We start from the raw sequence: 72,089 nt of genomic DNA, 5'->3' as shown, positions 1-72,089 counted from the left end.
AATGCAAGTTGTAAGGAATTGAAAGGTGACCAAATTGATGAAAAGTGTGGAAACAGTGTGTTTAAAATTTGCTTGAAGTATTACCTGGCTTATGATTTTTGTAAAGCTTAAACTGATGAAACTGAATATATCTTCCACTTTCATATTTTACATCTTTGTTTATATATATTTATTGTATATGTTGGTAGTTAAACGTGCACCATCCATTCGACTCTAACAAGCTGCTCATCCTCATGTTACTTATCTAATTGCTTTAGCCAAAGTAAAATAAATGATTACATTCAGGGGCAGGCACTCATGGGATGCAGTGACTAGACACGTTTAGTCTGAGACGACCAGATGCAATACAGAAAAAACACACAGTGACAAACAAACAATCTTGAATCAGTGAGTCAGTCAAGTCATCTCCACCCACCCATCAAACACACACACACACACATCTTACTATCTTTTGTGAGGACCGTCCTACATTATTGCAGTTAATTATTGCTACACTATATTTAAATCTAGCAATTACCTTAATTTTATCTTTATCTAAACAATGAATATCAAAATGTCCCAAAAAAGTTAAGACTGCCAGATATTCTTATCTTTCTTCAGGGGACATGGATGCACACATGAACACACACACACACACACACACACACACACACACACACAGACATTCACCATTTTCTAACAACTCTATCATCATCTACACCCCTGTCCTTCACAGCCCATGGAACAGACATTCAGCACAGCCTGATGGGACCTCAGTCTAAACAACACAGAAACCCTTGAGTGAAAGGCTCTAAAAGTATGTAATACACCTTTTGGTTTCCTGACCAGTTTTATGTAGTGTGGGTTTGTGAAGATTCCCAGAATGATGTTTTGTAGCACCCTCGGAAGAAAGCGATATGCACTCGCATCTGCATGTATGTGCACAAAGACACCCATAATTGTATAGTTTCACTGAGATATTCTGAGTAGACTACATCTTAGATTAGATTCGATTAGATTCGATTAGATTAGATTCAACTTTGTTGTCAATACTCATGTCCAAGTACAAGGCAACAAAATGCAGTTTGGCATCTAACCAGAAGTGCAATAGGGCAAGCGCAAGATTTACAGTATTTACAATATGAGTACAGTATTTACAGAATGAACAGGATAATATACAGAGGAATATGCTATGGATATACAGGTATGGATATACAAGATATACAGGTTGGGTGCTATATATACAGGTGATATTGACATAATATACAGAGGTGGGTGTTCACCGAAAAAGCTGTTCCTTAGTCTACAGTTTTTGTCCAGAGGCTCCTGAAGCACCTACCAGAGGGAAGGGGGACAAACATTAAGACTTTAAGAATGCTATGTCCTGAATGGCTGGAAGTAAACTTCCAGTGATGTGCTGAGCGGTTTTCACCACCCGTTGCAGTGCCTTTCCCATACCAGACTGTTACATAGTTGAGTCAGGATGCTCCCAATCATACATCAATAAAAGTTCACCAGGATGGCTTGGAGCATGCATCTGGTGTCGGAGAAGTGTTCCTCTACCTTTAGCTTATATTTACATTTACAGAATTTGGCAGACACCCTTATCCAGAGCGACTTACATTATCTCATTTTTTTACAACTGAGGGTTAAGGGGCTTGCTCAGGGGCCCAACAATGGCAGCTTGGTGGCCCTGGGATTGAACACACAACCTTCTGATTGGCTTCCCAACACCTCAACCACTAGGCTACCACATGCCACAAGCCTATAGCAGTGCTTTGTCTTTTTGATACCCCTCCTGAGGTTTGCTCTGCTGTAGCATGTCCCCTTTGATTTCTCAAATTAGTAGACCTGTGTTTTGGATTATTCTTTAGAATACTGTTTTGGCCTTGAAGATTAAGAAAATAAAGATTTGTGTTTCAGACCTTGCATGCACTGACATTAATTCTGATTGCATTTTGGAATTGTTAATAAACCTCAGGCACCTGGATCTGGAATACTCTTCCAAGAACTGACCATTACATGTATACACTTTAACTCTAGGCAAATGTGAGGTAATGTCTTAAAATGCTTAAAATCTGAGCTATGGAAAATAATAACATTTATTATAACATTTACTGCATTTGAAAGATACCCTTATCTAGTACAATAGATATTTACCTTATTAATCCAAGTGTGCAGTTGCTCAGTGGCCCAGAACTGGAAGCTTGGGGGTTCAGGGATTTGAGCTCACAGCCTTTTGAGCAGTAGGTTAACGCCTATCCACTGGGCTGCCACTTTCCCAGGGTCCTAATCATGAACCAGTCCTGTAGAACTAAACCCATAGACATAAAGGGTGCCGCTTTTTCCCAGTCTTATCTGACATTATCAGTTTGTAAATGTTAATAGTAACATTGCTATTCATCCAGTTTTCTGCTCCACATCCTTCGGCAACGGCACACTCATTTCATCGTGCAGATTTAATAGTACCAAAAATAGTGATAATAGCAAGAAACAATGCAGTATATTTTAGGATCATTGACTGCAACTTCCAGCAAGATGAGATTGGAAAAGAAATTGAATATGATGCAGTGGGGAGCTTTTATATTCTGACTATATAAATTCACTGACTTTCAGGAAAAACTAAAAACTGTGCAGTGAAGTCTTTCACCTAGGAATATAAACACATTATGCTTGAATAATTAAATGCATATACACAACTGATTTTAAAAATTAAATGACTTCTACAGTATGTAATGCATTGGAAACATTATTATTATTATGATATTATTATTGTTATTATTATTATTATTGTTATTATTATTATTAATAATAATAATAACAATAATAATAATAACAATAATAATATCATAATGATTTCCATTCTACTTATCAAAAGTAGAAAAACTATTTATTTATTTATTATATTTTATCATATATATTATATTATATATTATATTATTTAATTAATTAATTATTTAATTATTTAATTATTTTTGCAATCTGCACTGCTGAAGAAAATAATAAAAAGGTGTGTGTGTGTGTGTGTGTGTGTGTGTATTCTGTAGTTCAGTAATTACAAGGACTGAATATGAGGTTATGAAAAACCGAAGGCTTCCTTCTCTCAAGGAAGAAAATGACATAAAAACACTTGTAGTGTAAGGCATTTTTTGTGCTTATTTTGTGCAATGTACTCATTCAGGCAAAGACAACAAGCGTGAGAAACAGAAAGGAGGAGGGTTTGGGGAGGCAAGGATTGGTGTGTAGGTGCTAATGAGACATGCTGTTCGGAAATGACATGCACCCCAGGTGTGTACTCCTACACCCAGGAAAACAGTGATCTGACCTTGTCTGAATCTCGAAAAGATTGAAAGTGAAAAACAAACCCTGATGCGAATTCAAAGATGGTTCTTATGTGTAGAGTGTTCGAGTGAAGTATATAACTACTTCCTGTTAAGTTTAAGCAGTCACCTGTAAGTTAGGTGAAAATGCATGTGGAAAAGGAGAGGATTATTAACAATAGCTTTGTACTGTAGACAGCCTCATGGATTTCTATCTACAGTAGCGTGTAACATTCTAACAACTGTATTTATTTGACTAAAAATACAATTTTCCTTTATTTTTACAAATATGATGCCATGTAGGTATTGATATTCAGTACAACTCAAGGCTGTGGTATTGTAAAGTTCTATCTGAATATACTGTGATTATAACATGATTAGTCATAAATAAAATATTTGTATAATTTGAAATTAAATTTCTGTCATAGTTTTAGTTTGTGATTAAGGTTTTTTTGCTGTTGTTTTCATTTCTGGCACATATTTGAAGCTCAGTGGGTAAGGCATTGGTTTACTGATCAGGTGGTCATGAGTTGAATGCCCTGCATCATCAGGCCCTCAATTATTCAGATCTATAAATGAGATAAATGTAAGTTGTGCTGGATAATGGCATCTGGCAATTGCTGTAAATATAATTTGTTGGGAATGTAGTAGCCTAGTGCTTAAAGAGCTTCACTACCAATTGTAAGGTTGCAAGCTCAAATTCTAGGTTCACCAAGTTCACCACTTTGGACCCTGAACAAGGCCCTTAACCCACAATTGCTCAGTTGTATAAAATGTAAGTCACTCTGGGTAAGGGTGTCTGCCAAATGCTGTAAATGTAAATATTTCCAAACCATTTTTATTCGTAATTCTGACAGTGGCTGTGTCAAAAATGAACAGGACAGGCTATACTGCTTCATGAGCAGATAGAAGATAAGATAAAATGTAGTTAATTTTTGTGAAATGAGTTTTGGATTCTGTACGTTGTTTAATAATGAATAAAGGACAAGCTGAAAAGAAGAATGACAGCACTGTATTTGACTTTCAACAGTCTGGAGGTGTGCAGGATCAACTTCCCTGCTCTCAGAGGCAAAGAAAGAGAGAAAAAGAGGGAGAGAAGCAGATGCATAATGAACTCAGGAATCCTTCTATAACCAAACATGATTGACATAGTACTGTGAAAATGTTTTCTCCCCAATTTCATGTCACATTCATTGAAAGCCCATTCCAGACATGGCACATGCTTTTAAAATCGACTTCAGAACAAGTCTAATCTTTGTTCAGTTGTTGTTGTTTTTTGAATGGAATCCACAATTGTACCCACTCCTCTACACCTGCCCCAGGGGTTTGGTTGTTAGATTAGCTGAAGAGTGCATCGTTTCTCTGACTCTGCCCCTCTGAGACACACGGTAGTCTTGCCGTCTCACACACTAAACACACTGAGTTTGCACTCCTCCCTTCTTTTCTCCTCGCACTTGTTGTGATTTACATTCCAATCCCAAGGGAACTGCCTGCATCTGTCATAGTCCTTCTACACTTGCGCCCTCTCTCACATCTTTCTGACAGTAAAGATTTATCGTCTGACGTATATATACTGATGTGTGTATGTGTGTGTTATTTCTTCCCTTCAAGCAACATAACTAAAAATATGAACCTGTATATTACAAAGACTGGCTATCGTTTCTGAGCTGGATCACTAATAAAGAGCAGCTAATGGCTAGGAATAATACACTCTATAAGTCCACTGGAAAAGTATGTTGTGAAAGACAGTGAGTAATTTGTTCTTTAATTTTAATGCTGTACGAACAATTACTGTAATGACTAAAGTGTGGATATCTTAACATTTAGGACACAAAGGCACTACCTTGACATTTGCTCTATCAGTGCATTCACATTATATTGCAACAAATTTTACTTCACAGATGATTGTGGGAGCAAGAAAAGAGGAGAAGAATGGAAAAAGAATTTAAGTGAATAGCTCATTCGAAATGGAATGTGAAAGTCAGTTTATTTAGCTAGTAATCAATATGTCCCCTATTCAATTAATTTCAGTTCTATTTGATTTATTTGTATAGCGCTTTTAACAATTGACATTGTCGCAAAAAAAATCCATGGCTCGGCTGGTTGGAGTGTCTGTGCTTTCCTCACACGCTTTCTGATGTAGATGTCCTAAAAGGAACACTCTCTGTAGAGCTTTGTGGTTGAGGGTGGTGCTGTTTCCATACCAGGTGGTGATGCAACCAGTCAGGGGCAGGCGTAGAATAATCTGAGGATGAGGGTGAGGAAGAAAAATCATTAGTGAGTTGTCTTGTGTACTGCGTCTGTGTGAGTGGACCATAGAAATATGAACACTGAGGAACTTGAAGATGCTCCACTGGCGTCCTGTCGATGGTTATGGAGGTGTGCTTCCTGTCCTGTGTCCTAAAGTCCACTACAAGTTTTTTTAATGTTGATCTAGCCTTTATCAACAGACTTGTACAAACATCTTGAGAGTTCTTTTTTGCTGTTCAAAGTTTTACTTTGGCTCTTAATGCTTTGAAACCAATTCTAAACAAGAGCTAAACAAATTCTTGCTAGACCAGTTGTGTCTTATCCGCAAAGGGCCGCTGTGGGTGCAGGTTTTCCTTCCAATCAAGCAGAAGCCACACATTCAATCAGTTGACCTTGGCTTTCAAAATACTATGAGATGTGGCATCTGCATGGATGGAATGAAAACTGGATTAGATTAGACATCCCTGTCTTAGACTATGCTTCAAACTGTGCATTTAGAAAGGTTGTGCATTTACAAATTTTGACATGACATGACATGTTTCACTGACGTGGCAACCCTTGCATGAAAAAGAGGCAAGAAAACCAAAGTTTAAAAAAAAAAAAAAAAAAAACTCTTCACAGCTGCTTTGTAAATGTTCACTCTGCAATCTCAGCATTTCATCAATTCTTTTTCCATCACTGGTATTTCAAGTCAGCTTTGACAATACACCATCTGCAGGCTGCATTATGTGTCTCTTTATGTGGGTCTGTACTGGTGTAGGATCTGGACCACCATTTTACTCTGCTGGCAGCAAGGAATCTGCTGCATGCCAGTGTGAAGCCCATGAAAACCCCATACTAAGTGCCACAAAACCCACGCTGGGCTTCTCTCATCACCTGGCACTGGACTCTTACCTTCTGGGCATCCATACTGGCACAGCGCAATGCTTTCTTTTTATGTGGCTTTCTCTTGTTAGCTTCATGCCTGCAATGTTTCAAAACCTGACTCAGTAATCATCTGTAATCCTTAAATTGACTACACAAGAGCCCAGTCTGGTCTAAAAGGATATGGATAGCTGTAATGCTAATTGAAATTGAGACGTCAGATAAGTAGATTAATGTCTGCTCAGCAAAAAAAGAGCTAAGAGCATGGGCATAGGTAAGGGGTGGCCATTGCAAGACTAGTATGAAGTATAGTAGTATTATTGTTAGTAGTAATTATGTTTAATAATATCATACCAAGCAAAAACTGAACAACTTGGAAAATTTCAAGTTGGAGTAGAAACAGGACACTCACCACAAACATCTACAGACATTTTGAAAGTTTTTGTCAACATGTTGTCATGGTTATGCCAGAATAGATCCTGAACTACATTACCCATCAGCCACAGCATGTCACATGTCATGTCACATGTCCCCAATGATCAGTCAAATCTGTTGTGTTACCCCTGATCAGCACCCCTATATAAACCTATACTGCATTTCAGTGTGTGTTTGTCAAGCTTTTACTGCCATCGCTGTCGGCACGCCATATATACAAGACACGCCTTTTTTTTTTTTTTTTAGCTTGAGGTAATTTTTTTTAATACAATTTTGGTTGTTTGTTTCTTTTAAATCATCTGAACTTGCAACTGCCTCTACTCACCACTTGGGTCACAAGTGTAATGTCATGCAGTAACAAGCAAGTTTAGCTAGCTAACGAAAAAGTAAATTCTTTCCTGACCACAACAAACAATAACACTGGATATCTTCAGTTCAACTAGCTATTGTTAGCAAATGAATTTGTAATACTTCATAAATGTAGCCCAGTGTTATGTTGGCTATGAATTTCATTTTGAAGTTTGCTAGACAAACATATTTCGGTTTTATACCCGATGGTAATCCTGCTTAAGCCATATACAGTACAGATAGGTGTAGCTACTTTGTCCATTTCTATAGATGTGGATTAGCATTTTAGTATTTTGCACTGCCTTGGACAGTCAGCCCAGTAAAAAAGTCATCAGGTCTAGCCTGGCCATGCTATTGTCCACTGTCCCTCAGCTGTCGCATGAAACTTCCAGCCTACCTAAGACCACCCCTTAACTCCAAAGAAATAAATAGCTCCTCGAGCACTCAATTAAAAATCTTGAATAGTAGCGCTACTTTATAATCCTCTACTTAATTTGTAAGTCATTTTGGATAAAAGAGACTCATCGAAGTCTACAATTTCGATCCTGAACCTATATTAATCTCAACCTGGTGCCATACAGTGTCATTAACAAAGACATGGTTGATGTGTTTCAAAATTTACTGCAAGGTGATGTCTTTTGGCCTGAGGTAGATGAATGGTGGAGCACAATGCTATTTGAAAACTAGGGAGGTGCTTTATTTTACTTCTTATAGTCAGTAGAATAAGGAAGCTTGTTTATAAATGACAAAACAAATGGCTGTGTCAAGCAAGAGGCCATTGCCCGCTTGGTCCACAATGCCATTCCAGAAAACTGCACTGAATCCTTCATTACTCACCTTTACAAGCACGATTCACTTTAAACTCCAGTTATTACACTATTACTCATGGCTCGATCCAGTCACACCATCGCTTTGTGTCTGTCTTTACTGTGATGAAACAGGATTTAGTCCTGCATTGGGATAAAAAGGGGGAAGAATTTGTAATAAAAAAAGCAATTAATGGACCACACTTTCACAACAGGGTTGCTTTTTTCTCAAGCAGATGCAACATCGTGTTCTTTTTGATGTACAGCTGCTAGTACATAGAGTAAACATGGCCATATTTTGTTCATTGGTCCTGTAGACAAGATTATCAGAAGACATCATTGCAAGAGTCAAAATCTGCTGTGCTTAAAAGTGCTCCAAACTTCTCACTTCTCTCTTCGATAAACCAAACTCAGATGTGTCGCTCTATTATATAGAATGCCTCAGTTTTTGTGTTACATTTATTTCTGACTCTCTGTGCATGTTCATCGTTGACGGCATTTTTGACATTCAGAAATGTCAGATTAGTTTCCTCCACTGTTGAAAATCTAAGGAGAGCACTTGAGAGCTGCCTTCTACGCAAATGCAAATGCTGAATGGCACTTGCCATCTGGAGAGTCACTCCTCAGGAGTTCACTTTGGCAGGCAAGAGTGCAGGAAGTGAGCATAACACCTAGGTCACTCAAACAATTGGTGTAGCCAACAGTCTAGTCAATAATTAATTCCTATAATAATTACTTAAGTAAGAGTAAAAACTGAAAATCAAGCATGAAAGCCTCAGAGTCAAACAGGTAATCAGAATTGAAATGATTACTAGAAAGTATGTCGTGTGGACATCTGGGAGGAAAAATACCAGCCTAATTCTCAATAAAGGCTTGGGGAAGTGATAAATAAGAGGGTTATTATAGGAGAGAACCCGCCTTATGGCTGCTCAGGCAAAGCCTGCGTCATCTGACTCCACCTGTCACATCCTGCATGCGGTAGTGCATCTCCTTATTAATGCCTTATAATGAGCGCCCGTGCTGGGAGTTGGCACCCCGAGCAGTTTTTCCCTAATTAATCATTTCTAGGTTCCTAGTGGCTCTGATATAGCAAGAAGCAGCTGAAATGATCAACGGAGGGCCGAGTGGAGGAAACCGTCTGCTGTGCTGTTTCAACATTGAGTGGGAGGCAACTTAATTTAAATCCTAATGGCTTTCTTACTCTGTTTTAAATAACTGAGGCCTAAAAATAGTCTGCATTTTAACAAGTATGATGCAAATTGAAGTTTCCCTAATAGTATTATCATTTCTTTGTGGTTTTCGGAGTGTAAAGGACTATTTAGATAGATTTCTGGAGAAGCATGAGGGAATATATAATAATTATGATTTATTAACAGGGGATATGCAACATATGTTTAAATCATAGAGATGGTCACAATACCAAACATTCCATGTGTAATATGTACAATTTGTATTTTTTTTAACAGAAGCTCATTGTTTTTTAGCTTTATTATAACCACTTGTTATACTGTAAGGCTTGGGCATAAAAAAAACTTTATTCATTAAATACTTAATCCAGCATAATTTAACAGTTTGAGATGCTACCAAATGCTTGGCCATTAAATGCATGAATGGGAAGGTAAACATGCATTATTGTATATATTCATACAGCTCCTATTTTGTGTTCGGTATTATTAAAAAAATATTAGACAAAGGATGGCACTGTATGCAGAGTTTGTATGGAACTAAAATTACAGTGAAACAATAGAAATAATTGTTTTTTATAAATGTTGTGGGCAAAAATGCTTTGCTGTTAATTTTTTTTTAAATTTGGACAATTTTCAATACAATTCATATACTACCAATGAATATGCATATGTAATTACTTTCTTTTGTCATATACATTATAGCACAGTGAAATTCTGTTCATCAATTATACCAGCCATGATACAGCACTTCTGGAGCAGAGACAGTTAGGGGTCAAGAGCCCAACAGCTGCATCTTAGCAGTACTGAGGCTTGAACCCCAGCCTTCTGAGCAACAGCCAAGAGCCTTAATTACTTGAGCGACCACTGTTCCTATTCTACAGTAACTATACTCATGTTCGACATACGAATGGGCTGAATGTGTGCCGTGATGATGATACATGACACCCCTTAGCTCAAAACTGCACAAAACCTGCTGTTATTTGGAAAAAAATTGCAAGTGCCTCCAGATATTGGTTTGACTTTGCGTTCATTTCTGTGATCAGAAAATCATGAAATCACCAACCACATGTAAATATAATCCAATCCATCCAGTGCTTAAAGTATGGCAACAAAGAATATATATATATATATATATACATACATATATATACAATAGAGCTTTATGTAGTATAGCAGGCATTCTGTCGCACATTATATGTATGCTGCACTGTAAAGATACCAAGTCTAACTCATTATATGTCCATTTTTGTTGTATAGTTTTGTTGTGTGAGCTTTACTGCAGAAATTCACTTTATAATCAGGTTTGTTTTTCTCATGACCAAGCTACAATAGTGTTATTTCCTGCCAGAAGAAATATTTTAAGACTATTTTAGTGCCAACTAATGGTAGAGCGAGTTCACCACATGGGCCAGCAGATTACTGTAATTGTTGGACTAGCAACAATACACTAAAATGAATACACCGAATACACTAAACTACTATATTATAATTACAATTAGGCAGAAATTCTGATAATTTTTTTTCTTGCACTGTATAAGAATAATCATGGAAATATAATGCTATTATATTTAATTGCTATGTGACATATCAACATTTATATCTTCTCACTTTTACTGATGGTGCCTCAGCTGCTGGGATCCAACAAAAAAAAAAAAAATCAGACGCTCAAAAAAAGCAATCAATGCTCAAAAAAATGCAGATGATGCAAACTTGTTACAAAGTGCACTCACAATGAAGCAACATCTTTTTCTTTTTTTTTTTCCATCAAGCGTCGCAGTCAGGAACAAGTGAAAGCAGAGAAAAATGCAATGTAGCAATTTTTCCTGACTCCCCTTAGAAAGAAAAAATTAAACACAAGGTTTGTAAAATAAATAAATAAATAAATAAAACATTATTTCTTATCTTTTATATTTTTTTTCAGTCTTTAATCCTGTTTTCTCTGTACAGTCTGATTTTAATTGCTTGTCTGGAACCACCGGAAACAATCTGCATGGCTCAGGGTGCAATTATGACCAGAACCAACCCACTCCATGCATTGTATGCTTCTTCATAGCATGGAAGCATGGACGGTGTTTAAATCACCCTTCTCGTCCTTTAATTCCTTTATATGACTGCAATCAGCTCCAGAATGATTTGTACCCTTGATGAAGATGGGTGAAAAGGTTATGCATTAAATGTCTGTGGCTAATAAAGAGAAGACGAAAAAAAGAATGTTTATTCATACATTCATTCATTCACCTTCAGTAACGACTTTGTCCTCTCTAACCTTTTATTTAAATGCAATTACAGTAAAATAATTATTGGCACCCCTGAATTTATTACTTAGTGTAACCTTATTGTAGTATTATCTTATAAGGGTTAACAAGAGCAAGGAATCGGGAAAATATTCACAATACAGAATCTCTCCATATTCTGCAGAGTCCTAAGTTGTCTGCAGCTCAGCCCATAGGTTCCCAGTGTAAGGTTATGTCAGAAAAGCTTGATAGTGTGGCCACTGAACCATTTTTGTTTATGACTCCTGCTGTCCTGCTGGTAGAGCCAACCATGACACAGTTGAAACTTCTTGGAAAAGGCAGCCAGACTTTCCTTAATAAGGGTGAGGCAAATAAAAATATAAAGTGTGACATAAATTATGGAAACATTTGCGTATGTTGAATCTGTAGATGCAAAAAAAAAAAATGTACTACTGGTCTGCTGTTCTCAGTAGCTATCCCCCTGTGTTATACCTGACTTTAGTGACACTTATATGCAATAAACAATGCAAAATATATGGAGGAAAAAAATTAAATCAGATTTCATTTGACTCATTTCCTGGTGTTTCATAGAGCCCATGCATCATAAGGTTCTCAATGTCTTTAGAGATCTATCATTAATCGTGGATAATTTCTTTTTTCCTTCTCTTTACACCAAACTCACCTTGTTTTTGTTACCAAGTCATTTACTTTTGTTTCATTTGACCATGCAACCAGATTTTAGGTTGTGTTAGTATTAACTAGCTTAAGATTGTGGTTAGATACAATGAAAGGCTTCTTCCATGTCTTTCGGTGATTGTTGTTGTGGACAGGGTGACAAAATATACATTTGGAAATCTGATGACCCTAAATGATACCGATCTCTAAACCTGATTGTTGAAGAAATACTTGCCCTCTAAGCATCTTCTTATTGTGCATTTAGACAAAATCCATTTATCCTTTTCCTCTCCCAGGCATGGATGAAGATCTGACGAAGAGCCGATGCATAAGGTTTATCAAGGAGGAGGCACTTTGTTAAAACGACACCAGCCAGTGTTTTTTACAGAACCTAGATATACTTGGAACAATAATAGTCTGAAATGCAGACACACAAATGAGCTTCAATGCAGAAATATAAAATCAGCCCTAAGCAGGGAGGGAGTGATGTAGTGGTGGAGGCTTAGTGATATTTGGGACAAAGCCATTGGCTTGGTTTTTACAGCAGATCTGGTGACACTGCACTAATCATACCCACAGCTCTTGTGCTGTTTTGTCAAGGCTGTCATTTGTTTGGCAAGTCACAGCCTGTCTGTCACTAGAACACACAGTCTGATTAAATAGACATAAAAATGCAGTAATGTTTCTGGCGTTGGTGTTGTTCTCTGAAAGTAGTCCATTTAAACAAAGAATTATCTGATAATCCAAACACGACTGTTTACTTCAAGACAAATCTTCCTTTGAACTGTTATGTGTTATGCAAAAAAATGACTAATTTCACATTATACCAGTGATAAAATGATAAAACTATTAAATTACTTCGTGTGATCTACTCACTTTCATATATACATTAACACGGTGATATTCAGAGTTAGATTTCCACTGGACTATAGTACGGTTTAATCTTTGTAAATGTGAACCAAGTTAATGTTAACATATTTTGTACATTCCTCCATTAGCACACAGACACAGACACCTTACTAACCTCGTGAGGACTTTCTATACACAATTATCAAAGAAGCTAATTAATGCTATGTCAAAACTTAAATCTAATCACAACCGGAATAACCAAAAGGAAACCCGTGGCACAAACCTGCCATGAAGGTTTTTTTTTCCTATTCATTTATTTATTTTCTAAACATTTCTAAAGCAAAACAAACAAAAAAAAAAAATAGTATCTGATTTTGTTAATGAATGAATAAAAGGTTAAGATGAAAGGCTCATCAGGGTATCAAGGAGACCTGATAAAACAATTACCTGATAAAACATAAGCACAAATCCAGTTTAATCAATAATTGCAAAAGCAGCAAAGAAACAGAAACATCATTTCTTATCCAGAGCGACAGCTTCCATAAACAGGTAAAGATGACCAAAGAACTCAACATCATAATCAATTTACAGAAGTGTTTTTCACTTTGGCTTGTCTAGCTTACAAGGATAATCACAGTATTTGACATTAGCACAGCTTTTAAACCATCACTTTCACCACTTTGTAGTGGTTTGTTATAAGATGATGTTCTGAAAGGCTCTTATTCACCACAATTTTGTCCTGATCTCCTGTCTGATGCACTCAAGCTTCTTATTGTGAACTATGGATGTATTTATATATAAATATGAGGACATGACCAGTTATCCTTGGACACGTGCACATTTTATTTTGTCTAAGGTAAGACATCGAATCTAGAGATGAGTCACCAGTATTCTGATATGGCTACAGAATTTAAAGCAAAAAAAGTGACGCACGGGGAGTGAAGCGTCTCCACATAACCAATGCATGTCCGTCATCACGGTCAGATGCACAGAGTTTTACATTATTAGCGTTTTTAACTTTACATAATTACAGTTATTTAAAAATGTTGCAGCGCATGTTTCACTACTTCTCTCCTGTCCCTCTGCAATCTATCAATCCCGGTGAATCAGGCTTTTCTTCACTCTAAGCTAAACTAGTCCATTTGTAATACATTTAAACAAACTGAAACAGCACTAAATCAGAACATGCTGAATTACCATCAGCTTTAAATGTAGCTTTTATCCACAGTTTTCTTGATTCTATTAAGATTTAGATTGAGAGGTAGATTTTTCCGCTTCATAACGTATAACGCGTTCCGTCAGTTAATTATTCCGACTTAACCAAGAGCAGTTTTATTAGATTCCATTGGACTGAAGTCATGGAAAGAGCTCTAATTTCTTAACCCACTTATCTTTGTAGCGCTCTGTGAATCATACTCAGTAAACTCTTTTGACAGAGTTTTTTTGTTGTTGTTGAGTTGGCTCCCGCTCAAGCGTTCTCGAACAGAATTTCATCAATAAGCATGTCGCTGTCGTCCACAGGAACCTGTTCACACAGTTGCTCTTTAAAGGCCAGTGCGATGGTGTAGGGTTTGCCTTTAGGATGCTTCATACAGCGCTGAAGGTACGAGTCATAGAAGCCTTTTCCTCGGCCCAAACGGTTGCCATTTTTATCAAAGCCCAGTCCAGGCATCAGGATCAGGTCTAAGCCACCTATATGAGGATTAGAGAGAAGCGAAAAAGCTTTAGCGTTCATCTTTTGTAGCGGCAAGATATATGCAGATTTTATAGATGTAGATGTTTTTATACTATTGTGATGTAAATGGCTTCTAGTTAATAAAACAAAAATACTACCATAAGTGCCAAAAAACATTTGGATCTGTGTTTAAAAAGCACAGAAAGACATGACTTTGGAGAAGAAAGAGTTTTGCAATTTCGAAAACTCTGCTGTTTGTAAAAAAAGTATTGTGATAAGATCTTGCCAATATTCTTATCAGCTCTCAGCAATGACAGCTTGACAAATGATAAACAAATGTCAGGAAAAATTTAGTGAGGTAATAATGTGAACAACTCCATGTCAAAATTCTAGCATGCAATATGAATAAACACAATAACTTACACATAATACAAAGAACTCTCATGAAATCAGGTCAGAGAGCATGATTTTGAGATAAACCTAGTGCCAAAAAGTAAATTATAAAAAGTATTTAAGTTTTTATTCTTCTTGAAAAAAATTTATTTTAGTTTAAATGCCACTTTTAAATTCACTTTTCGCTTTCGGTTGGATTTAGTAACATTTCAGACGGATTTCCTCCCTCGCATCCAAGGTGTTGTCTTCTGGTCTGTTCAAACTCTGCCAATGTTTACACATAATGAGCACGATATTAAAAGTATACGAGTTAACTGGTTGAAAGTCATAAGAAGTTGCTGAGATACTATGGGCTTTATTACATTTGGGCCTCTATAAGAAGCACATTATGGAATAACCTGAACATAATAGAATTATTACACTTTAAGACTTATATCCTGCCAGTGATGAAAGTTATTGCATTTTGGCCTTTTGTGACCACACCATAATGTAATAAACTGATTGTAATGCAAGACGTTCTGAACCTCTGCCTGCACAGGAGCATGTTATAACACATTTGAGGAGCTAAACGAAACCTGTTCTGCTCACAATCTGCTCACAATGGATGAAGTCTAATTGCATTTTAAGTAAGACGTCCATCCATCCACCCATTCATCCATCCATTTTCTTAACTGGGTCTTAATCTTCTAGGGAAGTTGTTTCAAAGCAGGAGACACCCTGTACAGGGTACCAACTCCTCACAATCAGTGTATACAGACAGTATTTAAAGAGGAGTTGATTATTACTATAAAAAGGACTAAAACATACAAAATACTCCTTATTCAGGTAATCTAAAATCATGGAGGTGCCTAATAGATTCCTTTTTAATTTGTGATTTTTATAACGCATGATATTGGGTTTTTTTTTTATAGGTGTAAACCAGATATTGACCAACACTGTATGCAATAAGTTCATATTAAGATACACAAATGGGTGGCAGATTTAAAAAAAAAAAAAAAAAAAAAAGATGCCTTGTGTTACGCTGTGGGAGCTTATGCCAATGATTGACTGGTACAATTTGTATCTCCATTTATTAGAGAGAAGAATTAATGTCAAATTCTTCGATCACCTTTATCTTCCGATGAAACATTTCTATTCCGATGCTATGCTTTCACAGATGTCCTCATCCATAGGGCACATGGGTTCACTGAATGGTACGATGATGAAATTGATCTAAAAATCATATGCTACACACGGTCAGTCACCAGGTCTCAACACCTAAGAAGATGAAAGAATCTGGACCAACACATTAAAACAGTTCTCTCAAGCACTATCGTCTCTAAACTTGGAAGAAAGGTGTTCATGTTCCAGTGTAGTTCCAGAGATTGATTTCTTTAAATCTATGACAAGGTGTTAAACTTTCTCAAAAAAAAACCCACACAAATTGTATCCTGCATTCTGATGTAGGGGCGTTTGTGCTGTCAAAAAGGAGACACGTCAGAAATGTAGCATGAAGTCTGGTGTCTTCTAAAGCTTCTTATTCTGGAATCTATTATATACACACGTGTGTCCTTCTCAGAGAAGACAATGTCACCATTAAATTCACTGATAAATCCATAAAGATAAGGGTAAAAAATATCACACCGTGGTGATGTGGTATAATGTTTCTGTTTAAGCTGTGTATTCTAAAATGATATTCCGAATGTTGTGCGATCATAAATGATAAAAGGCCAGACTTGATATTGAAGACAATTTAATATCCGTGTTTCCTGAAATGCATATATGCTGTGTGTACGTATGAGAACATCTGATTGAAGGCATTCGTTTGCTCACATCTTCCATACCCTGACAATGAAAAATGTGCGTCGACATAATTCGCTATGCAGTCAGACTAATTCATCGGTCTCCGTCAAACAGCGGGATGACATACGAGTCAAGATTTCAGTGCAACACAACCTCATTAAATTTCGACAAACACAAGCTCGCCATAAAAGCAAGGCGATAATGATCAGCAGATGCCCTCACTGGCCCCTCAGTGTATTAATACACTCCACTGTGACATCCATTTTTAATGTATAAACGGTGGTGGGAGAACCGTTATGTATACGTTTTTGCCTCAAACCAATTTAGAGGACTATAGAAACTACCTTCCTAAACACAGTCTGAACAAAGACATTGCTTATAAGGCAAGTTGTGGAATGTTTTGAGTTCATTATGTGCTATAGGGGAAATGAGAGAATGCAGAACAAGTGATAGTCACGTTTACAGCATTTAGTAGATGCCCTTGTTCAAAGTGACTTACATTTATCTAAATTATACAGCTGCCTAGTTGAGGGTTAAGGGCCTTGCTCAAGGGCCCGGCAGTGATGTCTTGGCCGTACTGGGATTTGAACTCACAACTTTGTGTTCAGTAATCTAACATCTTCACCCTGAGCAAGTAATTCTTCCCTTCTTCCTGCACTAAGCAAATAGGGTGTAAGTCGTTTACAATGAAACCCAATGAAAATCACTAGTATTTGTCATTATGATCATAATTTAAAGCAACTGTCTGCTCACTAATTAGCTTAAATTCATTCAATGTTCCCTATTTAAACCAAATACAGTATAATCCTACTCTATCAAGAGTCTTTGCTAGTACTGCTCATGTCTATTGTAGTCTCCTGAGGGCATGTAGCATTAGCTAAGGTCACTTGTAGTCAGTTTTTTAGATAAATGTTTAGACATATTACGAAATTGCATAACATGATCATTCAAGTAGCTATATAAAGATTTGTGAATATATTTATGAAAAACCTTTATAAGAACATATATTTAGTTTCTTTATACTTAAGGCTTAAATACAAAACAAAAATCAGATAATAAGCACTTAAGTGTGGCAGATTACATTTTGGGTATGGGAACATAAGTATATATATTATATATATTTTTTAATAATTTCTGCAGAACTGTTCCTTTAACCAACTCCATTTAGAACATTCAGTCCTATCTTTAGTCCTCAGTCCTATCTTTCTCATAGCAAAAGCATCTACCCAGGGCTATTATCTCGAACAAAATATCTGCACAGATTTTATTTAAGTCTGTCTCAATCAAAAATTTGATCCGTCCTCCTTGAACATCATCTCCTCTTTCTGTGGAGGCGGTTCTCCTGCTTTCTATTGTAAGGTGATTAAGAACAGAAGGCAGCCAGGAACCACTTTGAGGAGCTCATGGCAGGTTGCTGAACCAGGATGTGTGTAAAATCGCAGACACAGTAGGACAGGTGAGCACTTTCACTGCTAACTGAATCTCTACAGTAAGGCCTTTGCTTCACTGCACAGTATGAGAAAGGAATCACTGGTGTCGTGTAGCGCTAGTCGCCATGGGTACTAAATCTGAAATCTGATGCATCTTGGATACCCTGCAACATTTTATAATACTGGTAAAAACTAAAAAAATGAATGTTAAAGTTTTACATCCTGGGGATAAAGCAGATATCATATTCATCCATTCCTGGTTAACTGCATTTACTTTTTTTGAAAACAGCTAACAGCCCCTGTGTGTGTGTGTGTATGTGAGAGAGAAAGAGAGCGAGAGCGAGTATTTACAAAGAGGTTATGTTATAATAACCAATTATCACAGTTTCAGTATTAATTGCACACTTAACACACAGTTCAAGTTCTTTGCATGTTGTTGTAAATTTAAGAGAAGACAAAAGCAAAAAGATTTGCCGAATTCTCGTTCGTTTTTAGACAGACGTGGCGAACAACCCTTCCATAAAATTTTCATTTTACTAAATCCCCTATACATTAATGCTACTAGACAGCAGCCAACAGTGACCTGGGGTGAGTATGTGATTGATGAAAATGTAGAAAAATATCATACCCAAAAAAGCTAAGAAATAAATTGCACCACTAAATATGCACCATACTATCAAAGGTTTGTTCTCAGCTGAACATCACTCCCACATGTGGCTCTTCCCCAATCTGAGTGTGTACAATGGTGTAGAACGTGTTTGTTTGCTGTAGCTTTACAAACTCCCGTCACTGTAACTAAGAGGCCCAAACATGTGTCTTCCTTGCACTGCCCCTTGTGCATAAGAGAGCGGTCACAAACATATGGTTCGCTAAGGACTGCGTTGTAGAAATGAAAGTTTACATATGGCCCTGACCTCAACCCCACTGAACACCTATGGGGTAAACGACAGTCGCCAAGTTTTCTAGCACAACATCAATGCTTGATCTACACTAATGCTATTGTAACCGAATAGGCACACACTACCTAGAGGATCTCGGGGGGGGAAAAGCCTTCCCAGATTAGTGGGATGGTATAATAACAGCAAAGGGGGACTAAATCAAGAATGGGATGTTCAAACAAAACTGTACTGGTGTTTTGGGAAGTTGTCCACAACCTTTTGCCATACAGTGTAACTGGGCCTAACGGGAACATTTGAGGTAAGTGAGAAATCCTATATAAAACTTTAGTGAACTACTACAGGTGCTCATTTGTACTTCTTTTCCTCATTTCATTCATTCATTCATTTATAGTAACTACATTATCCTGGTAGGGGCTGGGGACGATCCATAGTCCATCCTAGAAACACTGAACTGTAATGTGGCAGGGGTGTGTGTATGTTTTTGGGTGGTGGGAGGACATGTGAAACTCATATACTCAACCAGGACCTGTGGACCTGTGAAGCTGTCCCATAATGCCACCCCAGGTTGTGTCGTCTTTGACCGGACTGACAGACACAGAATATGTGCGATATTTTAGAACCGTTTTATGCAGGCACTTGTGTGAGCATATGTTGAGAAAATGCTAACGTTGTGTTGAAATACGTCCACACGCAGAGCAGATGTTGGTATGTGATGAGTCATATCAGCACCCTGCTGGAAGTCCTGTCTTGTGATTTGTTTTAATACAGAACAGAGTCTTGTCATTGGATTACAGCTCTGAAGAGGTAATTACAGTTCTTTACTTTCAGAGTGTTTGGTGTTTGTGTGTGGAACAGCTTTCCTCGCTTACGGCTTGCTACATGGCTAATCGCACGTGTCTATTTAGTGAAATGACAAATTGAGCTTGTCCTGTTTCTTTGAATCAGCTCTATGAAGAAAGTCTGCGGGTCACTATTAAATCAAAATTTGAGTCAATTTTGATCCGGATATTGAAATTGAGAAAGTGGGATTGCTGCATCAGTACATCCCTAGGATACACACTTCGTGTTTGGGAATTCACCTTCACTCTCGTACACACGATTAGACAAACGCCTGCATGCACACGCTCATAAAAACACACACAACCTGTACTACACTTTTATTTCACTAGTCTTGTCAAAGTCTGTTTTTTTTTTATCAGTGGGAATACTTAAAAGGCAAACTGTTTCATGGCATTGAAGCAGATAAACAAGTCAAGCTCAGTGTGAATGTCACACTCGGTGTGTTCGATGTGAAAGCCACAGATGTACTGTCTTACAAATTCCTTCACGGTTACACTTGCTTTCCTTACATCCTTTGGAGTCTGGTAGAGTAAAACTAGCTCATAAGTCAGTTTTGGTTCATTTATTCTTGTGTCTGTTTCTCGTTGTCCTTGACTGTCTTCTGACTCGAGTCATACTGCATGACAGTACCACACAGATTCAAGATGGTTTCTTGAGGAAACATTATGGGAATAACAACAGTTCTTCTCAAAAGTAGTATATTCATGTTTAAGTCTGAGCCATCATTATCGATGAAGGCCACCCAACCCTCAATGAAATGTTTTATTAAACTATTTGGCAAAACAGAAAGTAAGGCAAGGAGAACAGATAATGGTATATGGCTACCACAGGATGAAGACTTACAGTATCTGACTCAAGAGGATGATTTCAGCGGTTTGGAAAAAGAGGTGGAAATACCAAAAATAACACCATACAACAAGGCTGTACAAACTCAGAATTCCAATTTGTACTGTTTTTTTTTTGGGAACTGATAAGGAAAAAAAAGGCTTTTCTGTACAAGAAGACTTTTCTGTACAAAAGGGACAAAATTGTCAGGCGGTAAAATTCAGAAGGGGACGTCAACGTCTTTTTGGCTAGCACAGGAAATTGTCTAGCAGTTAATAAAGTAGTGGTCAGCAAGAAAGGAAATTCTAGCTGTAGCCTGACTCCTTTAAGTGTGGATATAAAAGGACGGTTTAACATGGTGGGTGACCCGTTGCTGAAAATCAGGTGGGACCTTGAATCTCTGGGTGGTCAATGGGATGGTAGAACTATTTCCTACATTGGATCTGTAACTTATAGATTATCAGGGTGTAAACATCAGGGATACTATATATGGATATGTTGGATGTAGATAGTGAGATCTGAAAGAGAGAGTCATTGCGGTAGATCATAGTGCAGGGGGAAGAAATCCAGCACTGCAAATCTGGCTATATGGAGGTTTGGATAATATTGGAAAGGGTTGTAATGAATGAAACAGTAAGAGAAGTGTGGGGAAGGTATGTGTGGGAAAGGAAATGTTCCACTGAGTCGCTTACATTGTTATGTGCACACGTAATTTTATCACATGTCAACCTGCAGGGAAAATAAGAAAATGCAAAATACAAATAGTACACCTATCAGTTTGGAACTTCCCTTTGTTTTTAAGAAGGGCGCATTAAACATCTGTTGAATCGCGTTGTTGAGCAAGACGGTGCTTTTGTGATCCGTCACAGAAAGGGAGAGAAAGCGTGAATGCGTCCCTTCGACAAGGAGACATCTGTGGTTCTTCAGAAAGAGAGCAAGCGTACATCTGAAATCCTTCTGAAATAAGAAGGGCGGCAAGCACCGAGAGACTGGAGGAGCTGGAATTAATGAGCGAGACCGAAGGGGCTCCAAGCACTTAGAGAACAGGAAGACCTGTAGTACCAATACAGAAGGGCACGGAGAAGGACGGGGCTGCAAGCACCAAAAGACAAAAGGGGCAGCAAGAACAGAGAGAAAGGGCAAAGAGATGGGGGGGGGGGGGCTTTGGGCACCAAGAGACGGAGCAGCTACTAACACCAAGAGAACAGATAATGAAGAAATGAGAAATGTGAGAGTTTAGGGAGGAATAGGATGGGTTTCTAGTACCAAGAAAGTGAGAAATGAAAGAAATGATGGCTTCAAGCACAGAGACTGGAGGGTGCTGTGACCATTTTATGGAGGGCAATGAAATCATTGCGAATCCTGTTGTAGCATTTTGCTTATGCAAAATTTAACAAATCACAATAAACTGCATGTTTATTATTATTTCTCTTCCTTGCACCATTTTCCAGTCTTACATAACCAGTCTGCACCACACCACTTTCTGGTATTAGATTGAATAGAAAGTAACACGACAGCGCCATCTGGTGGTCTAGGCCACTACATAATAAATTGGGAAAAGTAGTGCACATATTCAATTTTGGGAGGAGGAAAAAGAAAAAAAACCACACACACACACACACACACACACACACACACACACACACACACACACACACACACACACACACACACTTAAATTAAAGTTTGGGAATTTGTTTGGTTTCAGTAGAACTCAAATAGGCGTATAGGCCACAGCTGTTTAGCTTCACTTACAAAGGTCCAGCTTCACCATGCCTGTTGGGCTGCTGTTCTACATCTGTTCAGCACATGCATTTTAATTTGCCTAGTATTGTAATGGATCTCATTTTATAGTTAAATGAATTAAAAAAAAAAAAATACATAACATTTTCCTTTCAACTTTAACAAAAGACAAATTAATAGAAGCATCGTATTATTTCTTATTTACATCCCCTGGGGGAAAGAAATATCTTGTTTTAGTGACTGTTTACATGGGTCCTCCAGACTATCTATACTTACAGTATATAATAAAGAATTTGGCAAAAATAAAATAGGATATTAAGCCATTCACAATAAACACACAAATTAGATTTACAAATTAGACACACACCCTATTTTATACACTTTAAGTGAAAGTACCTGTTGCGAGAGCTTCCTCCCTCGCTGTGTCACTGTCAGCGGGCTGCCGGATGTTCCAGCTTGTGATGGGTAGCGAGTTCAAGTCCTCCATGCTGTTCAGCCGCAGCATGTCCATGTGGTTGCTATTGCTCTGGTACCTGGGGATAAAACAGACCTTGCCGCTGCTGAACATGTGCCGAAGGATGTCCTGGGTGCAAACTTCATCCTGCATGCTCAGAAACACGGCGACACGATGGCTGCTTGTGTAATTGGGATGTTTGAACAGCTGCAGAAACATAAAAAATGCTGGATTTTTGGAAAAATTTGGATAATGGATTTTTAAAAAGATACAATGCGATGCTAAATCGCCATTTATTCTTTATATAGTGAGTTCCTTATTTTGTCGATCTGTAACCGTCAGTCCTAGATTAGGACGTGTGACCTCTTCACCTTTCAGTCCTAGAAAAGGACATGAGACTTTTGCACCTGTCAGTCCAAATGAAGGACATACATGTCTCTTAAGCGTGAGCCAATCCTAGTGAAGGAGTCATGGCACTTCTACTTCTTCCTACACAGCAAAAAGCTGACGGTGCAACAAAAAGTATTTGGCAAATCTATAAGGATAATGACCTGAAAAACTAAAGACAAATGCTAGTCTGGATTTGTTTACTAAAGGGGCCAATTTCTCAAGTAAGGACCTTTGGATTTGCCCAGACAATCAATGTCAGTGCAGTTAAGTGAACAATTATCCTACAGATATTGGCAAAAAACACAGAAATAAAGAATACTTAACATTTTTTTAAAAAGTATAGCACAGTAAATATTTGTATATAGTAACTTCCTCGTTATTATGGTGATACTTATGATAAATTGTTTTCTTATATGAGTGAAGAATGAATAGAGCAGGAGTGAATTTTTAAATCAGGGTTCTTTTGCTATGTTTTATGTTAATGTCACACACACTACAAAATAATTACAAATTTTTTTAAATAATTTTATATTATTCTTATTGTGGCATTATTCACAGAAAACTACAATCATGAAATTGTGACAAATTTGCTCGGTGAAGCCAACAAAATCAACTATACAACAAACCTAACATCAACTATTAATTCAAATTCTTGCAAAGCAGCAATCTTGCTGTGATGTATGTGTGTGTGTGTGTATATTTTTTTTTTCCTGTGAGACGTGTTTAACACAGATGAAAAGAAATGGTTCAGAAATGCTTTCTCTGCACATCAGCCTGGTCTCTAACTTATTTTAAAAGGTTTTTAGCCCATTCAGCATTAATGTCCCTTTTAAAAACAAAAGTGTAAGCTTACATGCAATGTTAAAACTCAGAGAAAAATGTCAGTGAGGCTGAAGTGGAAGTCGAGTTGACATAAAAATGTATTGAATCTTTATCCATTATAAATTGATGCTTCATTTGTGTGCTTTCAAATAGCACTCACATTGTTCGGCACCCATTGACACCCTATTCATATTTCTTTATGCATTTATACCGGTTGTTTTTGAGGAAAAAAAAAACACATTTTCAGTACAAACACATAACTCAGTCAATGTGTTAGGAAGAAGTCATGAAGTTGACAAATTGTGACTAATTCAGCTTCATGCATGGAAGAACCTGAAGAATCAAAAAGAAACCCACATAGAAAAACACACAAAACTCCACAGAGACAATAGCCTGAGCTCAGGATCAACAAAGCAATAGAGTTGTTTTAAAAGATTGTGTAAACATTTGAAACAATGCATTTCACAGCTTTTTTTTTATTTTAAAGGGATCACTGGCCTATAATTATACATATCTATACATGGATATACTATGTGGGCTATTTAAAGTATAGTCACATTTGTGTGAGTAATGTGTATAAGGTGTATGTGAGAGAGAGTGTGTGTGTGTATGTATGTGTGTATGAGAGAGAGTGTGTGTGTATGTGTGTGAGAGAGAGTGTATGAGAGAGAGAGAGAGAGAGAGAGTGTATGTGTGTATGAGAGAGAGAGAGAGAGTGTATGTGTGTATGAGAGAGAGAGAGAGACTGTATGTGTGTATGTGTGTATGAGAGAGAGAGAGAGTGTATGTGTGTATGAGAGAGAGAGAGAGAGTGTATGTATGTATGAGAGAGAGAGAGAGTGTATGTATGTATGTATGTATGAGAGAGAGAGAGAGAGAGAGAGAGAGTATGTATGTATGAGAGAGAGAGAGAGAGAGAGAGAGAGAGAGAATGTATGTATGAGAGAGAGAGAGAGAGAGAGAGAGAGAGAGAGTGTATGTATGAGAGAGAGAGAGAGAGAGAGAGAGAGAGAGAGAGAGAGAGAGAGTGTTTGTTTGTTTGAGAGAGAGAGAGAGAGAGAGAGAGTGAGTGTATGTATGTATGAGAGAGAGAGAGAGAGAGAGTGTATGTATGTATGAGAGAGAGAGAGAGAGAGAGTGTATGTATGTATGTGAGAGAGAGAGAGAGTGTATGTATATATGTGAGAGAGAGAGAGAGAGAGAGAGAGTGTATGTATGTATGAGAGAGAGAGAGTGTATGTATGTATGTGAGAGAGAGAGAGAGAGAGAGAGAGAGAGTGTATGTATGTATGTGAGAGAGAGAGAGAGAGAGAGTGTATGTATGTATGTGAGAGAGAGAGAGTGTATGTATGTATGAGAGAGAGAGAGAGAGAGAGAGTGTATGTATGTATGTGAGAGAGAGAGAGAGAGTGTATGTATGTATGAGAGAGAGAGAGAGAGAGTGTATGTATGTATGTGAGAGAGAGAGAGAGAGAGAGAGTGTATGTATGTATGTATGAGAGAGAGAGAGTATGTATGTATGTATGTGAGAGAGAGAGAGAGAGAGAGAGTGTATGTATGTATGTATGTATGTGTGTGTGTGTGTGTGTGTGTGTGTGTGTGTGTGTGTGTGTGTGTGTGTGTGTGTGTGTGTGTGTGTGTATGTGTGTGTGTGAGTGAGTGAGTGAGTGTGTGTGTGTGTGTGTGTGTGTGAAAGAGAGTGTATGTGTGTGTGTGTGAGAGAGAGAGAGAGAGTGTATGTATGTATGTATGTATGTGTGAGTGAGTGAGTGAGTGAGTGAGTGAGTGAGAGAGAGTGTGTGTATGTGTGTGTTATTCTATATACACATTGCCCTTGTTTACACTGTGTAAACACTCTGAATCCTAAACTACACCACAGTTGCATTTACCTTTTGGGAAACAATCTGTGACTGACGCCGTTTGTCCTCGTCACTCAGAACAGCCAGTCGCTTCTTTATCTCCTTCCTGAGCGAATGTTTAGCTGCTCGCAGGGCTGCCATTATGCTGACGTGTCTCACGTACACAAATAAAACATATCTGTCTTATGCAGTTCTCGCTAAACCGTTTATCATTAACTGATGTGCACTTTCTCCTGCCAACACTTCAGCGACTACACACATGCGCAGTCATACCTCAAATAGTACGCGAGGCTACCTTATATGGACTGCATTTCCCAGCATGCACAGCTGAACGTAAGCACTTCCGGTGTTTCCGGAATTTGTTCAGATAAAACAAATTTATAGCTAATAAAACAGTTTTTTTTTTTAATAAATCTAACATTCGTCCAGAAACTAATGTTTAGATGTGCGTATTTTAAAAAGCAATTTAGTGTCCTAGATATCTACACCTATGTGAAGAAGCTAGAGCGTTGAAACTGTTTATATTTGAATGCCGTGAGTGGGCGTGTCCTGCTGACAGCGAATCCACCAATTAGGAACCAGTGGGCGTGGATTAGCCAAAAATAAACATCTGTTTTTATAATAATAAAAATGGTCGAATTGTTAGGAGTTTAGACGCTGGAACAGGGATATTATCCATTCGGCCGTTTGTTGCTTGTGATTTAAAAAAATAAAAAATTAAATAAGGATGTTACAAACAAAATAAAAGTGGGAATTAAATGAATAGTGCATGATATTATTGCAGAAACGTCACATTAGTCATGGAAATTCGAGTAAATAAATAAACATGCGAATATTTAATACTGTTTTTGTCTTGTATAGTCCAAGCTAAATGTATAGCGTTATTTATATCTGTACTTTTGAGTCACAAACAGCTAGAACTAAATTTCTTGTGCGTGTCAGCAGACCCGATTCTGATAAAGACATCATTGTCGTAAAGCGTGTTATTACATCACGACAGTGAAAGGAAGGAGTGACGTCACGTTGGGGGATGGAGAGTGACGAAAATAACAAACAGGCTGTTTCTGGGTGTGGGGGTTGATAACTGAAGGGCGAGCTTCGACTCTTACTACATTTATTTATTTAATTATTTATTTATTTGTTGAACTTGTGTCCTGTTATTTTCTGGCGTCAAGTTAATATTTCGTGCCTGTTGACGCTGGAAAAGAAAGTTGTCCTGTAATTTCTAGCAACAGAGCTGTGAAGTCGGGGGACGGTAAGTTTTTTCCCCTATAGAGTTAACAGCAAACTAGCCAGTTTCGCTAAGCTAACCAAGTTATCTCGGGAAAGAAACAACCAAAAAAGCTTTTTGTCTCTGTTTAAAGTCCTACAAGTGGTGATAATTTGACGGTAATATCCACTAGCCATGAGCTAACTCCTGGCAGGCGGCAGGAAAACAACTAGTTAACGAACAGTTAGCTTGCTAGCTCGTTGTTTTCATGTTCATAGTGGTGTTTTTTACTTCTTCTTCTGACAACCTAATAACTCATTTATGTTTTTCTAACTATGCAGAGTTAGGTTTGTGAGCAAAGAATCGAGTAAATGAGCTAAATGGGGAAACATTGTGTAGTATAATCTGCTTTAAAACTTCTCCAGTACATTTTAGACTATTCGCATTTAACCTTGATTGATCCGGAATATGTCCAAATTTGGACATGAATGTCTACAGGATTTCAGACATAATGACTCAGGTATGACACTATGATCTGTACTTCCCATGTATTATTATTATTATTATTATTATTGTTATTATTATTGTGTATTTTTAGTTACAGAAGAGAAAGGCAGCATTGTAGGACCTTGACTCGTTGAGACTTTTTTGCATTTTGAAATTCTTTTCAATCTTAATGACCGATCGAAAGGTGTTTGCATAATATTGTCGTTGTCACAATATGGTGCCATTCTATGCACCATCAGGAACTGAAATTAGTTGTTATTCTTATTTGGTGAAGAATGTGTGTAGGAAACACTTCTTAAACATTGTACTTTTGAGAGGCACAAACAGCTGGTACCAAATTCATTGTGTGTGTCAACACACTTGGCCAATAAACCTGATTCTGTTTCAAACACCAAATATTTAAAGAAGAGTTTACACTAAAAATAATGAATATAGTTGCCCTAGATGTTAGACCAATAGGTTGGCTGTCTGTCATGGTTCATATTGTATAGGCTGTTATTTAAAATGGAGACAATCTGCAGACAAAAACTGTACAAACCTCCCTGTAGGAAGGAAGGAATCTAGTCAAATGTGAAGGGCATGAGACCACAGGATTGTTCAACACTGACAGACTATTAGAACATGCAGAGGACATACAATTATTCAGGATTTTTAGGATCAGATGTTAGAAGATGTGCAAGTGTAAACTCTCTAACCACTATTATATGACACCTGCCTAAAGAGAATTTTATGTAATGGTATTAGGTCATTAATCTAGTCTATCTATCTATCTATCTATCTATCTATCTATCTATCTATCTAATAGCTCATTCATGTGACCATCTAACCATCCAGTTGGTTATCATCCCACCGGACCATTTGTCCATTCACCTAGCCAGCTGACCATCTGGCCCACCGTCCAACCATCTCACTGTCCACCCATCCTTCCATTTCATCATTCTTACTTCTGTCTATCTATCCATCCTTCCAAGCACCCATCTATGCATTTCATCTTGCCAGTCATTCATCCTTCTTACAATCCCTCTATCCATATCTTACAGTTCATATAACTGCCCATCCATCTGACTATATAACCATCCATCATTCACCAGTCAGACTATCCAGCCATCCACCTAGTCAAACATCCATTCGTCTGTCCATTTCTTGCACCAGAACACCCTCTTAACCATCCATCCACTCATCTAACATGCCATCCCTCTGACTACACAAACATCTGTGCGTTCATACATTAGACCATCCAAAACAACATTCTAACAAATACTAGTAGATTTTTGTAGCCTTTGTTTTGTTTTCCTAGCACTCACACTGTAGTGTGTGAACACACAGTTCTCATGCACACAGTCATCCATTACTGAACTTGTGGACCAAGAGCTTGTGTTGGTCTGTAATCCTTCTTTAACTCCATTCACAGCCAGTGTCCATCTGTGTGTGCGCTAAGCCAGTCACAGGACTGCCATGTGAGAGTTTATAAATTACCTAGGTTACCTCTATACAGGAATAGGGTATGACATGGCATAGGGCCACACTAGTGATTGTAGGAAGGAAGGGCTTTGTAGCTTGCTGTTTATCTAACAGGGTTTTTTATTTCTTATTTATTTATTTTTTAAAATATAAATATTTTTTATGTGTTATTGACCAATAGGCATGCATTTCCATTAGTGTGGCTGGTTGTAAGATTGTAGTTTAGCTTCAACATTGACCAAGCTGCACTAATAAGACTCATTTTCACATTGAGTTTGTAGTTATGAGCTCTAGTCTGTTTTTACCCTTCGAGGTATACAAGGGTATTTTTTGTGTAAAAATGACTTTTTAAATTTTATAAGCTGGTTACATACCAGACGGTTTTCAAATGTTCACTGATTTTAAAATCATAGGAGACCACAGATATGACGACAGTTAAACATTTTTTATCCTCCGAACGCATGCGATAGATGATTCTCCCAGACCTGGAGACCACACACATGTCGTTTGTAGAAATGATTTCACATTTGGCGACTCCACGCCTTTTCTTTGCCAGTTCTATTGTGGTGTTGTGGTCTTGCACAATATTTTAAAAAGACACTCATTTCGGTGCCATATTTCAACAAGCATGTCTACTTTTTCATTGCTCCATTTGGCTCGGGTTGTATTGTTATGCACAGCTATGTTTGTGAGCTGTAAAAGTAGACATGCTTTTTACAAGCAGTCCTGCCTGTGTTTGTAGCCTACATTACATTAGAACACAACCAGACAGTGAATATGACATCTAAACACATGCCTTTGTGCTTTGGGGTTCATGGGCCAACTGAGAAATACTATTTACAGGAATCTCAATTATAAATGGTGGGCAAAATCAGCAGTTTTGCTTTTTCAGATTTCTGGTCTTACTTCAAAAACACTTCCAACAATCATGAGATTGTTGATTATTGTGAACACTGGTAATTCCTCATGACTCTACAACTGCCATGTTTCTCTGATGGAATGGTTTAGATGGCTTTTTAATAAAATGCAGCAGTCCAAATATACCTTAATGCATGCCAATAAAAGAGCTGGTTCTTTTATTGGCATGCATTAAGGTATATTTGGACGGTTGGAATGAAATAAACCTTGTAAATATCATCCTATGGTTTCACTTGTATTGAAGGCCAACCTTCAGGATATGATATATATATATATATATATATATATATATATATATATATATATATATATATATATATATATATATATATATATATATATATATATATATATATTAGGATATATAAAAATAATCATTTATTTGGTACTACCTCCACCAAATCTCATTCTATTCCATTCTATTCTATATTCCATTCTGTTCTATTTCATTCTATCACCTATAGCATGACTGTACATACATTTTAACTTTGTCTATTTGTATTTACATGTTTTTATTTTATTTATATATATATATTTCTTTTAGTTCTTTTTTCTTTTCATCTTATTTTTGTCTGTGTTGTCATCTCTGTGTACTATAATCATATGACACTAAAACAAATTCCTTGTATGTGCAAGCCTACTTGGCAATAAAGCTGATTCTGATTCTGATTCTGTTCTATATTAGATTGTGTTGGGAGTCAGTTCATAGTAACTTAACAAAAAATACAATACAACTTGAGCTCTAGCATCTGTTTGTTAAATTATTAAAAAGCAAGTAACCATATCTGATGTTTATTATTTATTGCAATTATTTATTACCTATTTTACAACTTTATTAAACTAACTAGACTAATGGTCTGTCTGTTTTTTTTTTTTCCTTTTCTTTTCAGGAGCAGTATGGCTCAGGAGACAAAACAGACACAGGTTCCCCGGCTGTGCTCCACTGGCTGTGGCTTCTATGGAGACCCACGCACCAATGGCATGTGCTCCATCTGCTACAAAGACTTCCTGCAGATGACAAACAGCGGCAGGGTCAATGAGACAGGTGTGTGTATGTGTGTGTGTGTACATATATATATATATATATATATATATATATATATATATATATATATATATATATATATATATATATATATATATATATATATAGACCCACACATTTTGTTTATATTCAATTTATCCTGTTAAAATGGTCTGTTGGCTCAATTTTGTTGAATATAAATTCAAAGTTTCTTTTTATTTTTTTCCAAAACCCTATAAATCCATCCTTTATTAAAATTTTTTTTGTTTTATTATTATAAAAAGAGACATAAACCAACAAGAGAACATGCAACCTATGACATCAGGGAAATAAATAACTTTATTAAGAATAGAAATAATCTCCTACACTCATTTTGAAGACTGCGCACAAACAAACATCTCTCGCCTCAGACCGCCGCCATGTTGGATTGCCTCGAACGCTCACCGAATTCTGATTGGTCAAGAGAGGACATATAGCGTTTTGGCAAAAAACAGGTTTGGCGCTTATCGCGGTTTGGAAAGGAACTGCATCTTGCAGTACATTTTAAACAAGGAAATATAGTGTTTTGGCATGAAACATTGATGGAGCAGTATATAGGTTCACAACACAGCAAAATGACATGACAAACTCGTTTTTTTTATTTTTTTTGGCATTTATCGCGTTTTGGAAAAGAGCTCTTCATACATATATATGTGTGTGTGTGTGTGTGTGTGTGTGTGTGTGTGTGTGTGTGTATACACACACACGGTCATGGGGATAAGAAAGTGCACCCTCCTTTAATTTTATGCTTTTATTTTTCAGAACCTAATTATCAGTATTGTGTTTCCTAATAACCTGACAAACAACCACAACAATTTCAATATAATTGCTTCCCCAAATTGTAAATCAACATTCAGAAACCAGTTGCTGAAAATAAGTACACCTTTTTTTAGTACAACCCTTTGCCTAATATTGTGTAGATCTCCCTTGTGTAGCTCACGTGTGCTGTGGCATCTGATGCTTCTGCCCTGGAAGACTGGCAGCTGTCTTGAAGCCTCTCCATTTGTAAACAGTCCTTGTTGTAGTTTGGTGAATTTTAATTTGTTTGGAGATGATCCTTTTGACCCTTCCCAGATTGATGAACAAAAACAGTTGCTTCTCTTAGGTCATGACTGATGTCTTTTCTTCTTGCCTTGATTGACATACACGAGTACTCCATAACACCAAACTGTCAAAAGTTTGGCTTTTATGTAAACGTCTTGCTAAGTAACTAATCTTGTGCTTTTCTGTAGTATTCATTTAAATTAAATTCAAATTTATTTGTATAGCGCTTTTTACAATTGACATCATCTAAAAGCAGCTTTACAGAAACATAAACATAGAACAAAAGGTAAAAAGAATTAATAAAGGTAATAAAGATTAATATAATATAATTTCTATTAATATAATACAAAATTCAAGATTAGTATTAGACACACCTGCCTGCTAATTACACACCTAATGGTAGAAGTAGAAAGGTTGTACTTATTCCCCCATACTTGTTTTTTTTGAAAGTTTGTTTACTTATTTGGAGAAAAATGACTACATATTGAAATCTGCTGTTGGTTTTTTTGTTGTTGTTGTCACCTGAGATTATTTGTTTGATTATAGTTAAGCTCTTTATAGTTAAGCTCTTCTTTCTTATCCCATAACTATTTTTTTGTGCTTTAGTGGTTGGCAGTGCTATTGGTGGTTTCACAAGTAAAATTAGCTAATGTTAACATTTTTTCTTGTTTGTTTTTTCTTTTCCTAGTGTCAGTGCCTGAAGTGTCGTCCAGCCTGAGCAGTTTAGAGCAATCTCTGTCTGCATCATCCACCTCCGTTACTCCCGCAGGAGTCACAGAAGAGGTTGAAACTTTAGGAACTTTAGAAAAAGCAGTGACAAAAACTCAAGAAGTAACAGGTACACCCCCTTTTATCTCCTCACTTATTTTGTACTGAGGAGAATGGAACAGTGTTTACAGCAGTTTGGCACACAGAGACAAGGGCAAGAGACATTGATCTGATAGCCATAAAAATGCCCCACTGTGTTTCCTGTACCCGTTCTCACTCACAACTTCTGTCCGTTTGTTTGCCTCTGTTTGGGTTGAGGGCAGTCCAACAACATGCACAAAGTCCACTGACAAGCCTCAGAATCTCTTTTTTTAACGTTCTGCTAAAATTTCCTAGAATTATTGGGCCTACACACACACACAGCAAAGCACAGTAAATATATCAGGCAAATGTTAGCAGGTGATTTTGACTGAATAGTTCTGATGAAATCCGTTGTCACACACAGACACCACTATTTCTGTCAATCTTAGAGTCTTATTCAAGTTTTAAAACCATGCCAGTTAAATACGTTCCTCACTCCTAACTAGAGCTTTGTGGTAAATTGAGTGTCGAGTGCACATTAGGACGAATCAGTATTAGAAAGTATTGGCTCATCTCAGGTTTATGTCTCACTTTACCATGACTCTCAACCTCCCAGAAATAAGACTGAGTTTTGAAGAATAGATGTTAACACTGAATAGATTTAGCCAAATTGTTGAAGCTACTCAGTTTCTCGTAGTCTCTCATTAATTATGAGTGATATGATATTACATTATCATTTTGCTCTATACCAATGTCCCTGTTGTTCAGATAGAGCAACCGTCTTCATAAACTATCATTTAAAAAAGAACAGTGTGTGCTAAAGTTAATACTGGCACGTCTCCCATTTAATGTCTGCCTTCATTCTCAGTCTGTTTAATGAAGATCCATGCATTTTGTACAAGTTGTGCTATACCTTATCCCTCAAGATAAGTGTACATAGACGAAAAATGTTTCTAATTCTTTTATTCTCGTCCTCAGCCTCGGGATCAGACGCATCCACTTCGTCAGCCACCACAGAGTCGGCCAAATCCAAACCCAAAAAGAACCGCTGCTTCATCTGCCGCAAGAAATTGGGCCTGACGGGTAAGTGACATTCACTGTAGCAGCTTGTTAAAGCGGCAAAATTCTCTGTGTTTCTGAATCCATATACGAAATCCATATTGTGTACATCTCTCAGTTCTCTCTGGGAAATAGTTGATTCATAGAGGCTAACATGACGATAAAGTGAAGCCATTTAGCATACTGTCATGATGGCGTTTATTTACAGTTTTTATTCATCATTAGCTAGCAACATTATGACAAATTCATAGTAGCCATAAGACTAAATTTCATCAAAAACTGTAGAGGCATAAAAAGGATTGAATTATTTAAATCTAACCAAATAATTTAACCCTTGTCAAGCTTCTGTTTTTAAAATGGAATTGGATGTCTTATTTGTCCTATTGTCAGGATAATTTTTAAATTTAAAAACATTTATTCGTTCCTGTGACTGAAATAAGGATGCTGTCATATAAAACAGAATTATTCAACAGTTATTTCTGGTCCACTAATTTGATTGGACAAGCAGTCTTCCAAGAATGCTTATGTTTAGTAAAAGCGCACTGGGATATTTTACTGTATATATAACTCCACATTTCATCATTGGCATACATGATGCGTTTTTTTGTGAATGTACATTCTGTCTTAAAATATAAAAGCCTGTCAGGTACAGATGAAAAGAAATAAAGGGACACCAGTTTCATCTTTTTCACTTTTAATGGGAATGTATACATATCACTGTGAGCTAGCTGGGTAGCCAGAAGGTTCTTTGGTATCTACCTCCTTTCGCAGAGAAAAAATAAGCAAAGTATTTGGCCATATAGTATCTGAAATGTCACTTACTGAACATTTAATTTGTTATTTATAAAACTGTTGTATTAAAGCAATATCACACTCGTTATCATGATGTTATACTTATTGTATGGCATTAATGGTTCCAGATTTCATGTTAGAAGTAAATGGTGACTCACATGGCTGCAAGAGATCTGTTTTTGGGTCCTTGAGCAAAGTTCTAGCTGGATTCAGACTCAGAAATCTTTTTTTTTTAATCAGAGCATTCCTTTGTTTATGTGTATTGCAGGTTTTGACTGCCGCTGTGGAAATGTGTTCTGTAGTGTTCACCGATACACTGATGTCCATAACTGCGCCTTCGACTATAAAGCTGATGGTGCTGAGAAAATTAGGAAAGAAAACCCGGTCATCGTTTGTGAAAAAGTCACAAAGATATGAAACAGCTCATGGACAACCCTTTCATGTCATTTTCCCCCTCTTACCATTACACGCCACATTGCACAGTGGACCTCTGAATAATACCAGCACAGACCCCTGAATCATACATACCACACAGGAGTACTTTTTTCTTTTGTTGTTTTTTTTTAAACAAATATGTTTTCATTATTGTTGTGTGTGATAATGTTACAGAAATCTAGATTTATACAATTGTATTATATTTTAATTTCAATGACTAACAGGGCTATGGTGAGACTACTTGAGGGGCGGGTCTTTTCTCAAGTCTATAAACAAAGATTGCATGTTAAACAAGCAAGGATATTTTTCTTTAGATAAAGAATATAAACACGAGTGGCAGATCTAGTTTGACATTAATGGCTTAAAAGCATGCGAGGAACATTATATCAGCTGGTTTGCCCTTTAAATCTTGTTAAACGATTAAGAATTTATAATCAATAATATAGAACGTGGCATGAGAGTGTAAGCATGTGTACATGTATACTGAGTTGCCTTTACAGATATAGAGTTAGAGACTGTATCACATCTGTCAGTTGTGACAGTTACTCAGTTCCTCGATGACAAGGAACGCCTCAGGACCACATCAGTTCAGATGCCGTTTTGGGTAGTGGATCATTCTCAGCACAGTACTAACACTGGCATGGTAGCATGTTACAGTCATACTGGTATGACTGTTTTAGATCAGCCCCATTGTTGGGGTTTTGAACACTGTTTACACTGATTTTGTCAGTCCTTCACTTAGAGACTGAAGCTAATCTTGCAATGTATGTAAACCGTTCAATGAATGTCGGTTTCAGTTCAGCAGGAGTATTGAACAATGCTGCTGCACCTGATACACTCATATATATATAAACACACTGATCTGATCAGCAGTGGTCCTGCAGTGGTTTGTTTCCTTTGATAGACAAGACTCAGGGGACCTGTACAAACTGTGCTTACTAACAGATCGGGTACAATCTGACTTATATGGTAGATAAGATAGTAACTCATTGTGCGTGAGAGTGTGTGATTTTGGTATTATGATGCTGGAGGTGTTAATTAATCTGCATTTACTTAATTACTGACTGATTGTTTTCCCTTAGACTATAACTAATTCATTTATTATTAAAAATGAGTGTAAAGTGACCACTGAATATGACAATTATGATGCTTGTGTGTTATTTTATTTTCACTTTCTTCCTCTGATCTGAATAAAGCAATAAAAAAATAATCTTGAATTATTTGTGCTGAGTCATTTGTAACGGTTTGAAATAGAGGCTGAATCCCAAACGGCTCCTGTTTGTGTACATGGTCCACTACATAGGGCGCACAAGGCATTATGTCACACTTCATGGAGCGCCCTTGTGAATGCAGTCTGGAGTCATTTGGTTTCATCCAATCAATGAGCGCAAGTGGAGTAGGGAGGATGCGCGAGGGAGGCTGTGATTGGCCTTTCACTCTCAGTACGCTCTTGGTTGCCAGATCGCTAGACACTACAGCTGTCTACGTATTTTTGCTAAACACGTCCTGGATGTTAAAATGTCCGTGGGCTTGTGTGTGTATTTTTGATTATTTTATATTTCTTTCACGGTTTCATTTGCATTGTGTATGCGTTTTCAATTGTGGCTAGTCTGAAAAATTGTAAAAATCCAACCTGGCAACCTTTGCGTTTGAGGAGGCGGAATGTTCATATGGCAGCTGGTAACATCTGGATATCTTTATTAACGCTGTTCCTTACTTTGAAAAGTCCTCACGAGCTGAACTGTAGATCCAGTATGTCTTTCATTAAAGTAGACGAAAACTCTGACTTTTCTTTCCACAACCTCCCTTACGGAGTTTTCTCAACCCTGGACAATGTAAGTAATCAATAAATATTTATATTCTTCATTTCTGCATTTCTGCATCTGATCCGTGTTGATTAACTGATGCTGGATGTTGGATGTTGAGGCTCGGCGGAGAGTCGGAGTTGCTATTGGAGATCAGATCCTGGACTTGAGCGTCATTAAACATCTCTTCACCGGACCAGAACTCTCTCAGCACCAGCATGTGTTTAATCAGGTCGGATTTATTGGACTGTTTTGACCGCACATGCTGGATGTAGTGTCAAAGTGTATTAAAGTTGTTCTTTATGTGTGTGTGTATGTGTGTGGGTATGTGTGTGTGTATATCTGTGTGTCTATGTATGTGTGTGTGTTTGTGTGTGTATGTATTTGTGTGTATGTGTTTGTATATGTATGTGTGTGTGTGTTTGTATATGTATGTGTGTGTGTGTATGTATTTGTGTGTATGTGTGTGTATGAGTTTGTATATGTATGTGTGTGTTTGTATATGTGTGTGTGTTTGTGTGTGTTTGTTTGTATGTGTGTGTGTGTGTGTGTGTGTTAGCCTTCTCTGAATGCGTTCATGGCCCTGGGTTCGGGTGCATGGAGAGAGACTCGCGCGCTCATACAGACACTGCTGCGCGTGGACGTGCCGACACTGAAAGACAATCACGACCTCAGGGGCAGGTAAAAACACACACACTCACAAATACACACTTTTGCATGAATTCAATTCAAATTGGCATTGTCTCAAAGCAGCTTTATAGAACATAAACACAGAACAAACAGTTAATATAAAGAATAATATAGAGATTAATAGAATACAAAATTCAAGATTAATATTTGATAGGTGACTGCGGCAACTGTGGCAAAAAAAAACTTCCTTGAATGGTAAAGGAAGAAACCTTGAGAGGGACCAGACTCAAAGGGAAACCCATCCTCATTTGGGTGACACTGGAGGGTGATTATAAATATACAGTCCGGCTTAATATCTTACGAGGACCGTCCATGTACATGTTCCATACCTGAGGAACAAGTGTTAACTGGAGAAACTGTGTGAATCCAACAAGTAACTACAGCGAATAATAACTCAGAAAGATATATTAAAAAATCTATATAGATAGATAGATAGATAGATAGACACACCAGCCATTTTCTATGTTCGCATACATAAGTAAGAGTAGTCAGGATGTTCATGCTTAAAGTTCTTTATCTTGGCTAGAATTGTGCTAAAAACATTTCAACAAATGCAAATAATCCATAATGAGATCAAAAATTATCAGAATAATTGGTATTAAAATACATTAATATCTTATGAGATTTGATGTTAATAAAAAAAAAAAAAAAAAAAAAAAGTGATGCATCCCTGGTGTAGTTACATCTGGGGCCATAATCATAATTTTAATATTAGCAAAAATCTATAGGAGAAATATTTAGTGTCATTTAGATGAAATATTAACATGACCACAGAACCTTTAATTCTTTGCTTCTTCTCTCCAGAGCTTTTGTTGATCAGAGCACGGCAATGATGCATCTTCCTGCTGAGATTGGTGAGTGCTAAGCAAAATCTCTGTCTCAGAGACAGCTAGACTGCATCACACTGTCTCTCCTGCCTTCGTTTAATCACTTTTTGATAGGTTTTCCTTTCAGCAAAGTTGTCAATGATGTTTGTTCTTTTATTCCCATAACTGGGACAACAAGCTCTTCACCGCGGGTGATGTGTGCCTTACTGTCTTCACTCCCACTGGTAGTCACTGCACCAAGATGCTTTACACTTTTGCGTAAAGTTCAACTTTTCTCAATTTTTTTAATATATTAAATTTTTTTTTACCTACATTTTATTCCCAATGTTGTTCTCACTCGTGACACCAGAAGTCGCCGGTCATAATTGAATTTGAACGATCTCTGTTTGCTTTATCACTGTGACTGGCTGTATATGCTATATACAGTATATCATAGCATAAGAGAGCAGGAAATAAGTCACTTTAGTTTATGTGGTTAGATCAAAGGGGAACTCAGTCAGATTTGTAGCCTTGACACTACCATAAAATACAGTCCTGCCTAACCTGAATTGGCCAGATGGCAAAAAAAAAGGAAATTCAGAACTGGTGATAAAACAACAGCAAAACCCACCTACTTTATTTTTATTTATTTTTTTATTTTTTGCAGTTGGTGGTAAATTCGCAAAAGCATTATTAAAATGCGATGATAAGAGCTTTAGCACAAACCTCTGACACCATCAGATACAATAATAAGACTGTTATTCTGTTGTAATTAGGTGAGACTTTAAATACTTTAAAAGGCTGGTGTTTATGTGGCACAGTGGCTTAGTGGTTAGCACATTCGCCTCACACCTCCAGGGTTGGGGGTTCGATTCCCGCCTCTGCCTTGTGTGTGTGGAGTTTGCATGTTCTCCCCGTGCCTCGGGGGTTTCCTCCGGGTACTCCGGTTTCCTCCCCCGGTCCAAAGACATGCATGGTAGGTTGATTGGCATCTCTGGAAAATTGTCCGTAGTGTGTGATTGCGTAAGTGAATGACAGTGTTTGTGTGTGTGTGTGTGTGTGCCCTGCGATGGGTTGACATTCCGTCCAGGGTGTATCCTGCCTCGATGCCCGATGATGCCTGAGATAGGCACAGGCTCCCCGTGACCCAAGAAGTTCGGATAAGGGGTTGAAAATGAATGAATGAATGAATGAATGAATGAATGTACAACCAGATCACAGCCATCAGTTCACCACACGGGGGCACTGTACCCAGACCTCATTTTCAGTATGTTTACTTTCCTTATTATATAAGACAAAATTGGGTTGATTTCATGTCAACGTTTAACATTTGGCTGTGCACGTGTGTCACTCTGAATAAGGGTGTCTGCTAAATACCAGAAATGTAAATGTAATCCAAGTCAGTCATGTCACATTTTTTGTTTAAAGTTGAGTAGTTCAGTCAGCATTCATTTTTTTCCTATTTTGTCCATCTTTTTTTTTTCCTCAGGTGATTACACTGACTTCTACTCATCCAGAGACCATGCCACTAATGTCGGGATCATGTTCCGGGGCAAAGAGAACGCACTGATGCCAAACTGGTGTGTAACATACTGATAACCACCAAAGATAGATAAATAGACAAGCAAACAGACAGACAAATCAACTTTATTGATCCCATGAGGAAACTTTTTATGTTTTTATGTTATAACAGGTGAACTCTTAACACTAAAAGCAAACACAGACCTCCAAAAACACATTGGATATTAAATGAACATATGGAAGCATTCAAAAATAGTAAATAAAATCTCAACTTTCCCTTTAAAAACAGGAACGAGAGCAAATGAGGAAAAATTCAGTGGATAAAAAATATGTCAGTGAGGTGTACAACATGAGGTGGATCAACTTTTTTCTCATTACTTTTATTATGAAACTAAAAGATTTGGCTGAACTGAGCATTACATTTGTTTACGTTGCCTTTTCGAGTGATGTATTTATACTGTACACGCATACTCACAAAACTTTAATATATTGTAAAATGTAGCAGTAACCTGATGGCCCTGTTATGTCCCATAGTTCTTTCTACGCCTGCTTAACATCCAGGACTACGTTGGCAATGTTAATCAAGCATGGCTACTAAGCAAACAAGAAAGGCTTCTAAGAAACAACTCATTAACATAGATGCAAATAAATGCACTTATAACCCACTGAACATTTTCAGCACGGATGCTGAAGTTTAAAGCATTTCTGGCACAGCAACCCTGACCAAATAAAAGCCAGATAAGTTACTTAGGTTTTTGATCTTCATACTGTATGATGAGCTTCCCTTTCAGCAATGTCACTGAATAATTCCATATCTAACACGATGATGCATTCAGTACTGTATCGCCAATCCATTTCATCTCTCCGGAGACATGCTGCTCCTTCTTAATAAGCACTTTAATGTTGACTTGCACACTGTCAGACATGAATAAACTTCTAAAAGCAATGTCTGAAAACCCTCTTAATTATCTGATTAAATGTGATGCATCCTATTGGATATACATATGGCTGATCAGCCACAACATTGAAACCACTGAGTAGTGAATGACATTGATTATCTCATTAATTTACATTACATTAGGCAGATTCCCTTATCCAGAGTGACTAACATTTATCTCATACAGCATAAATGGCCTTGCTCAGGGGCCCAGGAATGGCAGCTTGGTGGCCCTCGGTTGGCGCTCCTGATAAGTACATCATAAGTTTAACCACTGAGCTACCACATGTAATCAAATGTAATGTAAATGTATTGTATCTCATTAAATTGGCACTTGTCATGGGATATATATATATATATATATATATATATATATATATATATATATATATATATGTTGATCGGAAGATCAGGCTTCAAGGCCCGGCACAGCCAAGCTGCCACTGCTGGGCCCTTGAGCAAGGCCCTCAACCCTCCCTGCTCCAGGGGTGCTGTATCATAGCTGCCCCTGCACTCTGACCTCAACCTCCTCAGTCGAGGTATGTGAAGAAAAGAATTCCACTGTGCTTTAATGTATATGTGGTGATAATAAAGGCTTCTATGCCCCGTTCTATCTATTATATTCTATATATATTAGGCAGCAAGCAAAGAGACAGTTCTCAAAGTTGAAGTGTTGGAAGCAGGAAAAATTGGCAAGCGTAAGGATCAGAGAGACTTTGACAAGAACCAAACTGTGGTCAGAGCACCTCTAGAACAGCAGGTGGGTTGTTTCTGGTATGCAGTGGTTAGTACCTAGGTCCGAGAAAGGTGGACACAACCTCACTTACAGGACTTAAAGAGTCTTCTGCTAATCCATTGGCACCATATACTACAGCACACCTTCAGATATCTTGTGGTCTAGGAAAAAAAATCACCAGGTCTTCTTCCAGTTTTAAGCTGTTTCATGTAGCAAATCCCAAATTGCTGGAAAAAAAATGAATCGGATTAATGACAATTTGCAATGTCCTACTGCAGCCAACCTGTAGATGGGACCAGAGACATTTCAGGCTTTTATCTGCTTTAACGTCCTTCACACACAGTCCCAGATATAGGAAAGTAACAGTTAACAAAAAAAATAACTAAAATGAATCACATATAATTTTATAAATATTTATATCTGAAAAGTATTGCTAGGTTATATCATTTTGTTACAGACACCCAAAACACAGTGATTTCACAATGTTATTTTGTTTCTTCATAAGCAAAAAGAATTAAATTTTGATGTAAGTCAAAATTTCAAGTTAAAATCTTATTTGATTTATTATCTCATTGCTTGGGTAGAGTATCTTATTATGCTGACTTAACATCTGAGCTTTAGATTGCTGTTGCTGTTGTTGGTTTTGCAGAATTTATGTTACAACCATAATGAATTCAGATATTATGCTGATGCTCACACTCATAAGCTGCTCAGAGGTCCTGGTGATACAGTTGCACTCTATAATATATATATATATATATATAATATATATATATATATATATAAGCGCTATACAGATACATACTTTATTGTATTCTACTGTATTTAACACCCCACATCTATCAACTTTACTGAAAATTCATCTGTAGTATTAACTGTTGTTATTCCATAAAATACAGGGATACAGTAAATGCATACATTTATTTAAAATTAATATCCTGAGTTAATATATTTTTGTACAGCTGCTTTGTGACAAAATGACGATTGTTAAAAGCCCTAAACAAAAAATAGAACTGAATTGAAATAATTGAATTGAATTGAATTGAATTGACTGCAACGGATGATTTTTGGGCCAGAAAAATCCCACCTCTCTGCATTTGGCATGCTCCTGAGCACGGCAATTAATGCTTTGTTTTGAGTTCCTGTTGTTTTGTTCATATTGTGTTATGCCATGTGTTTTATTGCTTTCATTCCATCTTTGTCTTTGCCTCTGTCTTTCTTTAGTTTGCTTAGTTTTACTATTTATACGCTTTGCTTTAATGTCTTTAGTGTCTTTGCTTTATTTTAAAGACTCGTCGATTCAAGACCTCTGTTTTTAGAACTTCCTGTTTCCCCTGTTTCCTAGTTACTTCCTGGCTTTGAGCATGGCGTCTCTGATCATAGATTCCTCTGCTTGTGGTGTTGCCTTTATGTGCTTTAACTCTGCAATGGATTTGACAGTGATCCATTGATTGCTCTTAATAACAAGCAGTTGATCTTCCACAGCACATCCTGCCTTTACATATCACCACATGTTACAGCTTTAACTGAATCATGTAGAATAATAAATATTGTTACTATTATTACATTTTAAATAATGTTTTTTCCTCATAAAGTTTGGGGCTACTATAGTTTTGGGCTTTGTAAGAAAATGTCTAACTTTTCAGAGTTGTTTTCATGACACTTCAAAGATTTCAAACATCCTTGCAGCCATGTGTGTGTGTGTGTGTGTGTGTGTGTGTGTGTGTGTGTGTGTGTGTGTGTGTGTGTGTGTGTGTGTGTGTGTGTTCCAAATAATTTACTCTCACATTCTCACTGCTGTGACAAACTGTCACCCTGCTGTGACTCATACCCAGGAAAAGTGCTACACATTTTGGTGTTATTTACATGCCCCAGAGCTCTTTTGCAGTTATTTGATGTAAACAGAGCAGAATTATAGTGATGCAGGAACAAAGGTTATTGAAATAATTTTGGTCTTTTCAGCATCCACTGTGGCACCCTCAGGTACAGTGCAGTGTTTCATTAGGTTGGAAAAAGGCAAGGCGTTTCTCAGTATGCCGATAGATATTTGTTCTTTTTGTGTACTTGCTTTTACACTGTCCAGGTTCAATCATGTACAAATGGTCATGACACTCCAGTATAACAGTGACAGGTGGGACACGCTATGCTTTCTGTGCTTTATACGATCAATTTGAAATATTTTCACATTTACAGCAAAGCTAAACTGGTATTTATTCTTATATTCTTGTTCTGTGTTGTGTTATCTAGCTATAAAAAAGTAGCAATAACCTGCTGTCACAAATTTAGCTAGCTAAATAATTAGTATTGTAATATCTGTGTTCCTGGTTCATGGAGCTGGAAATTGCTAGAGCTTAAGCAAGTACTGAGAATATCTCATACTCTTACTTTCTGTTTTCGAGTCTTTGTGGGTTTGTTCTTACAAGTTAACTTGCGATCATTTGCGATCACTGATGACGCCCGTAATCCGTTTTGTCTTCTAATAATGTCTGGAAGTCCAGTCACATCGCACTCTTTCCTTCACTGTTGATAGTGTTCTTAGACATTCTGGCAAATCCCTACAGCCTCTGGCAATTGAATCAAATAAAGAGAGAAGGAATATTGGAGTCCATGGGGCTGTCCCTTGAAGGGTGAAAGATAGAAAGGTGAATGTATGGATGATGAATATATGGCTTAAAGTAGCAGGGTGGGATGGATGGATGGATAGATGGATGGATGGATGGATGGATGGAAGGATTCAATTATGCTGTTTCTGCTCCTCAGGTTAAGGCTGCCGGTTGGCTATCATGGAAGAGCTTCGTCTGTGGTTGTCTCAGGAACACCAATCAGAAGACCTCAAGGCCAGATGAGGCCAGACCCAGGTAATCACCACACACACAAACACACACGTAAACACACAGTATGCTGTCCAGTATATCATATATCATAACCATCATGTATCACGATATTCATAGAATTTGGCAATACTATAAAACTAGTATTTTCCAGACAAATGAGTGTTAGTTTCACTCTGACATTTTAACAAAATCTGTGGATTACTACAAGAAGCAAAGCCTTCAAATCTCAATCACCTGAAAATGTTCTGGCCGACCGGGACGATCTTTTATGAGCATGAAGACTATCAAAATGTATCACTGTAAGTGTAGCACATTTTTGTAAAGCATTTCCTCTAGATCGTAAAGTTCTAACACTCACTCACTCACTTTGAAATATTAGGCTGTTTTTCAGTTAATTCTAAGTTAAGGTGAGCTAATTAATATTCATCACAGACTGTCGTCATGACGTTTATACTTCGGCATAGAAACCGATGCAGTAATGATATTTAATGTAATAACTTGTCACAGTCAGAGATGTAGTAGTATATAGTCAGAATAAAGTATAAACCTACGACATACGACATCTGTTTCTTCATCATTTTTTCTTAAAGCTATATATATATATATATATATATATATATATATATATATATATATATATATATATACATACATATACTAAATTACATACAGTAAACAGTATTTGCATGTGTTTGCCAGATGTTTTGATCAGTTGAGTGGCTCTTAAACAACTTTATATTTAAACTGTATTCTTAAGATTTGATTGCCAATTAACTGGATGTGATGAAGTGCTAATGAATAAAGGTGACTGTAGTAATGATAACTCTTATCTGATTTTAGCTTCTCTGATGCAGCACGGTTAAGCAGGAGCTACATCAGTAGATATCAATTGCAATTGTCGCAGTATAGTCAGACTGCAGCCCTGAGACACTGACGGTTCACAAAAGTTAAAAGGAAATGTACTCTTTCTGATAATATTTGATTCATTACATATCATAATACTTGCTTTTGATCATTTTTGTTATCCAGTCCATTGTGCTGGTTAGAGGAATACTGACCCTTCAGGGTGATTGAGCGGAGCACCGAGATCCAGTGATAACCTTTAATGCACAGAAGATTTACTCAACCAAGCTAACAACTGAGGGAAATGTTATAATTTTTTCTTTCTCTTTCTATTTTTCCTGTCTGTTTTTCAGCCAAGCCTCCAGTGTTTGGGCCATCAAAGCAGCTAGACATTGAGCTGGAAATGGTGAGAGTAATGACTAATTTTTCTGTCAGGATGACACTCTTACAATTTGGTAAAGTGTAATAATCAAAAAGACTAAGCATCAACACTTTTTAATGCAACACTACTTTTGTTACTTAATTTTAATGGATACGTTAATTTGTGTGCGTGTGTGTGTGTGTGTGTTTTGTAGGCTTTCTTTGTGGGTCCTGGGAACAAACTGGGAGAGCCGATTCCTATAGATAAAGCACATGAACACATCTTTGGTATGGTGTTGATGAACGACTGGAGTGGTGAGTAGCAAATTTCAGCATCTTCCTCACTATAATAACATCACCAGGTTATTAGGCCCACCTACCCTGTCCCTTTCTATTAACTTGCATCATTGCATTAGTAACAGATGGGCAACAACACGACCTGTATACATACACAGTGACCTACATTATAGCTGTACATGGGCTAAAAGACCAATAAGTGTAGCTACAAGGTAGTATACACCTTGTATACTTAAGAGGTCAGAGAAGAATGATCAAACTAGTTCATGCTGACAGGAAGGCTACAGTGGCTCAGATACCCACTCATGGTGAGCACAGTAGCAGGAGTGGAACCTGATGTGGTTTGCAAGTGTTCCTATTAAAGTGGCTAGTTCACACCAGAGTAATATTTTTTTTTTTCCATTAATCCTCTTGCCTTCAGGTGAACCACACAGAAGAAAAAACTGAATGTCACCTCAAGTTGGCACCTGGAGTATAGACATGACCTCCTTCTTTTGTAAAAGTTAGAGAGACCATCTAAGTTGGCACTGACATGGGCTTGATTTAATGGTGTTTCCCAGTCATGGCAAAACAGCCATCTAGAGTAAACACTGCTATCAATTTCCTTTATTATTCTGTCACACTGCTAGCCCCTGAGTCGGCCAAGGTACCTTCTACAGCATACAGCAACCCATATTGCTTTTTTATGAGACAGACACCAGGCTCTATGGAGCATCACATTTCTGATTGCTTGGCTTCTGTCCATAGCAGACTGAATACTGCTAAGTCCAAACATTCACACAATGTTAGTTCATTTAGATGTTTGGATGCTTTAGAGGATACCTACAGTCTTGCTCCATTAGCCTCCCTGCACAGCACCTGGTAACATATTTCATGCTTTAACACACCAGACTCAATTAATCTCATACAAGGATATAGCACAGGATACTAGAGGCCTAAAAATGTTGTTTCTTTTTGTCCTCATTTAAGTGTTACGGTCTTCTCTTTTCTTTTTCTTTGTCTTTCTTCTGTCCATGTCGGGTTTCTCAGCATTCTTATCCTACAAATTTAAATTTCTTTATAGTTAATTTAATAATTTTCTTCCTAAAATCATATTGTCCATTCATCTATCCATCTAAATTCCATATTTCACACATAGGTTTCCTTCCTGCTACTTCTGTTGCTCACTGCCTCCTTATATTTATGGACTGACCATCTCTCTCTCTCTCTCTCTCTCTCTCTCTCTCTCTCTCTCTCTCTCTCTCTCTCTCTCTCTCTCTCTCTCTCTCTCTCTCTCTCTCTCTCTCTCTCTCTCTCTCTCTCACAGCGAGAGATATCCAAGCATGGGAGTATGTGCCATTAGGTCCTTTTCTGGGGAAAAACTTTGGGACCACCATCTCACCCTGGGTCGTTCCTATGGAGGCTCTGCTGCCCTTTGTGGAGCCAAACACAATGCAGGTAAGTTGGATTGAGCTGGATGTGTTTAGTCACACACTGCTTGTGTTATTTGTGTTATTAGTCACACACTGCTTGTGTTATGCAGTTTTTGCTTATGCAGTGTTGTCTTATTAAGTTTGATAAAGTGTAGCATCTATCATTTGTCATGTGCATTGAATTTTTATATTTACATTTACAGTATTTGGCAGAAGCCCTTGTCCAGAGCGACTTACATTATCTCATTTTTATACAACTGAGCAATTGAGGGTTAAGGGCCTTGCTCAGGGGCCCATCAGTGGCAGTTTGTTGGACCTGGGATTGAACTCACAACCTACCGATTGATAGCCCAACACCATAACCATTAAGATACCACATGCCCATACATACATATCAGTCATCTCTCCATATCTCCTTTAACTCTGCTTAATTTCTTAACTCTTCCCTTCTAAACAAGCTTCCTTGCCTCCACCTGTTTATTCACACTGTTTATTCACATATTTTATCCTATGCTCCTTCTCTTTATCTGTCTCTCAATGTCCTCCTCTTCTTCCCTATCCTTCTCTTTTTCCTGTCTTCTGTCCAAAATATTTTTTCTACTCCTTTATTTGCTGTAGTCCATGTTTCCATCCTTCCTGTCTTCCGTTATATTTTTGTCCTCTCATCTGTCTGTTTCCCTTTCTTCTTTTTCCCCACCTTAATTTGAAATCCATATTGAACAGTAGCTTTGTATAATATAATTGTATAATAATATATACATTTCTCACTTACATTTAAATAAGCTGAAATGTTTCCTTTAATAAACCCAGTTCTTGAAGTTCTTAAAACAAGTTCTTGTATTATAATACTTTTTTTTATTCATTTGTGATTCCTGTTTGATTGTGCTGTATCTCACTGTAGTACATACACTTGTTTTAGGACCCAGAGCCACTACCATACCTTTGCCACCAGGACCCATACACATTCAACATTAACCTCTTTGTTTCCATTAAAGGTAAGCAATAAAAGTTTATTCAGGACAACAAACGATTCAAGAGAAATAAACTTGGGCAGATACCATATTGTTTCCATGCTAAATTTTACTAACCTATTATCAGGTGAGGGCATGAGTGAGGCAGCCACCATCTGCAAGTCTAACTTTAAGGTAAAGTTATTCTTTTTTATTATTCTGTTTATTTGCTTTTTTAAATAAAACAAATATTTAAAACCCTTTTTTGACCCTTGGACCTTTTGCAGTGAGAGCATAAGGCTCAAATGTTAGCTAGAGAGCCCAAAAATATTATCAAGAGAGATATAGGCAAAGCACCAGAGTTCTTAACCTTCTAAGAACTGACCAACAACTTGTAGCAAGGCTGAGCACTGAGTAAGTAAAGAGCTCTACTCTACCTGTCAGGAGAACGACTCAGAGACAGATGTGCAGATTTGGACAGTTTAATGAACACACAGCACAGATCCAAATCATCAGGCAAACGCAATAAACAAAACAGGCAGAGGTCAGGCAAGAGCAAGCAAACCAACCAAAAACAGGATCAAAACCAGGAGGACAATCACAATGTAAAAATTGCCTCATTGCCAAAACACTGAGGATTTTACAGCCTTCTAAGGTAGCTGAGTGGAGTTGCAGTGTCCTCTAATAGGAACCACTATTGTTCCAGGTGATACAACCTGATGAGTCTCTTTACATGTGTGCTTTACATGTTTTCTTCTGGGATTTGATTTCCTTCATTCTGTGTACAGAGTTTGCATGTTTTCTCCACACTTCAGGGGTTTGCTCTAGGCACTCTCTAGGCACTAATACAAAGATATTCATTGTAGGCATCTCTAAATTGTCCATAGTGTGAGAGTGTGTGCGTTTTTTGCCCTGCAGTGGACTGGTATCTTAGCTCATGTGTCCTCTGCCTTGTGCCCCATGTTCCCTGGGAAAAGCTCCAGGCTCCCTGTGACACTGCATATAATGAACAATTCTGAAAATGGATGGATTGGGACAAACTTTGGGCCAAGGAAAAAGTCATAAGAATTTTTTAAGATCTATTTCTATATCAGCTCTTTCAGGTGCCTTTTCTAGATCCAGAAAAACAAATGTATATAAAAGTTTTTGTCCACACAAAGCCTTAAAAATTGGAGGAGAATGGAATGTAATACGGTTGCCAAGACTATTTTCAGGAAGTTTGTTAGAACTGAAATAGTGTGCATGTTTCTCTAACATCCCAGATCTCCTGGGACTCACCAACAGCCCACCTATTGTTAAATTGAAAAAAGAGCCAGAGCCAGAAACCTTTGTAATACTCTGCTGTCGGTCCCTTTGGTTCTGGTTATTTAGTGAGAGATTGTTTTTGAGATGGGGTTGTGAGTTTAAAACGGATACAAACTCTGTAATACAGTCCTGGTAAGCACAGTAGATGGTCTGTTGTTGCTTGGTCAGGGTGTTCTGCTGTGAAGGCTTTTATTTAATAACTGTGAGTCGTGGCAACAGCAGCTGAAAGACGGACAACAATGAAAATTATTAAAATTAGTCCAGTTTTTATTTGTTATTCTTTATCTTTTGCTACTGGTCTTTTATGATCAATAGATGTATTTTCAATTTTGTTATATTAACCTATAATTAATCTTATATAATCTATTATTAACCTTAACCTGTATTCATTCCAATAAATCATTGTTGAACTGATTTGAGAGAGAGAGAGAGGAGAGCACACCAAGATTTCATGCTACAGGAGTGAGAAAGAAGAAAGAAAGGCATGAGTGCACTAGAAAAGCGGATGTGCTGCACATGAAATAAGAAAAAAGGAAAAACAGACAGACACTGTGCATGCCATGCACCCATACCACATTATATCACAGCACGCAACACAGTCTAAATACATAATTATAACCTCATCAGGAACAGATCATGTTCCATTCTGGAACCATAAAAGATCCCAAAAACAATCCTTTTAGGACAGCAAGACATTTTGTTGTTGTTGTTGTAGTTGTTGTTCTTCTAGGATCTTTCAGTCATGTTCGGCCGGTGTTTAGAGAAAAAGTTTATGTAACACTTTTAAACATTGCTGTAATGTTGACACAAAATTCTCAGATCTATGGAAATGTTTGTAGAATGATAGATTTGATCTGATTTTGAACATTTAACCACATGGATGCATTTTCTGCGCAGGACAAAATACACATTAATAGATCACAATTTACACAATGACTGTGCAGTATTCACATAACACAATATACACAGTGTACCTGTAAGACTCAGTACACAGTACACACGTGCACATACGCAGTGTGCAGTAGTGCAAGTGGAATGTCAAGGAGTGTAGAATAGTGACGATAGTTCAGTCAGCATTGTTGGAACATATGCCTGTGCTGAGCAGCACATGAGGCACATAAGAAATTACAGCCCAAGCTTAAATATCATATCCCCCAAGTGACTTAACTAGTATAATATAATGGAGCTGTTTCAGGACAGCATTTACAAACAGGACTGTTTTCTCCGACCTTTAACACGTAGTGATTTATCACCTAGATTGATTATAGTATGTGAAGAGCAGTGGGTCATTAGAACCGTCACAGAAAAAAAGTAGTTTCAGACTCTCATTAACATAAAGAGTGTAACCTCATTTATATTAAAAGCTTGATGTCATGATTCAAACAGAATTTCAGATTTGATTTTTTTAATGTTTGGGATTTACTGACCCAAAGGTACTTCTACAACTGTAATACTGCAAATAGGCAAGGCAAGGCAAGTTTATTTGTATAGCACATTTCATACACAGAGGTCATTCAAAGTGCTTTACATAGAAATTAGAAAACAGTTTATAAGAGAGGAAAAAAATATGTAAAAATAAGAGACATACGATAAAATCATAATAAAAACAAAGAACAATTAAAGAAAATAAATGTGATATTAATAAAAACAGTTTAAAATATGTTAAAAAGAATAAAACAGGAGTAAAAGTGATTTGGATAAAAAGGGCAGTCAGTGTGAAGCAGCACAGTGCTCATTTAGTAAATGCAGAGTTAAACAGATGTGTTTTTAATCTTGATTTAAAAGTGTCTACTGTTGAAGCACATCTGATCTCTTCTGGATAATAAAGTCTTCTAATAAAGACTTCTCCATCTTGACACCAAGAACAAGCAGAATCCTTATTTTCTAAGTCTGATATCAGTTTATGGACATTTGTGTCTGTGTACTGTGTAGACTTTTGGAACTCCCTTTGAGCTAAGCTATTTGAGCAGGTCTTGAAATGTTTGCTGGGTGAAAAGGGTGTATCTGGAATTTAGCTTTGTAAAGGCCATGTGATTAATCTTTGTCATTATATCCTGGTTTAGCTTTTTTGCAGAAGTGACAGTGTGTGTGTTGCAGTTCAGTCTGACCTCAGAGTGTGTGCTGCATTTGTGTGTATACTTTTTTATACTGTGTTTTACTTGTTTTCTATGGTGACAGCCATATGGCCTCTGTGCTTGTCAGTTCTACTGAAGGAGGTGTGGCCTCTGTGCTTGTCAGTTCTACTGAAGGAGGTGTGGCCTCTGTGCTTGTCAGTTCTACTGAAGGAGGTGTGGCCTCTGTGCTTGTCAGTTCTACTGAAGGAGGTGTGGCCTCTGTGCTTGTCAGTTCTACTAAGGAGGTGTGGCCTCTGTGCTTGTCAGTTCTACTGAAGGAGGTGTGGCCTCTGTGCTTGTCGGTTCTACTGAAGGAGGTGTGGCCACGGTGCTTGTCGGTTCTACTGAAGGAGGTGTGGCCACAGTGCTTGTCGGTTCTACTGAAGGAGGTGTGGCCACGGTGCTTGTCAGTTCTACTGAAGGAGGTGTGGCCTCTGTGCTTGTCAGTTCTACTGAAGGAGGTGTGGCCACGGTGCTTGTCAGTTCTACTGAAGGAGGTGTGGCCACGGTGCTTGTCAGTTCTACTGAAGGAGGTGTGGCCACGGTGCTTGTCAGTTCTACTGAAGGAGGTGTGGCCTCTGTGCTTGTCGGTTCTACTGAAGGAGGTGTGGCCATGGTGCTTGTCAGTTCTACTGAAGGAGGTGTGGCCTCTGTGCTTGTCTGTTCTACTGAAGGAGGTGTGGCCACGGTGCTTGTCAGTTCTACTGAAGGAGGTGTGGCAACGGTGTTTGTCGGTTCTACTGAAAGAGGTGTGGCCTCTGTGCTTGTCAGTTCTACTGAAGGAGGTGTGGCCTCTGTGCTTGTCAGTTCTACTGAAGGAGGTGTGGCCTCTGTGCTTGTCAGTTCTACTGAAGGAGGTGTGGCCTCTGTGCTTGTCAGTTCTACTGAAGGAGGTGTGGCCACGGTGCTTGTCAGTTCTACTGATGGAGGTATCAGGCTCTTTGTCAGGCTCAGTAAGGTTTTTGTGGACATATCCTTGTAGAGATGATGGAGGTGTGGCCATTGTGCCTGTCAGTCTTATGATATATATATATGCTCTCTATGTTAAATCAAACTGTTTCCACATATTTAACCGTGCTGTACATTTGTGCCATTTGGCAGACACCCTTTTCCAAACAGGCTTACATTTATCTCATTTATACAGTTGAGCAGTTAAGAGTTAAGGGCCTTGCTCAGAGGCCCATCAGTGGCAGCTTGGTGGTTTTGAACTCACAATCTTCAGAGCAATGTGCCCACAGCTGAGCTACCACTTCCCAATGCTGTGCATTGTAATGCAGTTACAAGTGGATTGATGTTCAGTTACAGGCTGTTTCAAAAGTATTGTCAAATGTAACATGACTACTGTGAGGTGTCTTATAAGAATGGATAGAATTGTTTTTCATTAAAATACTTTTCTCTGTGGTGTAAATATTAGGTTGTACATATGTCACCAACAAATAAAGGTAATAATTATTCTGTGTAATTCAAAATCTGTGCCTCAGAATTTCATTCCTGCAGTTTTAAAGTCAATCTGCAGTGACCTGAAAGTGCCACATTAACAAACCAAAAAAAAAAAAAAATCCAAAATTCTGGTATGGAAATGGAAAATCATAAAAAGTGTCATATGAATATTAACTTAAAATGGAAAGGATACTAAACATCATGCTCTTGTTGCTGATATGTTGTGCTTCAGTCTGAGCAGAAATTCAGTGTAAGGGGACGATTAAGAGGATGTATGTGCTTTTATCTGTGCTTATCTTTGCCCAGCATTAATGAGTATGAGAACGCTGCAAATCCGCCTAAAGGAAGGTTATTAAGAATAAGATAAGGTGAATGAGAAGAAATAGCTAAACATATAAAGGTTATTCAGAAGAAATAATCATTCCTCACCGTGATCATACAAGTACATTCTCATTAAGTCCTTAACTAGATAACAGACTGAAAAATGTGCAGTTCTTTTTCTTTGTGATAATCACTGGCATTGTTTTTGTCAGATTTTATGCTTGAAAAAAATATTGTGTTAAAATGAAATGATTTTTAAATAACTATCATATGTTTAAGGTATGTATTCTTTATATTCTCAGTACATGTACTGGACCATGAAGCAGCAGTTAGCGCATCACACGGTGAACGGCTGTAACGTCAGACCTGGAGACCTGCTGGCATCAGGCACCATAAGCGGACCGGTCAGTGTTGTGTGTGTGTGTATATGTATGTGTATGTGTGTGTGTGTTACATTTGATTTTACAGAAACTCTGTAGTTCTGTTATTTCCTGTTTGGTAGAAGTTTTTGGATGTTAGAAACAATAGGACATAATTAAAACAGGGAGGAGTCAAACACACTGTGATTGACAGGCTGCATCCAAAACCATATACATTACAATTCTACGAACATAAACAGGGAATAATCTGTCAGTTTAGTTTATTAGCATGGAGATTGGAGGCTAGCTAACTTATTCACCAGGGTACTGAGGTATGCTGTTATACTTCTCATGAGACTGCTCAAAAGCCAATATATTGATTAGAGGTTATTGATTGTTTTCAGAGCTCTCTCTCTCTCTCTCTCTCTCTCTCTCTCTCTCTCTCTCTCTCTCTCTCTCTCTCTCCCTCTCTGTCCCTCTCTCTCTTATGGCTCTCATCTCTCAGCTACACACCTGCTTATCTCAGAATATGCCCCACTTAACAGGACTTGTGTTTCTAGGATCCGGCAAGTTTTGGCTCAATGCTGGAACTTTCATGGAGAGGGTCGAAGGTCATTGAGCTGGGCGGAGGAGAGACGAGGACATTCCTTAAGGACGGAGATGAGGTCATGCTCACAGGTAGGACTGAAAAGTCTGTTCTGTGTATTTGTGTATGTTTTTATCCCCTTATGAGGACTCCATAGGCACGTAGTAGGCACTTAATATTTAACCTACACTTATATGGCTGAAAGTATGTGGGCACCAGACCATCACACCGTTATGTGGTTCTTCTTTAACCTGTTGCTACAAAGATGGATGCACACAATTGGCTAGAATGTCTTTGCATGCTTGTAGCATTATGATCTTTTCTTTTTTTTTTCTTACTCTAGGCTACTGTGAGGGTCAAGGATACCGTGTTGGTTTCGGATTATGCCAGGGGAAGATCATTCCTGCCCTACAGCAGTGATTTCACATTTTTCTCCTTCCCTCCCAAAACCAGCTGGGATCTTTACGCACCACATAATGCCTTATCAGTCATGTATAATTATTCATGACCTTTTCACTGGCAACTAATGAAGTACATGAAGCTGTTTTTATTAGCTCATTGGAGTTTCACTTAGCCAAAGTTCTTCTCTGGGCAGAAAGGATTATGATTGATGGTGTGTGACAGCCAGGGAAATGGAAACAGATTGGATTAAGAGCATTGACTTTTGTTTAATTCTAAGAGCATGACCAGAAGCATTCCATTTCTTTTTAGGGAAAAAAATACTTAAGCAAAATGTGATATTAATGGATTTTTGTTTATTACAGCAAAATTCAGAAAGGCAAATTCATATCTATGAACTAGTGTAAAATTTAATTAAGTTTTGAGTCTGTTAAAGTGTATAGTAATGTTTATGACCTCCTGTGTCATAGATAGAAACACAATTGCTTTCTTGTTTCAGGTGTGGACTTTTGCTTTAATTAGTTCAGTAAGTAATAAATTAAAGGTCAAAGAGTTTGTTATGGAAAACGGGAAATGCGGTACAACCTAATTTTTTCAACATTTAACTCTAAAGAAAAAAAAAATAAAATCCAGTTTGCTTTATAGCTAAATATTATTCTGCAGGATCTAACAGAAGGTTTTATTTCTTGAGAGCAATAACACACCGCAATAACCTCAACTGCAAATTAGGTAGATGTCAAACAGCTTTCTTTTAATAATTATTTGCTTTTTTCAGTTAGTCTAATGTGTCTTTTAAATCACAGTATTGTGAGACAGTATTATATTATAGATATTATATTATAATATTATAGATATTATAATCTCCACACTCTCACTCTGTGATCAGTAAATTCAGTTCATGCTCTTGACTGATTAATCAACCAGGTGGCAAAGAATGCTATAACGACTCGGCCTGTGTTTTGAAACAGGTAGTTGGTCAGACCTATCTGGATTTTTTCAGCATGTCAGGAACACAAACACATGCAATAAATATTCCACATTGTGCAACACATTGGCTAAAAGTGCATGTGCTCTCTTGGTTATACCTTTTCTGCCTTTAGGAAAAGTTTGATTAAGTAAAACTCCAGAGTTTTTCAAAATAGTCTGTCATGCGTACGTTCTTCAAAGATTTACTTTTGCAAAAGAATTACATGTCTCTCAATGTGAAGTCTAATTGCCAAAGACAGTGTTTTGTTTATTTCTTTTTGTTACGCACAAACTGGTAATTAAAGTTACTGATGCCTGTTAACATTGTATGCGTGTGTTTAATCCATCAGCATGCACGGCGTAAAAGGGCTGTGTCATTTGATAAATTACCCTGTCTGCACTCTGAATTCACCTGCTGTGGTTTAATGACTTGTAATGATCTAGCAATCGCAGTTTCATCTCAGCGCAGGGCTGCATTTAAACACACCATCATCTTATTACTCTCATCTCATTGCATCTTTTAACTGTGGTTTAGTTTCTGCTCCCACTGCACAAAAGACAATACAGGTTAGAAAGCCTTGTTTAAAAAGGAATTAAAGAGAGTGGGTTGTAAGCATGTCCGACTTGAAATAATATATAGTGCTATATTTCCTTCCAACAGAGTTTTTAGACTGTTTATTTCGTTATTTTATGTCCTAGTGGAGCAGGACTTCCTCACTCTAGATAAGGGTATCTCCCAAATGCCGTGAATTTACAAACAGGAAAAAATAAGTAAGATAAGTTTAAGTATTTCAGAAAGAGGTATGATAAACACCCGTTGTTTGAAGATGTGACTAAGCTGTTTAAGGGAAGTTTATTTAACCACCTAGATGCCAAAACAGAGAAGAGCCTCATTGAGTGCCAACCTTGTACCCTGAGAGATGGGTGGGATCAGTCAAGCAATGCTAGAAGAATCCATGCTAATTTTACTATAGCGCCCTGCAGTTTGATGTCACACACATGATCCATCATTTTACACCACCACATTTATGTGTTGTCTGAATACAAGAGTATTTAGCTACAGCTCTCATTTTAAAGCTTTTTATGGTGACATGGTATAATAATACTGTCACAATAATTCAGATGTCCCAAATAAGAAAAAAGATCAAACAAAAACGCAAGGGCATAATAGACATTTAATGTGTCCTTTTATTCAAACCATATCACTTCTGAGTTAAACAAAGGTTAGAGCTTGTAAAGCTGTGTACATTTATATTGTATAGTATGCTGACTGTGAGATCTTAGTAGGGGCTTGGCCTGTAATCTGGTCAACAGATGGTACTGCCCTTGAGGTGATGATGATTATAAGGTCATAGGGTGCACTGTGGTTGTGCTCTCTCTCTCTCTCTCTCTCTCTCTCTCTCTCTCTCTCTCTCTCTCTCTCTTTTTTCTCTATAAGAGTCAGCACATGTGGAGAGCTCACAGCGGGTTTAACCTTAAACACACCACAGACAAAGAAAAGGATGAACAAATACTAGTAGGACCCATAAACTAAACCCACACTAGAACATGCACACTTATATGCATTCATCAAACATACAGAAGTTTGTGGAAACTGCTGAAATTTGGGATTAACAATCTATCTATCTATCTATCTATCTATCTATCTATCTATCTATCTATCTATCTATCTATTCTAATCTATATACCTGCCTGCCTACATACCTTAAAATACCACTGAAAAATCTGATGTAATATTAAATATTGTGACAGATGTGAGCTTTGCACATCTGGATCCTGATATTTTTGCCCATGCTTCTTGGCTAAATTGTTCAAGCTCTGTCTTGATTGGAAAAAGTCCACATTTGACACCATTCATCCAAAGATATTCCTGCAATCTGTGTTAAATTAATTCCCCTGACAATTATTTAGGTACTCTGGAATATCCAGTATTCATTCACTCACTCACTCATCTTCTACCGCTTATCCGAACTACCTCGGGTCACGGGGAGCCATCGGGCATCAAGGCAGGATACACCCTGGACGGAGTGCCAACCCATCGCAGGGCACACACACACTCTCATTCACTCACGCAATCACACACTACAGACAATTTTTCCAGAGATACCAATCAACCTACCATGCATGTCTTTGGACCAGGGGAGGAAACCGGAGTACCCGGAGGAAACCCCAGAGGCACGGGGAGAACATGCAAACTCCACACACACAAGGTGGAGGCGGGAATCGAACCCCGACCCTGAAGGTGTGAGGCAAACATGCTAACCACTAAGCCACCGTGCCCCCCTCCAGTATTAATTGTTAATGATATTTAAATATTCTTTCATAAGATGTTCCAATGTCATATTTAGGCAGAAAATGTGATCAGGACTACAGAACTACCCATCAGTCCCTGCGTGTCACATGATCACAACACTTTCAGTACAGGCCCCAAACACCCTCACTTATGTTCTTTTTCACTTTTAGGTTCCTGTGTTTTAGTGATTCTTTGTCTAGTTCTTGTTGTTGAGTCTGTTTGTTGCTGTGTTTGATATAATCTTGTTCCTAGCCTGTATGATTCTGTTGATTGCTTATGCTCATAGTTTTAGATGTGTTTTTCACTGAATATTAATAAAGTCTGCACTTTATTAATAACCACTGACTTTGCAATCACCTGACAGCGAATAATGTTACAATTGACAATACCTTAACATATAAACACCTGTAATTGTTCAAAAAATGACAGAATTATATAAGCTTGGGCAATCAGCATTAAAAATGTAATAATATTCACTATTACACACTACATTTCTTCTTCTTTTGAGCATGTTAAACGGTAAACACTACCAATATGCTTTTTTTTATGCCTCTTTGGTGTAAAAACTCTGGCACAATAACTCACATGCTAGCGGCTGGTTAACTATAAATAAAATTAACACCATGAGACAGAAGGCTTTTCTGTTATTGATTGAAAACCTTGAGTTGTGCATTGTGAAGCACATAGCGGACAAAACTGAAGCCTCTGCGCTTTCTGAAATCCAGCTAATGAATTATGTGACACAGATGGCATATTTCATTAGTTTTATACCAAGAGGCATGAAAGAAATCCATAACTGTGCACAACCCTGAGCATGCATAAGGCACTGCTGCTGCAGGCTTAAGGCTTATTGTAAAGGTTAGTTAGTAAAAAATTTGTTCTTATTAATATAAGCAAATCTACAGAAATAATTAAAAGGGAAAACATTATTGAGTCAGAAACGTGTTTGAGCCACTATGAACCTCAGGAACTAGTTCAATGCACCGTAGTATATTCAGTTAGATGGAGATTTGGGCCTTTGATTAGAAGGTAATTTAGGGCCTTGATTGATTTATGATATAATTTACATAATTTCCATCTTCAGTTGTTCAGTGAGCCCTCCAGCTTTGTGGATTGAGGGCAGGGTCATTCTAGAAGACACCACTTCCAGATGGACGTGGATGGAAATGTTTCACCATAGAATAAAGATGGTCAGGCAACAAAAAACTTGACATTGATTTGCAGGAATTCATTTTCCTTTAATTTGACACCCTATTTGTTTTTCTTCATAGAGCTAGATATAATACAGGAATGAGTTATTGTCTTCAGAAACTATGACTTTCTCAGGTATGTTTGATAAAAGATTCTGGTAAAAAGAAGACTTAGAATGAATTATTCCCTCCTACTGAACTGTATCATTACATCTCTGACATTTCTTCAACGAGTATCTAACTTTTAAAGACATAATTAGGATTCTCCATTATGGCTCAGAACATGTATTTCTATTCTTTTGTCCTAGTGCTCCTTATTGCTACACATGCCCATTTTGTTTAAACCCATTGGAAATATTACCTCTTAAAGGGAAAAAAAGTTGTACAACTGATCATTGAGGCAGTTATGTTAAAAATTATGGAAAAAGATAGAGTGTAAAAAGGCATATGTTTTCCAGTATGACTCCATAACACAATTTATAGTCCAAACATTTCATTTGCCAAGAAACTGACATATGGCAGCTAAATGAATTTAACAGAGGGCAAAAAACCGAAGCTCTTAACTTGATTAACTGCTGGACTGAACAGGGACACAAGTACAGTCATTGACAGAGCAGCTGGCAAAAATTAAAGTGTGTACACATGGCCATAATAACATAAACCACAAAAAGAACTTTGGATTCATTTTATCACCGGAGTTGAAGTCTTGAGTAATTTTGCAGTTTCAGTACTGGTTCAGAATTATTATTTTAGCACATGATAGTACGCTTCGTTCTGTACACACAAGGACCACAGACAATTACTTGAATTTTAATCCAGTGAAGAAAATACCATTGCCAACAGATAGGTAATAACTGCTTTCATAATATACAGTCCCTCCAAAAGTCTTGAAGCAGCAAAGCCAATTCTTTTTTTTTTTTTTTGGCTATAAACTGGAAACATTTTGGATTGAGATGAGACAAATATGGGATGATAGATCTGAATTTCAGCCTTCGTTTCCTGATATTTACATCTAGCTTTGTTAAACAACTTATAACATGACTTCACTGGTGTACTAAGAACCAGACATCAAACAGGTACAGGTCATCCAGTAGCTGTTGACAAAAACATTGTGAGAGCACTGAAGAAGACTTTGAGAGCAGAAATATAGCACAAGCTGCAAACCACTCATTAGCACTAGGAATCTGAAAACCAGACTGGAATTCATAAAAAAAATACAGACAGGAACCAGGATTAACCTCTATTAAAGTGATAGAAACGTATCATGAAAGTGAGGAGATCGAAAGGATCTGCTCATGATCTGAAACATACAAGCTCATCAGTCAAGCGTGGAGATGATGGTGTCATGGCTTGGGCTTGCACGGCTGCTTCTGGAAAGGGTTCATTAATCTTTATTGATGGTAGCAGCAGAATTAATTCAGAAGTCTACAGAAACATTCTCTCTGCCAATTTACAGAGAAATGCATCCAGTCTAATTGAAGGAAAACTTCATTATACAGCAAATTGATCCAAATCACACTGCAAACAGAGGACAGGACTTCATCAGGGGAAAAGTGGAAGGTTTTAGACTGCTGACATCAATTAGCACACAATAACCTAACCAAGAAAACATCACTTTCTGAAGAGTAGACTGGAGAAGAAGCTTGTGGAACATCTGGAAATGAAATGCAAAATTTGAATAATCTCATATTCCTCTCATTTTGATCACAATATCTTTAGTGTATGGCAAAAACATTCCTTGCTTTTTGATTTTCCTTGCTGTCCCAATACCTTTGAAGGGAAATGGATAATTCTCTGGTCTTAGATATAAAGAAGGAGTTACTCAGAAATTGCCAGCTGTTCTTTTTCATTTTATGACTCCACATTGTGACAGGACCACCTACAACTTCAAATAATCAACTACATTTTCAACTAATAGACTCCAAAGTCTAGTAGTATTTCCACTAATTACGCTAGAGATTTTTTATCTGATTTTTTTTATGTCAGATTGAAAAGGAAAACAGGCCTCAGTTAATTTCAGCAAGTAAATTCTCACTGGAGCTTTGAGTTCAGATGCTACATAAGGTGAGAGTCTTGATTAGATTAGGGAGCGAGGTTCGCCGACATTGCTCCCAATCGCATATCATGCCATAGGCCTGATGCTTTATTTAAACCTGTGCTCATATATCCTGGAAAGAGGGTGAAATGTGAGAACCCCTGTGGAGCTGTGCAAATTAACTTTCCACTTTTTGCCATGGGAATGAGGACTCCTGAGTGTGACAGACCTCGAGTGCTATATCCTGTTGAAGAAGGTTGCCTTTGAAGTTTGCCTCTGCCACAAAATGTGTGCAAAGGGATGATTTGAGAAATGAGGCAAAATACAGAAAGTGAGGGGTGAAGTGAAAACTGCACTAAAGCAGAGAATGTGAAAATCACTCACTCTCACTCACTCATCTTCTACTGCTTATCCGAACTACCTCGGGTCACGGGGAGCCTGTGCCTATCTCAGGCGTCATTGGGCATCAAGGCAGGATACACCCTGGACGGAGTGCCAACCCATCGCAGGGCACACACACTCTCATTCACTCACGCAATCACACACTATGGACAATTTTCCAGAGATGCCAATCAACCTACCATGCATGTCTTTGGACCAGGGGAGGAAACCGGAGTACCCAGAGGAAACCCCCGAGGCACAGGGAGAACATGCAAACTCCACACACACAAGGCGGAGGCGGGAATCGAACCCCCAACCTTGGAGGTGTGAGGCGAATGTGCTAACCACTAAGCCACCGTGCCCCCCTATGTGAAAATCACAGCTTCTTAAATGGCACTGTGTGCATTACATTTGTCATAGAACTGTACAGCCTTATAGCCTTGAATGCAGTTAGTATCCACCAATCTTGTACGTCACTACATTTTGTAGTATTACAACCTGGAAATAAAAATGGATTTTCTTTGGGATTTTCTTTTCATAAATAAGTTTTTATAAATTTTCCATATAGTAGGAAAAATGATTTGTGATTGTGTAAGTATTCAGCATAATCTTGTAGTTCTGCTGTAACACAGTTGCCATGAGAAGTTGCATTAATTTGAATGGAGTTTGTTAGCAAACATCAAAACAAGTTCAGGACAATGTTTTGAGAAAGTATCACTCAGGGTTTGGTTACAGGAATAATGCATTTTGATCATCCCATGGACCTTTAATTCTATAATTGAAAGGATTTAGCATGGGGTGTGAATACTTTTGCAACCAAGAAATTAGATTGGATTACATTCAACTTTATTGTCACTGAGAAAAGTACAAAGTACAAAGTATATAAACCAATGAAATATCTGCTTTTGTGTTTAAATTAAGTTCTGTCACAAGTACAGTGGAGTCCAAAAGTCTGTGCTTCGAAGATTCTACTTTTTCTTAAGTTGTTGTAAAAAAAAAAAATTATCAAATAATAAGGTTGTTTTCTTGCACAAGTTCTTTAGGTAAGGTACTCTAGATCTTGTGAACATGACACAACATAAAGACACCAAAAACCTTTAAAATAATCATTATCTTTATTATGCATAAGAAGATGCAGGCTGAACATAGCACAGTTGCGGTTTCAATTAGTCAAGACATAATTGTTTTGATCTGCTACACATTATTCTTGATTGTGTGTTGCTTCAAAACAATCTTTGTGATTTTGGCTGAGGCACTTGATAACATGCAGATGGTTATAATTTTCTGTGGATAGATATTCTTAACTGACATGTGCTCAAGACAACAGAGGAGCAAAAGAAGTGGACTTTAAGTAGTGGTCAAAGGCAGTCATATTTAGGAATAAAGGGAATTCCACTGAACCTCAGCTAAATGGCTTAATCTGGGGTTGAGTATCCTAAACAAGCATGTGCCGAAAGTACATTTTCAACGTTTGCTTACACTTAATGACATTAACACAGTATATAAAAAATGACTTAATGTTTTGCAGCCTTTTCTCATCAAGCCACTTCAGAGCTAAAGATTTTTGATTTTTTAATTTGTACTGTTTAAAAGAAGAACGATATGGTGCTGCCTTAAAATGTTAATGCTTCTCTCCCAGAAAGACAGAAAGATAATTCACAAATGCTGCATGGCCAGACAGCCTCCTCTAAAAGGAAGAGTAATGATGTTGTGCATGTTGATTATCATGATATGCTGTAAAAGCTGATTATCAGCACAAGCCTCATCCTGAATCGCATTCAAAAGAGCATATTTGTATTTGTCACTTTATTGTAAACGGATACAAATTATTATCATGTCATTGTTAAGTAGTCTTTATGAGCAGCTTTGTCAGCATGCCTCCAAGCCTAGCTTCATTTTACCAAACAGCATTCATTAAATTCACACACCCATTAATCATGATTATTAGAAAAATGTACAAAACCTAAAAGGTTCTCCCAAAAATAGAACTTACACAGGCTCATTTTTAAAGACTCATTCAGTGATTATTGTCTTCATCTATTTGATATGTTGCTCTGAGAACAGCTCTGTGCAGTGTTGGGTTGTTCTGCCAGATCCCGGGGCTGTAGGTAGTTTCCGAGCTTTTAGAGTCTCTTGTTGCTGTGCTTCAATATTGGACTAAGTCCATGTAACCTGACCTTGTATCCTGGATAGGAGTTTATCTAAAAGACCAAAGAAAAGCATATTGAGGCATTCTTAAACATATTTCCTCAAAGACTTAAAGTCGGTGTCTGTGTCTTTTTAAACAGTTAGGTAGTGGTAAGTGCAGTAATGAATTAGTCTCATTCCTGCACTCTTCTGCAGACCCTCTTGACCAATAGCAACCACTCTTTCCTACTCCTGCAATCATCCCTGCTTCTACTCCTACTTTGCCAATCATCCCTTATCCTGCTGAAAATTTTTACCACTTTCACTCATGCCCAGAGACCTCCTTGACCACCTACTCCCATCAAAATCTTACCCCTATCTGTTTCCTCAGAAGGTTTTGACCTGCTATTTTCACTCCCACAAAGATTTATCAAACCTGCCTGCTCCCCAAAACACTCTTCACCAATGCTGCCTGCTTCTACAGAAAGCTTGACCAATCCATTCCACTCCCACAGTCCCTCAGGACCAATCCTGCTTACTCCTGATGAAATTTTTTTCTCTTTCCTGCTTCCACAGAAATCTTGATTTACATTTACATTTACGGTATTTGGCAGACATGGAGTGTTTGACCAATCCCATCCACTCACACAGAAGGTTTATACAATTCCTACTGTTCCCGAAGACTTGACCATTTTCTGCTGCTACTGCAAAAAATGGAACTAACCCTGCCTGTTATGTACCTACCTGAGAACCTTTCTAATGACATCTAGTTTACAAAATAAAACAGATTAATAATTTATCCAGACACAGATCAGATAAAGCATTTACTGAAGATTGATTGGATGCAAAACAACTGCAAGAACTACACCCTATATATACTATACTGTATATATATATATATATATATATATATATATATATATATATATATATATATATATATATATATATATATATATACACTTTTTTGCTCTAATACTAACAGTTTTCTATTCACATAAACAGACAGACCCCATAAATAAATAAATAAATAAATAAATACATTTTGCTGTGGATTCCAACTCACAATCTCAAACAAACCCAGTACCGTCCATTGGAAAAATCACTACTGACCCTTCACACCCTGGACACAACCTCTTTCAGCTCCTCCCTTCTGGCAGGCGCTACAGAGCTTTGTTTACCAAAACTGCCAGACACAGGAACTGTTTCTTTCCCCATTCATTCACCCTGATTAACAACTCATTGGGCCGATATTCGTTAAAGGAATTTGCTATTTAAATATGTCTGATGAAAAAAATTGCAAATTCTTTTAACGAATATTGGCCCACACAACATTAGCTGTCAGTATCAGAATCAGAATTGAAGGATGAAACCTTTCATTTCCCTCTGTATAATGTTAGGGTGAGGGGTGGGGTTAACATTTGTGGTGGTCCTATTATTTCAGTTATCAATATAATTGCAATTGCAATTATTTTTTTTTCATAATTCTTACATTTCTGTAAACTTTAGTTGCACTTCTAGGTTTCTTCTAATTTTTAGTAAAAAGTAAAAATGATTAAGCTAATCCTGAAGCAAAGTAAGCTAGTGTCTTAAGCTAGTAGCTAGTGCTCTTGTGTTCTTGTCTGTTTCTTTAAGTCTTTGTGTTTTAATTTAGATGAATAATCTTTTATTCTAACTAATAATATAAATAAATAACCTTGTGTGAATTCCATTTACTTAAAGTACAACTGATGCCTATGTGTGCAGACCTGCAAATCGTGCTAGTCATCTAGATGCTGCTCCTCCCAGGTAGATGTGGGGATGGCACTGTATGGGTCCATGATGACTTTAGCACACCGGATAATCATGGCCACCAGCAGCAGGCAGAGGAAGGCAATGCATGCAAGAGTCAAGCCCTGGTCCACATCCACATATGCGGGGTCTGGCGTTGTCTCCTCCATCGCTTCTGCTTCGATCTGTCCACATCGAGCTGGACCAGTGCTACCATCCTGATCATTTATCTGAAAGAGGATAAGAGAGAGTAAGAAGTGCCCAAATGACCTGTTATACGTCCAAGTATATAGTAGTATTATTTTAGTAATTTTGCAGATTTTGGTAATATAAAAAAAAACTCAACTAATTATGAGCAAATGCAGATGTGTGCTCTTATTTGCCAAAATTTATTGTTCCAATTTTAATTAGCTATATGCTATATGCTCTGTTCACTATTAGAAATGAGTTGGTCAACTTTTTAGATTTTATAGCAATATGACTGGGGATCCATGTGTGCATGGATTTATAGAGATGGATGGAAGATACCACTAAAAACACATTTTTAGTTCAGTTTTACACACATTAAATCACTGTAATATGGCAAGTACACAGTACACTGTATTTCCTGTTGAGAAAAAAATAACACTTAATATCGTTCCAATTTAAATAACAAAATGAAAAGGTGTGGTTATATTCCAACAGTACAGAGGGACTGCTTTGGCTCAAACAGCAACAGTTCCTAGCAGAGTTTTGGAACTGAATGTAGAATTTATTGGCAGGGAAACACAGCAGTGGTGAATTATTAACCAGAGTGCTCTCTAACTACTATATACCCTACAGAACCACCGTAGTTCAGGGTCGACACTGTAAAGAGTACAGGGTTCAATGTGGCATGGCTCAAGCCATATAAATTCAGTAAATTTTAAGAGATGCTGGACAACGTTGAAACCTAAGATAAGTGTGTGAATACAGGTACGGGCTAGTATTCATCACAGTAGTGTAGATTTGAGATTTGAGCGTGCTTACCTGATTCACAAAACGTCCATCACATTAAAATAAAAAAATATGTGAATGCAGTTAAAAAATAAGCTTTAGCAGTGTGGACACAAGCTTCTGTAAAAGCGCCTGTCACACTTTACATCCACATGCATCTAGAGTGTTTTAGGGAGGTGTTATGATAGTAAGCCAATAAAAGAAAAGCACTCAGCAGGCTATTTTTTAAAGATTTGAGGAAATAAGAGAAGAAACACAATGAAGGCATTTCCGAAGCATTTTGGATGCTGAACGGTCAAAATCAATTCTGTTTCATGCTCTACTGGCTGATGTGAGTGGTTGGTGTAGACAAAATACATGCAAACAATACATATATTACACACGTACAATATACTAATAATATCATAGAGTAACTGATGTTACTGTCACTGACACAGTACTATTATTACTGCTGCCTAACACCTTGAGCTCTGTAGCATAACAGAGTAGCTAGCTAGCTAGCTCTGTAGCTAGTGACACATGCTCTGTTAACTTATCTTTCATGTTGCTACCTAACACTGCTGACTTTGTTGTGGGATCACACGACCCGGTTTTCTGTTAGGTGACAGATAACTGAAGCTATGTGTGAGACCACTTTGTTTTCATGAGTGGACCACAAACTGAAAAACAAACACAATATACTCAGACAAGCTTTGGTTGTGGTCTTAGTAAGGCTTGCCTGTGGAGCACTTTTGAGGGGTCTGAGTTCATTGGTCGTGTTCACATACATGCAAAAAATTGCTGAGTCATGGTTCTGAGGTCACACGGAGCACTGAAACAGTGTGAAAAAAACATTTACATAGACCATGGAAGATTACATTTTTTCAAGATGCTTAGTGTTAGGCTGCTTGTGCGAAGAGTATGTATTTGTACACAGTGTTATGATACTGGGCTAATACAGAGACAGATGCTAAATACATAAAGACTATTCATTTGACGTTAAGATCTCTTTCTGAATAAGGAGCCAAGTGTGCTCAGATACTTCTGCAAACCTTCTTTCTAAATGGCAAGAGATCAATCAACAGACGGATCATGAGCAAAATACAAAATGACCCAGTAAATCCTGGCTGCTTTCTGAAACCACTCTAAACGCAGCAGTGCTTGAAATTGCCACTGTTTCAATTGGCATCCATATTTTATATGCTTGCTGTTACTCTATTAGGGTCCTTCACTTAGCTAACAGAGAATTTGTTTATCACTTTTGAACCATCCATCCATAATGATGAAAGGAAAAGAAGAGAGACAGTCTGACTTGATTCAAGAGTCATTTCTGGTAATGCCTATACAGGAAATCCTCACTAATTCATTCAAAGACATAAGCTTTGACGGAAACATGAAAGCAAATCTACACCCTGAACCTAAAACCAATATGTAATGGGTTTAGTGATTTGCTGGTAATTGTGGCTGTGTTTTCACTGTGGTTTTCTGCCTCATTGCTCTAACAGGGCAACATTGTTGGTGTGTTTAACATGAAAAGAAAATTCACCTCAAACAAAATGATAATAATCAGGTTTCCCTGTTAGCTCCTAAAAGTAAAAGCATGAGAGAATCTCTCACACTTTTCGAGCAGAGCTGAAATCCGTATTAATGAAACGTCTAACACACAAATAGTGCACAGATAATACTGGAATCTAGTTCCATTAAGCAATGGAGCTATACAATAATTTAATTAGTCAAAACATATGAGAATGTATATTATTTCATCTGGATACTACCGATATTTAAATGTTTAAGGTAGATAGATACAGTACATAAATGCCTGCTTCCTCTCTGTGAGGATTCTTTGATGGCATTTTATTTCCATTTGTTACTTCCTGGTGAAAATGATCTAAAACTCTCTAAAGGTGGTGTCCAAAAATGCTATCGATATGAATAAATGAAAAAACAAAAAAACACATTTCCTTCACCATTTCTTATTAGAGGAAAGCAAATGTTGATCTAATGAAATTTTACAAATATATAATAATACATGGGGGCACGGTGGCTTAGTAGTTAGCACATTCGCCTCACATCTCCAGGTTTGGGGGTTCGACTCCCGCCTCCGCCTTGTGTGTGTGGGGTTTGCATGGTCTCCCCATGCCTCGGGGGTTTCCTCCGGGTACTCCGGTTTCCTCCCCCGGTCCAAAGACATGCATGGTAGGTTGATTGGCATCTCTGGAAAATTGTCCCTAGTGTGTGATTGCGTGAGTTAATGAGAGAGTGTGTGTGTGTGTGTGTGTGTGTGGGTGTGTGTGTGTGTGCCCTGCGATGGGTTGGCACTCCGTCCAGGGTGTATCCTGCCTTGATGCCCGATGACGCCTGAGATAGGCACAGGCTCCCCGTGACCCGAGGTAGTTCGGATAAGCGGTAGAAGATGAATAATAATACATTATTAAAATATCTTATAGAACCAACAAATTGAGTTTTAAGACAGTGTGTAGATAAAAAAAACAACCTCTTGAACAGTTGTGCTTGAAGTAGAATAATCTATGTGAGACCAGATACAGCTTTTGTTACCCCAATCCTACAATACTCCACTGTCCAGCAGATTTTTTCTTACTTAATGAGTCTGTCTTTGTTTTTTTTACACCTTGGGGATCCTAGCAACCTTCTCCCCTTGAATGAACACTGCCATTGGCACTTGTGTCCTTATTTCTTCTCCACTAGGCATACTGTCGCAGCTGAATTGTTTAAGCCTGGCCCTCAGGGCTAGTAACGAATCATTCAGCTTCAATAAGGTGTCAGTTCTTGTCTTTTGAAAGCCTCTTCGGAATACAGGATGCTTTCTTGTCAGCAAGTTCGGGGATTTTCCTCACTCTGTCTTTTGAGAAAGGTCATAAACCTAAGTGCTCATGGCAACAGTATCCTTGGTGATGCAATTAGCATTTTAATGAAGTGTTGACCAAAAACACAAAGAAAGAAACACTTATTTTCTGAAGCAACTAGAGAAATTGAGAAAGGGATTAAGGAAAACTTGATGACATTCAAAAGTCAATTTTGTTATGTCTGTATATTAATACTACTACTACTACTACTACTACTACTACTACTACTAATAATAATAATAATAATAATAATAATAATAATAATAATAATGACAGATGACAATTAAGAAATTCAGGGTTTACTTATAGTTTTAAATGGTTTTTGTTTGTTTGTTTGTTTGTTTGTTTGTTGTTTTTTTAAATAAAATATTCAAATTGTATAAAGCAAATATCCATAAATAATTTAATTCTAGGAGAATGTCAGATTGTGTAAAAATTAAAACCCAGTGTGCACAAAGCTTAAATAATTTTTTTCAAGACCTCAGAAAAAAGGGCACCAAATACTTTGTCAGCAGCAGCAATATCTGAGACAGAAGAGATAGATGAGCAGACATTCATTTTCTGATCTGCATGTCCTATGCACCGTTGTAGGGAACCTGGAGCCTATCCAGAGCACAATCTCACACACATTCATTCACACACTACAGACAATTTAGAGATGCCGGTCAGCATCATGCATGTTTTTGGATGGAACATGCAAATCGAACCCCTAACACAGAGATGTAAGGCAAAAATGCTAACCACTAAGCCGCCATGCCTGGTACACTTTATGGACACCCGACCAGCTCACGACCACTTTGCGCATTTTCTGTCAAGGCTTGAGCAATCCACCCCAAATCTTCCACACCAACTTTAGCACTATCTAGCCAGATGTGTATTGAATTTAAAAAGCCACTTTGACATTCGGTAACCATTCTTACTTTATTAAAATAATCAAGTGCTGCTAGCACTTAAAAGTAACATTCATGTCTCATCACTAATGTCTCACATCTAATTCTTCAGATATATAATTCATTTTATGATTAGTTGCATCAAATGTAAAAATATGAACAAAAAGTCATTTGAAAAGTAAATAATCAGGTAGATTTTCATCATATGACTTATTTACTCTTACTTGAGAAAAGTACTTTTTTTACTTAGATTTTGTATTAAAATATTAGCAATACATTTACTAAAGTCGGTATATTTTCTAGTCTTTCCACCTTTACTGAATTTATATCAACTATTAAATGTTTTTGTGACCCGGAGCACACAATATACTTTTAAATTATTCCATTTCCCACTTTATTTATTAGTTCTATTAAGTGTAAGTGAAGTGTTGATAGATTATTGCTATTGAAAGGTGCTTTTCGTGATTACTGCCAACGTTGCTCAAATGAACAGTGTATTGTTGTTGCAAAGACTTCTTTACAAGACAGATGATAAGCTCCATTTCTTAACTACAAAGAGACTATTGTTTGTAAGATGTTTGTAATGTTACAGCACAGTTTGCCCGCAGTATATGATATGAAGCTGTCCTTTCATCGGTCAAACCTTTCTATATACTAGTTAAAGCACATAGTACATAGTGAGCTACAAAAATAACTGCAAAGTAAATAGCTCAAGAAATCTACTCTGATCATGTTCTTTTTAAACTGAACCCATTTATAATGTTACAAAATTACAGACCTCTAAAAACTACATACTGTTGTCATGAAGTCGTTTGAAAAACTGGTTCTGGCTTATCTGAAAGACTTCGCTAGACAGTTACTGGACCCCCTGCAGTTTGTTTATCGAGCAAACCCGGTGCGGGGATAATGCAGTAAACTTGGGACTGCATTTCATCCTGCAACACCTACAGTAGATAAATCAGTGACTTATGCGAGGATCCTGTTTGTAGATTTCAGTTCCACCAACACTGGGGCCCTTCAAGGTTGTGTTCCCCACTGCTCTTCTACCTGTAGACCAATGACTGCACCTCTAATGACCCCTCTGTCAAGCTCCTGAAGTTTGCAGACGACAAGACGGAGACAAGTCTGCCTACAGACAGGAGGTTAAAGAGTTGTCTGTCTGGTGCAGTCACAACAACTTGGAGCTCAACTTAATACGCTCAATACACTGAATACCCTCAAAACAGTGGAGATGATTGTGGACTTCAGGAGAAACCCTGTGGCTGCAGTGAAGGCATTCATGTTCCTGGGCTCTACCATCTCCCAGGACCTGAAGTTGGACACTCACATTGACACTACTGTTAAAAAGGCCCAATAAAGGATGTACTTCCTTAGCTAGTTAGGGTTCTGTTCACATCAATATACCAGGCAATCTACCTCATGAACAGTTAAATGTTCCCTCCATTATGCAATAACAATGTGCAGTAATCTTACATTTAATTGTTACCATCTCAATCTTAGTACATCCCTGCATCTCATTCCGTACTATTCCATTCTACCATCTACAGCGCAACTGCACATACAATTT

General features: G+C 37.6%; 5 protein-coding genes across 6 annotated transcripts; 3 read left to right on the top strand and 2 right to left on the bottom strand.

The window, feature by feature from the left end:
- Nucleotides 1–13,405: 13,405 nt before the first annotated feature.
- Nucleotides 13,406–26,314, bottom strand: mthfs (5,10-methenyltetrahydrofolate synthetase (5-formyltetrahydrofolate cyclo-ligase)). Its single transcript, XM_060884130.1, has 3 exons — nucleotides 26,090–26,314; nucleotides 22,931–23,195; nucleotides 13,406–14,639 (listed from the first exon to the last, which is right to left on the bottom strand). The coding sequence occupies exons 1-3, from the start codon at nucleotides 26,198–26,200 to the stop codon at nucleotides 14,416–14,418; spliced, it is 600 nt and encodes a 199-aa protein (XP_060740113.1). The 5' UTR covers nucleotides 26,201–26,314; the 3' UTR covers nucleotides 13,406–14,415.
- Nucleotides 26,315–27,088: 774 nt separating this feature from the next.
- On the top strand, nucleotides 27,089–36,554 carry zfand6 (zinc finger, AN1-type domain 6). Of its 2 annotated transcripts, none has more exons than XM_060884109.1 (5): nucleotides 27,089–27,314; nucleotides 31,046–31,200; nucleotides 32,951–33,100; nucleotides 34,030–34,134; nucleotides 35,171–36,554. In XM_060884109.1, the coding sequence occupies exons 2-5, from the start codon at nucleotides 31,053–31,055 to the stop codon at nucleotides 35,317–35,319; spliced, it is 552 nt and encodes a 183-aa protein (XP_060740092.1). In that variant the 5' UTR covers nucleotides 27,089–27,314; nucleotides 31,046–31,052; the 3' UTR covers nucleotides 35,320–36,554. The 2 variants fall into 2 exon arrangements, with proteins under 2 accessions (XP_060740092.1, XP_060740100.1); XM_060884117.1 differs by lacking the exon at nucleotides 27,089–27,314 and adding an exon at nucleotides 27,332–27,789.
- Nucleotides 36,555–36,850: 296 nt separating this feature from the next.
- fah (fumarylacetoacetate hydrolase (fumarylacetoacetase)) lies at nucleotides 36,851–56,340 on the top strand. The gene is made up of 14 exons (XM_060884087.1): nucleotides 36,851–37,172; nucleotides 37,264–37,374; nucleotides 37,702–37,823; nucleotides 38,637–38,686; nucleotides 40,128–40,218; nucleotides 44,593–44,690; nucleotides 45,863–45,915; nucleotides 46,085–46,184; nucleotides 47,473–47,603; nucleotides 48,498–48,573; nucleotides 48,677–48,723; nucleotides 54,011–54,112; nucleotides 54,628–54,745; nucleotides 54,997–56,340. Exons 1-14 carry the CDS (start codon nucleotides 37,008–37,010, stop codon nucleotides 55,071–55,073), a joined length of 1,341 nt encoding a protein of 446 aa, XP_060740070.1. The 5' UTR covers nucleotides 36,851–37,007; the 3' UTR covers nucleotides 55,074–56,340.
- Nucleotides 48,741–54,004, top strand: LOC132855257 (uncharacterized). The gene is made up of 2 exons (XM_060884097.1): nucleotides 48,741–52,157; nucleotides 52,229–54,004. The coding sequence occupies exons 1-2, from the start codon at nucleotides 52,016–52,018 to the stop codon at nucleotides 52,927–52,929; spliced, it is 843 nt and encodes a 280-aa protein (XP_060740080.1). The 5' UTR covers nucleotides 48,741–52,015; the 3' UTR covers nucleotides 52,930–54,004.
- Nucleotides 56,341–65,804: 9,464 nt separating the features above from the next.
- LOC132842416 (cortexin domain-containing 1 protein) lies at nucleotides 65,805–65,984 on the bottom strand. Its single transcript, XM_060865098.1, has one exon. It carries the CDS (start codon nucleotides 65,982–65,984, stop codon nucleotides 65,805–65,807), a length of 180 nt encoding a protein of 59 aa, XP_060721081.1.
- Nucleotides 65,985–72,089: the final 6,105 nt, after the last annotated feature.

The sequence above is a fragment of the Tachysurus vachellii genome, chromosome 1 (assembly GCF_030014155.1).
Source record: "Tachysurus vachellii isolate PV-2020 chromosome 1, HZAU_Pvac_v1, whole genome shotgun sequence".
Taxonomy (NCBI): Eukaryota; Metazoa; Chordata; class Actinopteri; order Siluriformes; family Bagridae; genus Tachysurus; species Tachysurus vachellii.
Note: the sequence above shows the minus strand (reverse complement) of the source record. Positions and strands in the feature narration are given on the sequence as shown.

Bases quoted from the DNA above. Each gene is read 5' to 3' on its own strand.
- LOC132855257 (XM_060884097.1), top strand. From the start codon at position 52,016: ATGGCCTCTGTGCTTGTCAGTTCTACTGAAGGAGGTGTGGCCTCTGTG. The intron at 52,158-52,228 runs GTGTGGCCTCTG...CTACTGAAGGAG, and splicing joins TGTCAGTTCTACTGAAGGAG to GTGTGGCCTCTGTGCTTGTC.
- LOC132842416 (XM_060865098.1), bottom strand. From the start codon at position 65,984: ATGGAGGAGACAACGCCAGACCCCGCATATGTGGATGTGGACCAGGGC.
- zfand6 (XM_060884109.1), top strand. From the start codon at position 31,053: ATGGCTCAGGAGACAAAACAGACACAGGTTCCCCGGCTGTGCTCCACT. The intron at 33,101-34,029 runs GTACACCCCCTT...TCTCGTCCTCAG, and splicing joins AAAAACTCAAGAAGTAACAG to CCTCGGGATCAGACGCATCC. The intron at 34,135-35,170 runs GTAAGTGACATT...TGTGTATTGCAG, and splicing joins CAAGAAATTGGGCCTGACGG to GTTTTGACTGCCGCTGTGGA.
- fah (XM_060884087.1), top strand. From the start codon at position 37,008: ATGGCAGCTGGTAACATCTGGATATCTTTATTAACGCTGTTCCTTACT. The intron at 38,687-40,127 runs GTGAGTGCTAAG...TTTTTTCCTCAG, and splicing joins GCATCTTCCTGCTGAGATTG to GTGATTACACTGACTTCTAC. The intron at 48,574-48,676 runs GTAAGCAATAAA...ACCTATTATCAG, and splicing joins CCTCTTTGTTTCCATTAAAG to GTGAGGGCATGAGTGAGGCA.
- mthfs (XM_060884130.1), bottom strand. From the start codon at position 26,200: ATGGCAGCCCTGCGAGCAGCTAAACATTCGCTCAGGAAGGAGATAAAG. The intron at 23,196-26,089 runs GTAAATGCAACT...ATGTTTCTGCAG, and splicing joins CACAGATTGTTTCCCAAAAG to CTGTTCAAACATCCCAATTA. The intron at 14,640-22,930 runs GTACTTTCACTT...ATCCTCATATAG, and splicing joins GGAGGAAGCTCTCGCAACAG to GTGGCTTAGACCTGATCCTG.